At 53.5% G+C, this 61127-nt stretch overlaps 2 protein-coding genes across 2 annotated transcripts; both read left to right on the top strand.

Moving 5' to 3' along the window:
- Nucleotides 1-14583: 14583 nt before the first annotated feature.
- LOC142028378 (uncharacterized) lies at nt 14584-20154 on the top strand (the record flags this gene model as incomplete). The annotated part of the gene is made up of 2 exons (XM_075022267.1): nt 14584-18051; nt 18897-20154. A coding segment is annotated over one exon (1093 nt), but the record flags the coding sequence as incomplete, so codon positions are not given.
- An 8206-nt stretch (nt 20155-28360) lies between these two features.
- LOC142028377 (uncharacterized) lies at nt 28361-43288 on the top strand. The gene is made up of 3 exons (XM_075022266.1): nt 28361-28395; nt 35565-39033; nt 39879-43288. The coding sequence occupies exons 1-2, from the start codon at nt 28361-28363 to the stop codon at nt 36655-36657; spliced, it is 1128 nt and encodes a 375-aa protein (XP_074878367.1). The 3' UTR covers nt 36658-39033; nt 39879-43288.
- Nucleotides 43289-61127: the final 17839 nt, after the last annotated feature.

Below are 61127 nucleotides of genomic sequence, written 5' to 3'. Positions count from 1 at the left end.
CCGACAGGTCAAATAATAGTCCCACCCACAATAATAAGAGAAGTTGCCCGAGCTGAACATCACAAAGTATACTGGGGAACGGAAAGCGAAATATGACAAAGATTGCTTAAACAATTATAAGCGGATGTGAAATTTATATATAAAATTATCCCCGAATCAGTAATAAGATCATCTTTGGGATTATTAAAGAAGGAAATTTTTTTAGGAGAATATTAGCAAATTGATTTTATAGAATTGCCTTGAAAAGAAGGATCTATCCTAGTTTTAGTTGATATCTTTACTGGGTGGCTCGAGGCTTTCCCTTGTCACAAGGGAAGAAGTCAAAGTCTTGCTCAAAGAGATAATACCAAAATGTGGGGTGCCTGTAAGAATGTCATCTGACAATGGCCCTCATTTTATAGCAAAGATTAGGAGACAAGTTGAGCAAAGTATTATCTATAGATTGAGACTATCACACCCCACATAGACCACAAGCAAGGGGCGGGTGGGGGGGCGGGGAGAGAATGAACTATACCCTTAAGCAACAGTCGAGTAAAATTTGTCAGGAAACCTCACTCACATGGGTTAAAGCATTACCCATGGCTCTATTAAGAATCAGAGTATAGCCAGAAGAGAAAGAAAATTGAAGTCACTATGAAATATTGTACGAAAGACCATATCAAGAGTCCTATGTTCTGAGTATCTTGAGTGCCTTTGGAGATAGGTTTTTAAAAGGTGTTATGAATTCTTTAAGCAATTCTTTTCAGGAACTTTGTCAGTATGTCTCCACAGCTGGACCCTTAGAATTGGACGTAGCAGCGCATCCCTTCCGACCAGGAGATTAGATTGACTATATATAAAATCACGGAGAAGTGGAAAGGACCGTATCGAGTCATTTTAACAACCCTTATAGCAGTAAAGGTCTGGGAGAAGAACCTTGGCTTCATTATTCAAGAATAAAGAAAGCACCAACAAGAAATTGGAAGTCTAAAGAAACTGGCCCTTTAAACCTGAAAATCTATAAGTAAGTTTCACGTTATCTATTTGGGAAAACAGCTGTGTAAAGTTTATACTATTGGGGTTGCTATTAGGAATATTGTCGAGGGCAGTAATCTTTTTGTGTGTTTATAGGGTTTATGTGGGGTTTTTTTGAGGGGTTCTAAACATGAGATAAACAAAATGAAACAATTATTGTTTGAGCTATTAATCTTGATGTTAACCGTTTTTGTAATTTGGATTAAAAAAAAAATAAATCTAGTTTTGTAATTGATTCAAAGTTTGGTAAAGACACAAAATTTAACCTCAGTAACAGCCTGCCTTCCGATTCCAAAGTCAGATGAAAATCGAGTTCCGTGGAGAATACTGACATTGAATTTAACCAAAACTTGAGAACAGATGTAGAACAATGAGAATCATTTTAGCAAATTAAATGGGATGGATTTAAAAGGCAATTGTTTTTTTTAAATTTGAAAGAAGGAGTTATAGCGTTGTGAATTATAACATTACCAAACCATCCACCTCATGGACAAAAGAATTAATTTAATCGCCCTTCGGGAGAAACTTGTACAGGCACCCCTTGGGTCTGTCAGTTGCCAAAACCGTAGAGACAAGTGCAAAAAGGAACTTGGCATCATATTTGAAATATAAAACGCTGTTTAGAATTTACTGGAGTTCCAGGATCCTTGTTAGAGCCACCCAGAGTCGGGACCGTCTACGGAAATTTAGACTGCTTTAGACAACCAGAGAAAAATCACACATCCTAAACAGAGCTGTATGAAAGTTTATACTTGCAGCTCCTCTGACCCCAAACTCCAGCGACTTTCTCTAGTAGCTAAAGCTCTAAGATGGGGATGTATTTGTAGAAAGTATAATAATATTTTACATGATCTTTGGTCCCCTCTTAATGACGGAAAAAATTTAGCTTGGAGTTGACTGTATTAAAGGACAGGTGAAAAGTTCAGGGTTAACAGTTTGGGGGACTAGTGATGATATATGATCCACTCATCTTTTCATGAAGGAGAAAAGCAAATCGTGGACTTTAGACTTAATAACTCTATCCTCTCTCTGGAAGAAATCTCCCTTGTGGCCTCGCTGGTGGACCTGGGTCAATGGAAAAGATGATACCTGGCAATCGCCAAGTCTTAGAACTAAAATAAGATGGGTATTAAAATCTGTATTTTGACCCCAGTTAACACCTCTTCCAAATGAGGTGACTCTTGACATCTTTCATTCAATCAAGGAAGTGCCTGCTGCTTAACTTCCCATGGGTGTTGAGGAGTTTTGTTCCGGATTTCGGTCCCCCAGCTGCGGGCCGGGGCTGGAGGAGCCGCAGGTGCGGGCAGTGAGGCTGATGGCGACGGCCCCTCCCTGGAAAGGGGGGCTGCCGGGGGAGGGGCCGGGGCGGGGCCGGTGGGAGCCCAGGCAGGAGCGGAGCGGAGCGGAGCGGTGGCCGGGCTGCGGCTGCCCCTCGGGAGAAGGTGAGCGGGGCCGGGCGCCCCTCGGACCGCGAACGTCGGAGGCGGGGGTGGCCCGGGGGAGGTGGGGGCCGCCTGTGCCGAGGCCGGGGGCGGGGGGGGGGGAGCTGGGGGCTCACAGAGGGGCTGGAAGCACGTGCGCGCGGGGGAGGGGGGGGCGGCTCACAGGGCGGCTGGGAGCACGTGCGCGTGGGGGGGGTGCTCACCGGGCCCCGTGGCGGGGCTGCGCAGTCGCCCGGCGGGTCCCGGGGAAAGCCCCGAGGAGGACGGCGGGGTCCGTATCGCACGCACGGAGCGGCAGCGGGGGTGCACCGTGCCGGCGCGGCGGCGGCGGGCGCTGCCCGAAGCTGGAGCCGGGCGGGCGGGGTGGGGGCCGCGCCGTGCCGGGGCGGCGGCGGCGGGCGCTGCCCGAAGCTGGAGCCGGGCGGGGGGGAGGGGGGCCGCGCCGTGCCGGGGCGGCGGCGGCGGGCGCTGCCCGAAGCTGGAGCCGGGCGCGGGGTGGGGGGGGGGGGCCGCGCCGTGCCGTGCCGTGCCGTGCCGGGGCGGCGGGCGCTGCCCGAAGCTGGAGCCGGGCGGGGGGGGGGGCCGCGCCGTGCCGGGGCGGCGGCGGCGGGCGCTGCCCGAAGCTGGAGCCGGACGCGGGGGGGGGGGGGGCCGCGCCGTGCCGTGCCGGGGCGGCGGCGGCGGGCGCTGCCCGAAGCTGGAGCCGGGCGGGGGGGGGGGGCCGCGCCGTGCCGGGGCGGCGGCGGCGGGCGCTGCCCGAAGCTGGAGCCGGGCGGGGGGGGGGGCCGCGCCGTGCCGGGGCGGCGGCGGGGGCGGGAGCGCGCTGGAGCCGCCCGGACCGGCGCTGGGGGCTCGGCGGGGACTGCGGCTGCGCCGGCGTGGGGGTGGGCGGAAACGGAAGCGGCGTCCCCTCGGGGTCAGGCAGCAGGGCAGGCTGCCTCCCGGGGCATGCCGGGAGCTGTAGTTTTCGCGGACTCGGCGGCCGGGCAGCAGCGCGGCTCTCGGGCGCGGCGTAGTCCTCGCTGCCGCCGCGGCCCCCGGAGTCCGACCAGGTCAGACTCAGGAGCGTTGCCGGTTTCGCGTGGTTTTCCGCGGGCTTCCCGCTGCGCCCGCTCCCCGACCAGCCGTGCGGACGCGCCTCCCGGGCGCATGCGCCGTCCTGCGCGTGGGGCAGCCCGGCGTTCGCGCGCCGGCTCCGGCCCCTCCGGCGCATGCGCGGTGTCCGGGAGCAGCGTGGCGGCGGCGGGCGAGCGCCGAGACCGCGGGTGAGGCGAGCGATCCCCTCCGGCGGGGGCCGGGGCGGTGGCGGTGGCGGGGGGGTGCCTCCTGCCCGCCGGCCGCCCGGGGCTGGCGGGACGGGAAGCTGCGAAGCGGCCGCTGCGGCAGGCTCCCGGTCCGCCGGAGGCGAGCCGGGCCAGGGCAGCGCCGGGCGGTTCCCCGAGAGCCGATAGAAGGGAAGAGGGGACGGAGGCGGGCACCCCCCAGGCGCTGCCAGCGGGCGCCTCCCCGAGTTGCCGGAGCTCCCCCGGCGCCTTCCCCCGGCCCCGCTCGGCCCGTGCGGCTGCCCCCAGCTCCAGCCCCTCCCCTGAAGCCTGTGCTGTAGCCGCAGGCAGCCCCTGAGCCCTGTCGTGAGGGCAGCAAGCTGGCTCTCCGATGTTCTCGAGTCTCCCTGAACGTGGGTGCCGTTAGCAGCGGTGCGGGGAACGAGCGGCGTCTGCGGAAGCCCCTGCGGAAGGAGGGGCTCCGGCCAGGGTCGAGCTACGCTAATAACGGTCACTGCTGCCTCTTTCCCTCTCCCAGAGGCCACGCTGTGAGTGCGGTTGTCCGCTCGTCCCCGGGGATGCCGTTGACTGCGGCAGCCTCAGGCTCGCGTGGGCTGTCTCTGCCTGGCCTCCCTCTCCTCGCGGCGCGGGAGCACAGAGGGACAGGCGGAGCGCTTGCTGGCTGTGGACGGGAGCTGCTGAAGCTGGAGAGGCCACAGAAAGGTAGAGAAGAAGAAACGGAAGGCCGGCCGGCAGCTGCCTCCTGCTGCAGGCAAGAGAGAGCCTGCCTCTCTGGGTGTGGGAGGATCCCTCCTCGTAGTCCACAGCAGGTCAGACCGCCAGGGTCTGTATGCATGACCAGCAGCGCGGTACGGCCACGTAGTGAGCGAGCGAGCGAGGCTACGTGTCTAGGGGGCCTCATCTCGTAAGAGCTGCGAGGCGCTCGCGTGTTCCGTTATGTGGAGGACAGCCAAGCGACTGGAGTTACAGAAGAGGAAGGCAGGAGAGAAGGAGAAGGAAGATTCTGAGCTGGCAAGGCCTCCTGGCAGCTCCAAGAGCGAGAGCTGTGGTGAGTCCTGGGCCCTCGGGGCCCTGTCGCTCCTCTTGTGCGTCCCGGTCCCTCCCTGCCTCCCCCTCGCTTTCTCATGGTGCTGTGACGTTTGGGGTTTTTTTTTGTTTTGTTTTGTTTTTATTTTGCTTCCCTGTACCTCTCCTCTTCTGTCTATTCTCTTGTCCTGCTCCCTCTTCCTCTCCCCACCCCCACCCCCGTCTTTGTCCTGCAGCCAGTTGCTGTTTTTTCCTTTTCCATCTCCTTGTCCTGATCTGCATCCGCCTCTTCCCCGCCTCCCAATTTCTCTGGCCTGTTCCCCTGGCGTTCTTTTCCTCTCTGCGCCTCTATGTGCTGCTCTGTGTCCCTGCCTTCCTATCTCTCTTCTTCCTACTTTCTGTTTCTCTCTCTCTCCCTTTGTCTTGCTCGCTGTTGCTCTTTATTTTTGTCATTCTGGATCTCGCTGTCCCCGTCCTTCTTCCTGTTCATCTCTTACTCTCTGTGACCCTTTGTGCTGCTTCCTGCCCCTTTTTTATTCACCCTCCCTCTCTCTGCAGGGCTCCTGATACCTCTCTTTCTAAATTCCCCACCGCCCCGTGCTTCTCACGGTCTTTGTCTTTCTCGCGCTCTCTCTCTCGTTGTCATCGTTCTTGTCTGTCGCTCTGTCTTGCTTCCTGTCCCGTCGTTTCTCGCTGTATCCCTTTGTCCCGCTCCCTGCTCGTATTCGTATTCCTCTCTGTCCTGAGGACCGTCCCAGTTTTTGATCTCCGTCCTGCCGCTGTCCTGATTTTTCCTTCTCTGTCATGTTCCCTGTCCCTCTTTCTGTCGCTTTTCCTCTGTCCCTGCTGCTTAGTTCTCCATCTCTGTCCAGACCCCTGTCCCTTCCCCCCCCCCGCCCCGCCTTGCTGTCCCTCTGCCTTGCTTTCTTTCGCTACCTTTTCTGTCTGTCTTTCTCTGCCCGGTTCCCTCTCCCGCCCTTTCTGACTGTGTCCCCCCGTCCAGCTAGCTGTCGCTGCTTTCTTTTTTCTGTTCCTCAGTATTTTTTTCTTTTTTCCATATCTCTCTCCCACTGCCCATCGCAGTTGTTTTTTTTTCCCCTCCGATGCTGGCCTGCTCTTTGTCCCTTTTGTCTGTCTCCTCTCTGTCCTTCTGTCATGCTCCCTGTGTCTGTTTAATCCCTTCCTCTCTGTCCTGCAGCCCGTCGCTAATTTTTTTTCCTCTTCCGTCCCTTTGTCCTGCTCCCCGTCCTTGTCTCTCTTTCCCTTGGTTCTGCCTCCCGTCCTTTTTTCCTTTCTTGCTCCATCTCTCTGTCCTGCTCCCTATCCCTCCCGCGCTCTCTCTGTTTCTGTGTCCTTCTCCTTGCCTTTCCCCACGTTGTCTGTCTTGTTGTTCCCTCTTTGGTTTTCTTGTTTTCCGGGTGGCTGGGCCCGGCTACCCGTGGGGGTGCTTCGGCTGGGAGGTCTGGGGTGGGGGGCCTGGCCGTGCCGGTGATGGCGGGGAAATAAAGCCTGAAACGGCAGTCGAGAAGCGACGCCCTGCCTGTGCTGGGGCTGCCCTGCAGAGGCGTGGGGCCGGGCCCTCTGCAGGTCCCGAGCACTCCCCGAAACTGCGCGTGGGGCCCCGGGGGTGCAGGGCTGTGGGGTGGCTACGCTCGGCGTCGCCCGTGGGCAATGCAGGGTCAGAAGTGGAGAACAAGTTTTCTGTTCCTGGGGCTTGACAGCAGGCTCGCGTGGCTGATTCGGGGGCTCGGAAACAGACCGAGCTGGGCGGCTTTGGGCCCAGAAACAGAGGTCCGGCCCTGCGTGTTTGAGCCTTGAGAACAGGCTCAGCAGCCGGGTTTTTTGGCTCCCAAATGGGCCCCGAGTCAGCTGGTGTGGGGGCCAAAAGCGGGAGCCGGCTTGGCTGGTTTTGCAGGTGGGTGGGAGGGTGTTGGGGGCTGCGGGGGGAAGCGGGGGGCGGGCAGGGTGCGTGGTCCCTCCCCGTAGATGGGGGTCTGGTTGTGTCGGACGCCGAAGTTCGGGAGGCCGGCACGCAGCAGGCCGAGCTCAACATCTGCGATGGTCTGTGGGGGGGGAAGGCGCTTTTCACACCCCACGTGCCCTCTTTGAGTCCAGCTCTTCTTTCTGCGCCGCTCAGAATAGTTATTAAGTAATTAATCGCCCAAACTTAACGCATATTTACTTGGCGTGTAACTCTGATGTTTAATCCTAATGCTCCAGTTCTGACAGCAGTTGATATGCAACCTTATGGAAAGCCCAGACCGTTGCACGTAGCTGGAGCTTGTAAGGAGAAGCAGCTGAAATCAGGCGGAGCTTCAGTGCGGAGCTGGGGCTTCAAGGAGCCAGAACTGTAGCAAGCGGGAGCTGGAACGAGGCGGGGTGTCCGCTGTCTGGAGCGTGCATTAGCCAGAGGCAAAAGTACCTGCGGCTGTAACGGGCAGGGGGCGCGATTAGCTGGAGCGTCTTTTCGCTGGAGCGTCCGTCGGCCGGACTGCGCTCCCAGCACGGCGGAAGAGCGGCCGGGCGCAGGCAGGGCTGTCCGCAGCAAGCAGCTCCGAGCAGCAGGGAGGTGAGTTGTCCTTCTGCCAGCGGGGAGCCCGGCCTCTTCCCTCGGGCATGCCATCCACACCACGCTCCTCTCTCTGCGTGGAGTGTCTCTCCCGGTCCGTTCCCGCGGGCAGAAGCGAGGTGGGGGTCCCCCGGCTCACCTGGGGCAGCCCCCCCCCCCCGCGAGGGGGCACGGGCGAGGTGTCGTCGTCCCCTCGGTACCGGGCAAAGGGGAGAGAAACCGGCTGGCGAGAGCTCCTGGGGTGCAGAGCCCTTCCGGCAGAATCCTCCCCTGTCTTTTCACCGTTGGCTGGGTGTGACAAGCAGGTTCATTTCTTTGTCTCCTCTTCTCCCAGCGTCACCTTCCGCGTCACACGAAGAAAATCCCGCGTGGTTAATTCTGCTTGCTGCTCAGGTAATCGCACGTATCGGGCTGGGGGAGCGGAGAGAAACACTTGCGAGTTCGAGGGCACTACAGATGCTCCACGTTAAACCCACAGAGAAGGTGAATTTGCTGCTAGTGCCGAAAAGCTGATGGAAAAATTGCTGTTAGCAGATCGTGCCCTGTTCCTGAACCGGTCTCTTGATGTGTTTTTGTTTCAGGTGAAAGAATGAAATGTCCTGTCTGGTAAATTCAGAGCTGCCTGTTAGCTTCTTTAGGGGGTCGAGTGTTTCTCTTCTCTCTGTTCATACTGATTTTATGGGCAAGTTGGAAATAGCCTTTTACTTTTTCATGTATAACTGAATTGTTAGGAATATGTGGTGTCCCTGTAGTTCATTTTTGAGCACCTAGATGCCAGTAGAAATGTAATGAGTGAAACATGATGGGAACTGGTACTTGATTTTTATTTGGGTTTTTTGTTTTTTTTTTTTTTCCCTTCCCCATTAAGAGTGTTGATGGCATGTTGTCCCGTGGCACAATCCCCATTCCATTCAGCGGAGTCTTCAGTCTAGGACTTTTAAGTGAAAAAGTTTGTCCTTCCAAAAAGGGACTAGTCATTCCTAGGACCGAGGCATAGACTTGCAAGGAGAGTCGCTTAAGTACGTGATCGGAATGAAAGCCAACTTTCAGTTGATGTTGCTGCTGTTGGTCTTTGCTTTCATTGATTTCTCCACCACTCCCTCGTGGTTGGGAGCTCTGAATCGTAATGTTTTTCAGTCTCTAACACATTTCCACCCCCACCCCTCAAAAAAAGGAGAGGCAGTGTCTAAAAGTTAATTAGTTTCCTCACAAATGCGTGAGTAAATAAAATGTGAGTTATGATGATTAAAACCATAGAAATGACACCAGTCTTGCAGATCTGGGCTATTTCTGAACAGGCATTCATCACACGCAAAAGTCGCCAGGGTACGGATCACCTGCGCTTCATGCTCTGACAAGACAAAATGCTGAGGCAGGGATGAGCTCTGAAAGAAGAAGGGGGAACAAAAAAAAAAAAAAAAAAAAAAAAAAGAAGGATACAGGGTCACGGTTTTGTTTTGTTGTTGTTTGTTCTTCGAGAGTGCAATATTGACTGGTGCCAGCCTGCAGAGCTCTTCTGCTGCCTGACCTCTCCTTCTCTTTCATGGCTGTAATTGTCGTTTGGATAATTGCAGAAGAGCAAGTAAGTTATTTGCCTCTGTGAATGTGCTGGTAATACCAGGAAGGCAAATGCTTGAACCGGTAGTGAATAACTGGGCTACGAGTAGAATTTCTGAAGGAAGAACAGCAGCAGCAACAGGAAGCAAATAGCAAGTGACCAAAAACTTGCGTGTGTCAAACGCATCAAAGCTTTCTTGCCGAATGTTGTTTGGCAATATGTTCCAAGTGGCTTTTTTTGGTAAATGTAAATTTTCAGGAAGTTCAGGGCTGTGTGTGGCAAAACGTGTCCCTCTGCGTACGCGTCCTGCTACGGAAATAGCGTGGGTCAGTGGCAAGTCCAGCGGCCGGGCTGCTGTTCCCTGCTCTCGACGTTGCCGTGGTAGTGTTGCGGTATTTAGACCTTCACGGACAGGCTGAGGAATGGAAGGAGAATGCCCGTTTTCTGTAAGGGCTCAGAATGCCTACCCTTTTCTCTGCCTGCCGCTCCCCTGTGCGTGAGATGAAGCTGTTTTATTTTTCTCCCTTGTTCCTGGTCTCAATATTTCTGGAGCTGTTGCTGCTGTGGGTTTGCAATTGGTGTTACTGCGTTTTTGTAGCGTTGTGGCGATGGGTCGTTTCTACTGTGGCGAAGCGTCGAGATACGGTTTTCGGTTTAAAGCGTCAGAAACTACGTTCACCGGAACCGGTAACTCGCGGCGTAGGGGAAACCGATCTGGCGCGTGCAGCTGTGCTCGCAGGGGTGCTCGGTGGCTCCTCATCAAAACGGCAGGGTGCGTGCGTGGACATCCGTAGGGTTGCGCTCTGGGTCCGAGAGCGTTAACGTATTTTTGCTGTTGGAAGATGGAATGGAGCGTGTGCCTGTTAAATCTCAGGGCGGTCAAAAGCTAGGAGGGACCCTGAGCGGGTTTGGTGGCACAACTGCGGTTTTAAAAGATCTTGCCCGGTTGGAGCAACGGCCTGGAAAAAAGGATTCTTTTTTTGCAACGAGGCAGTTCACAAGGACAGATGTGTTGCTGTGCTCCTTAGCAAAAATACTCAACTTGGGACGTATAGGGTGATGAAGCCTCGGCTATACTAAGGCTTGAGAAAATGTAGGTAGGTCTCTATGTCTGTCACCTGCGTGTATCTAGGAAAGTGAGTTCTAGTGAAAGTAAAGTTGCCAGTGAGTCAAAACAGAAAGGGGGAAAAAAAAAGAAAAGGCACAGTTGTCTGAAAAATGCAAAAGCTCTAGTGGCCCGTGTCAACAACCGTACCGAAGATGACGCAAAAATAGTTTTTCCTCCGCTCAGTCGTACTGTCTTCACAAACCTTCACAAAAAAAAAAAAAAAAGGCAGCTTTGGATTCCTACCCAGCTTTGTGCTAATGGTTTTTTTTCTTCTCTCAGCTGGATGTCAGCTGGCACCGTTTTGCCGTGGTTGCCCTTTCTTCTGCCGTGACGGTACGAGACAGATGGAAAGATTCCGTAGTGGCCTGCAAGTACAAGGTACGCCTACGATGTGTGTCTGCGTTTTTCCAAAGGTACTTGCGGTACGGACTTTAACGTTGAGAGTGTGCCAGCTCTCCTTCTACTTTTTTTTACATGAAATATTTTAACAGAAATACTAAAAATAAGTTCTGTTCTGGAGCATGTTACACCTATACAAAGTTTACTTCCCTCAGTTTATTTTCTCTTCCTGAAAGCATAATCTTCTGTTGCTGTGTGCTTGCTAGTAAATGATACTGTGAAACTAATTTTGTACTAAAAGAGGGAAGAAACTGTTCGTAAGAGTTCAGCTGTTCAGAAGAAACAGACTTTGTTTTCATGATAAAACCTTTATGCTTTTACAGTCAATGATTTCTTTTTTTTTTTAAATATCTTATAGTAGTACTCAAAAACGTTACGGAGATAATTAGCATCTGTACTAAAAGCAGTCAAGGTCAAAGAAGAGACGCGGGCAAAACAGGACAAATGGGCGTCGCATCTGTGTGTTTGCCAGGCTTTGCCAGGCTTTCCCAGGAAGCATTAGTAGCCTTGTAACTAGTGACAGTGATTCCTGAGGTGGTTTTGATGAGTTACTGCTTCAGTAATGTATTTTTTCCTTTAACCTACAGTGTGTAATTTTGACTTCAGTTGGAAAGAGATTTTCCAAAATGGAAGTCTTTCTCTCTCAAAGAAATTTTGTTTTAGGAACTTCCCATCAGAGTGGATCTTCAGAGGTGATTGACTTGACAGTAGAAGTCATCAGTAACGAGACTTTTCACTCTCTTTAAAAAAAGAGGGAAAAAAAAAAAAAAGGTCAATTTCCTTCCAAAGACCCAAGCACAGCCCATCTTCCTAAAGTTGATGGCATCGCTGGTCTTTGGTTTCTCAGTTGTAACAGTCGAGATAACATGAAAATGTGTTGCTCTGCATGCTTCAGTACTGCCAAAAGCATTAGGAAACCCACCAGTCCTTTTTGGTAGTCTGAGGTATTGCAGCAGTGGGGATTTTACAAATTGACTTGCATTGTTTAAACTGTAACTGCCAAATAGCTGTAGTATATGATTTGTTAGGTGTATGTAAGCAGTTAGGTATTTGTCTAAACATTTAAAAAGAGAGGCAACTGAATGTTATGGGTTTTTTTCCTGATGTTTTGACGGAGTGCTCTGAAGTACTTTCCTTCTGTCTGGCTTTCAATGGTGCGTTTCCCTGGCAGTTCAGTAGCACCTCTCTTGGGCAGCTCAGCTGGCCAGGTGTCCCTCCGCGTTATGCAACACGCACAAAAACCCCTAGTCCCGTTAAAACCGTGTACTTTGGAGAGAGATAATTTAATGGTATGAATTCAGAGCTGTGCAAGTTAAGGTAATGGAAAAGGAAAATCAAATACTTTTATAGTATAAGTATTTTTATTGGATGTATATAAACATGGGCACACCTTTTTAGTGTAAAGTGAATGATTGAGATTTATTCTTTATTTTTCATTTTGCTCTTTGAAGTTTTCCACTTCGCTTTCAGCTTTATTCACCAAACAAGCAAGATGCAAAGCAGCAGCAGGAGCAGCAGCGCAAGGGCTGCAGCTGTTGCGGTGGATCCGTAAGCGTAGATTCTGATTGTGTACGACCTCGTCCCGCAGCCTCCCAGGGTTATCTCCCTGCAGCAGTGCTGTAAGGAAGGGAGGAGACGTTTTCCAACACCGGCGAGAGTGTTTACTTGTATGCTAAGAAGGTGTTCAAAATGGTATCAATTAGCCTAAGTGCTGATTTTAAGTGCTCAAATCGCTCTTAAGTTGTAAAGGAGGTGGTGTATTTCAAGCTGACCTGTTTACCTGGAATCCTCCTTTAGCTCAGCGACTCTTCTTGTGCACCCCCAGCCTCTGCTGGCAGGGCGGTATGAGAAGCTGGAAGGTCCCTGACTTAGTCTAAACGCTGCTTAGCAACAGCTACAGCATCGGGGTGTTGTCAACATTGTTCTCATTCTAAATCCAAAATGGCCCTGTACCAGCTAGTCAGAAGAAAATGAACTTTATTCCAGCCGAAACCAGGACAACCCCAAACCCCCTGATTCTGGGCCTGCAACGGAAAAAACCAAACAAATTTGGGACTCCTGGGAAAGCCAAATCCGCCTGGATTTGTGCAGCTGGAAAGCAAAAAACCCACCCCATTTTCATGCACAAAACCGCAACCAAAAGATCACCCCTTTTTATGTTGTGGAAAAGCACTGAAACACACCCCAAACTGAGTATTTTGAAAAAGCAGAAAACTCCCCAGTTTGGGGAAGATTGGGGGTGAAGCACAGGCAGTTTGAGGGGCGTTGCTGGGGGTCCTCCCAGTGTGGATTATCTGCTGTGGATGCTCTGTTGCGGGTTATCCCAGGCGAGTTACCTGCTGTGGATCATCCTGGGTGGACTCCCTGGGGTAGGTCATCCCCACCCGTGTCCCCCCATGCACCTTTGTACCCTCACCTACCCTCCCCCCCCCCCCCCCCCCCGCATGTGTTTCTCCCCCATATGCCCCCTGCTGCTCCAGCCCGCCCCCTTCACCCATGCGAGTTTTTAACCCATGCGAGTTGTTTCCCCCTGCATCCCCTGCTCTTCTGTCTCCTGTCCCGTCCCCCCCGTTTCCCCCTTCTTCCTTTCCCTCCTCCATATTCCACACCACCCCCCCCACCCCCCCCATCATCCGTCAGGCTCCAGACCCCTGGCATGCTGCCTGCACCCCATTCTCTGTCATTTTTTCTTCTTCTTTTCCTTGCAAGTTGTTGTTGTTGTTTCTTTTTAATGATTAGACTGTTTTCGTTTCAAGCCATGAGTTTTCTCACTTTCGCCCTTCCGATTGTCTCCCCGTCCCACTGGGGGCGGGGGAGCGAGTGAGCGGTCGCGTGGGGCTTTGTTGCTGGCTGGCGTTAAACCACGACACGAGGTGAGTTGCAAGCCCTGCCTGGCTAATGCTGGAGGCTCTCTATGTTCGTCCTGCCATCTTGACGGGCCGTCCTTGTTCTTCATTGCCGCTTTATAGCGAGCGCCTCTCGCTCTGTAAGCGGCAGTACTGGGGCCGTGCAGGTACTGCCTGTTGCAGGCAGCAAAGGGCAATTGTGTCGCTTGCTGGCGGGAGCGGCAAGGAGTGCGGAGCCACCCTCGTGTAGGGAGCAAAGATGGAACCTCGAGGGCTCTACGGTCATCTGCTGAGGACTACTACTATCCCGACAGGCCTCTTTGCTATCCCTGCTTCACGGCTGATTCCTTTGCACGCCGGAGGGCGGGGCGGTAAGTAACACCGTGCAGCGTCTCTTCGATAAGAGACAAGCCCCGCACAAGAAGCCTTGCGTGCGCGCAGGATTGGGAGAGCAGAGTTCTGACGGCACGGAGGTGAGGAAAGGTGCGCCCACCCCAACTGAGCCCCAGGGTCGCCAGGGTATCGCTCGCTTGCAGGTGGGCCGCTGGCATCTGGTGCGCTGGGACGCGGCGTTTCCTGCTGAACAGAGCTGCCCCTCTGGCACAGAGCAGCTTTGGGTCTCTTGTGGCCTGCCTTCAGGCTGTCAGCTGAACCAGGCGTTATTTTTTGTTTTTAAAATCTGTCGCCAGCATCTGTTGACTGGCTGCTGTCACTCCCGCAACCCTGATGCCACATGCAGAGGGGATACAGCAGTCCCTGGGGCTTGCTCCAGGGGACACCCCCCCCGCTTCCCCCCCCCCCCATTTGCAGGTTCCCTGTGCTGCTTCTCCTCTCTAGATAATGGGGTGGGGAGGGCAGGGGCAGAAGCGACCACCCGACTTGTCTGTTCTTTGCACTTGACTGCTGTAAATGCTCCAGGCACTCGGGTGCTTTTTGGAACGGAGGCGATGAAGATGACTGCCTGGGCTGCGAGTGGGGAAAGGGCAGGGCAACATAAGCCCTGTGCCCCCAGTAAGTAGTTGCCGCCTGTGTCTGGTCTCTGCTGGGCTGAGCTGTCAGTCATCCGTCGTCCAGCCGCTGCTCCGAAGAGGATCGTTGTGGGGATGCTGCTGCCCGGCGACCAAAATGGGGTCCTACAGCTCGGAGGCTGCAAAGGCGCGGTGGTGCCCCTGTAACGGCACCCGTGGTCCAACGGTAACGGCAGTGCGGCACGGGGGGAGAGTGCCGCCGCGCTCGTTGCTTCCTCCCGGTAAGGAAACGCCGGTGCCGCCCCACGTGCGCGGTGTGGGCGGGCGCTCAGCGGGCAAAGCGCGGAACAGCAGCGCTGGCACCGCACAGGTGCGCAGCAGCGCCGCCGCGTCGGGTGCTGCCGCCTTGTGGGCAAAGTGTGGTACTGCAGCCCGGCGTTCGCGCGCCGGCTCTGAGCCCTCCGGCGCGCCGTCCGGGAGCACCGTGGCGGCGCGCAGGGCGCGGGTCTCGGCGGCAGCGGGCGAGCGCCGGGACCGCGGGTGAGGCGAGCGATCCGCTCCGGCGGGGGCGAGGGGTGCCTCCTGGCCGGCCGGGGCTGGCGGGACGGGAAGCTGCGAAGCGGCCGCCGCGGCAGGCTCCCGGTCCGCCGGAGGCGAGCCGGGCCAGGGCAGCGCCGGGCAGTTCCCCGAGAGCCGATAGAAGGGAAGAGGGGACGGAGGCGGGCACCCCGCAGGCGCGGCCAACGGGCGCCTTCCCCCGAGTCGCCGGAGCTCCGACACGGCGTGGCGGCAACCGCGCATGCGCGGCGGCGCTCCTGGCGTTGCCCAGCAGCCGGAGCGCGTTACGGCAGCTCGGCAGCCGCGCATGCGCGGTGGGCCTTTTACGGCGCTCGCCGCTGTTGCCCGGCAACCAAAGCGCGACACGACGCCTCGGCCACCGCGCATGCGCGGCTCTGCGGTTTACGGCGCTCGCGCTGTTGCCCAGCAACCGGAGCGCGTTACGGCAGCTCGGCAACCGCGCATGCGCGGTGCGCCTTTTACGGCGCTCGCCGCTGTTGCCCGGCAACCAAAGCGCGACACGACGCCTCGGCCACCGCGCATGCGCGGCTGCGCGGTTTACGGCGCTCCACCTGTTGCCCGGCAACCAAAACGCGGCACTGGCTTTCGGGTGCCGCGCATGCGCGGTGGCGCCTTTTGCCGCCCTCCTGCTGTTGCCCGGCAACCAAAACGCGGTACAGCGGCTCGGGAGCCGCGCATGCGCGGTAGCGGCGCGTTTCTCCTGCGCTCTCTTCCGCCACCTATTGAGCAGAGCTCGGTACTGCGGCTGGGGTGCCGCGCATGCGCGCTGGCGCGTTGTGCCAAGCGCTCGCCGCTGCCACCCCGCGACCAATGGTCGGTACTGCAGCTCGGAGGCTGCGAGTGCGCGGGGCTGCCCCGGTCCTGCACGTGCCGTCCGACGGTAACGGCAATGCGGCACCGGCGGGAGGTGCCGCCGCGCTCGTTGCTTCCTCCCGGTAAGGGAACGCCGCCGGCAAGGAAAGCTGGCACGGGCTGTCGCTGCCCGGCCTCCCTCTCCTCGCGGCGCGGGAGCACGAAGGGACAGGCGGGGCGCTTACCGGCTGCGGGCAGGAGCTGCTGCGGCTGAAGCTGGAGAGGCCACAGAAAGGTAGAGAAGCAGAAATGGAAGGCCGGCCGGCCGGCCGGCAGCTGCCTCCCGCTGCAGGCAAGAGAGAGCCTGCCTCTCCGCGTGTGGAAGGATCCCTCTTTGTAGTCCGCAGGGTCCGTATGCAGCACCGACGGTGCGGTACGGCCACGTAGTGTGCGAGCGAGCGAGGCTTCGTGCCTGGGAAGCCTCGTCTTGCAAGACCTACGAGACGCGTGTTCTCCTAGGGGGAGGACGGCCGTGCCGCCGGAGTTACAGAAGAGGAGGGGAGCGGGAGAGGGGCAGAAAGAAGCGTCTGAACTGGCAAATTCTCCTGGCAGCGCCAAGAACGAGAGCTGTGGTGAGCCCCGGGCCCTCGGGGCCCTGACTCCCCTCTTCTGCGTTCTGGTCCCGCCCTGCCCCTCCCCTGGTCCCCTCTCTTTCCCACACCGCTGCCTTTTTTTTTTTTCTTTTTTCTTTTTTTTTTTTTCTTTTTCTTTCCTCCCTTGTACCTCTGATACTGAAAAGCCGGTCGAAGAAACTCCCTAAGACTCGTTTTGGAGTTTTAGAAAGCAGGCATTCTTCATTGCAGCGCTGGATGCACGGGGGATAGTTCCACCTAGCGTGCATGCCACAGCTTTAGCACAAACAGGTTATAGAGAATAACTAATGGCATATTAATCAGATTAGAATACGTATACATAAAAATGATTATAACTGATTATCGTAGTACTGCCTACATCCGATCACGCGCAATGAAGGATCCCTTTGAGGCAAAGGGCTGCTTTTACCACCACGGACCCATTTGAAGTTCTTGCTGGCTGTCCTTGAAGTCTTTATTCTCGTCCTTGTTCTTTGATCTTGAAGCTTAACGCAGTTTCAATCACGTGTGGTCAGTTTCAGCATTGTTCTCATCTGGCGTCCAGGAACATCTAGTCATAAGAGCAAAGAACTGCAAAACTTAGGAGTACCTACCTCTGCTAGTCGATTGCTTGGCTGTACTTTTGTCTATTGTTTCAATCGTAGTGTTAGTATAAGATTTCTAATAATTATTTACCAAATCTCACTTTTGCAGTCACCTAGCAGCAAACCAGTTTCCACAGCTGGTACAAAATATTAAAACCATCCCAATATTTAGACGGGCCATACAGAATGTATGGAAATATGCTATCAGAGGTGTCTGAGGGGCAGGGGGAGCGCCGGGGGGGCGCCCCGAGCCCCGGAGCAGACTCGCTGGCGGGACTCGATAGGCACGCGACTGACTGAATAAACGCTGGCCGGCCGTCCTCTTTGCCCTCCGGGCTGCGTTTGCGCTCCCTTTGCACGGGGCGAGGGGCCGTGAGGGAGCCCAGGGGAGGAGGAGGAGGTGAGGCGCTGGGGGGGTCGGGCCGTGCCCCCCCTGTTCCTGCTGGGCTCCGGCTGTTGCAAATATTCTGGTAAAGAAATCAAAATTTAATCACATAGAAGAGTTAGGTTTGATTAAGAAGTAAAATTGTGAAGCATAACGTATGGGATTGTCAAGTTTGAAACGTAGCCATAGAAACTTTAGGAGCTGTGTTACGCGTGACTCTAGGAACCTTAATATTGTTAAAGTTTGAAAGAGCTAACCCTAGAAACCTCACCAGGAAGTTACTGGCTTTTCTACGTTCTGTTTCAGGAAACTAAGGAAACTGTCGTGGACACCAGTTTGCTGCTTGGAAACCCCCTTACCCTTCCCATCTCGATTTGAGGATCGAAGATGCCAGTCAGCAGAGCTAAGTGTAACTGACCAATGATTGTTTTTAAATAAGGCTATTGATAAGGTTATATAATCAAAGGACCGATCATTATAAAGGTTAAATTTAAGAACGAGCATAGTATGCATTTTTACAGAAGGAGCTTAGGTAACAATGACCTGACAGAAAAACTCTGTGAAAACTGGTGGATTTTGATACTACGTGGGGCACGCCTTTGGAGGAGCGATCCCCCGTGTCCCCAGCGCTGCGATAAACGAAGTGCCTGCTTCTTAACTTCACGTTGGTGTTAAGGAGTTTTATTCTGGATTTTGGGAACGGTTTTGGCGACCCAGATGGGACCTTGCGAGTGAGACTGGATGAGATCGAGTGTCGATCGAACTCCGGCCGGCACCGAGGCATTCTCGGGGAGAACCGTCACCCTCGACTCGCAAAGCTCCTCGCAGCGTTCCCTGCAAAAAAGGTGAGGCGCTGCTGCTTTGGAATTTGTTTGGAAAGCCTGCCCGTGAGGCGTGGCGAAAGCTTCGCAGGGTTGGGGCTTGGAGGGTACCCGTCTGCAGTGGAAGCCTAGGCGTCTGCCCGTAAGTCATAAGCGAAAGCTATTGCTGGGTTGGACTTTGTGTATTATTTGGGACAGTTGTCATTTGCATTTGTTTGGTATTTGGTATTTGAATGTATATAAGTATAATGGCATTAGCAAAATTGTTTAAGAATAAGAGTGCAGGAAATGGAACTGCTGATGAAAAGATACCAAAAACATCAGCGTCGGGATGTTTATTGGCACGTTGGGGTGAGTTGCAGGAAAAATGGTAAACAAACAGAACTTTGAGTTACAATACTATATTGCGATTACTGTCGTTTTGTAGGAGAGAGAGTAACTGGAATAAAGTGCCATATGTAGATTTGTTCTTTTTAAGTGAACGTATCTGACGGGGACCGGAAGGGAGTCTCCCAGCAGAACCTCTGGTTACAGCTAAACTGGGAGAACAGAAAATTGAATTTGCATTGACACTAGAGTCACCTTTTCAGTTTTAAATACCTTAGAGGGAGAGTTAAGTTTTGAAGAAATTGGTGGTGTCGGTGCAACAGGTGAACGAGAAACTAGACCCTTCTTTAAGTCTTTCACAATGAAATTAGGAAAGCAACGGGTCACTCGGCAGTTTTTGTATGTGCCAAATTCTCCTAAACTCCTGTTAAGGAGAGATCTATTTGAGAACTTAGAGGCAGAAATTAAATTTCAAAATGGAGAGATTAAAATTTTAATTCCAGAAACTAAATGTATCGAAGCATTGGTTTTGTTGTTAACAGGATGGTTACCGACAGCAGAAGATTATACCAGTCAAAGTCTAATGCTGTAATTCCAATCGTCTGGACTGGGAAGTTCCTGGTAACTCCGAAAAGCAGAACCCGTGAGAGTTGATTTAAAGCCGGGATGGAATCCGGTAAGAATTAAACAATACCCCCTAAAACCGGAAAGTCAGAAAGGGTTAGTAATGGTAATACAAAAATTTTTAAGATACAAATTGTTAACAGAATGTGAATCCAGATATAACACCCCGATCTTGCCTGTTAAAAGGCTAATGAAAAAGATGATAGATTAGTTCAAGACCTCCTCAGAGCAATAAATCAAATAGTACAAGATATTCATCCGGTAGTAGCAAATCCTTATACTTTGTTAGCAACCCTAGCGGAGAAACAAGAATGGTTCACAGTGTTAGACCGAAAAGACGCCTTTTTCCGTATTCCCTTGGATCCCAATAGTCAAGAGGTTTTTGCTTTGGAATGGGAAAATCCTGAGACTGGGAGAAAAACACAATATACGTGGACAGTCTTGCCTCAAGGCTTTAAGAATAGTCTTACCATTTTTGGAAATCAATTGGCACGAGAATTAGAGATATGGAAGAAAGAAAATAATCAAGAAATCTTGCTGAAATATATGGATGATCTGTTAATTGTAGCTGAGACGGAAGAACAATGCACAAAGTTAACTATTAACTTTTTGAACTTTTGGGGAATCGGTGGATATCGAGCGTCAAAAGAAAAAAAACAAATAACCCAGAAAGAAGAAACTTATGTAAATGAGTTTTAAAATCCTAAAAGGGCAGAGACAATTGGGAACTGAGAGAAAAGAGGCAATTTGTCATCTCCCCGAACCTAAGACGAAAAAAATTAATGACGAGCATTTCCGGGAATGGTCGAGTGGTGTCACCTGTAGATGATAAATTGTGGCTTGCTGGCCTGACCTTTATAGGAGCAGCTCAAAACCTCAAACAACGGATTGGACCGATGCCGAGAAAGCTACTTTCCAAGAATTGAAACAGGCTGTAATAGGGGTGCCAGCCCTAGGCCTGCCAGATCTCACAAAGACACTTGAACTTTTTGCTCGTGAAAGAAGAGGTATAGCTCTGGGTATCCTGGCCCAATATTTAGGGCCAAGTGGGCGAGCTGCGGCCTACTTCTCGAAGCGCTTAGATAATGTGAGTCTGGGATGCTCTGGTCGTCCGAGAGCCGTCGCTGCAACTGTGCTACTGATCCAGGAAGCTCGTAAGTTTAACCTGAGGACAAAGGATTACCGTATGTTTCCCATATGATAACTGTTGTGCTAAAACAGAAACGGGGGGCATTGGGTATCCCCTAGCAGGATGCTGAAATACCAAGTGGTGTTGCTGGAACAAGATGATGTTTACCTAAAAACTACTACCACCGTTAACCCTGTTGCGTTTTCAACAACTGCTCAAGTTAAAGGAGAACTGGAACGTGACTGCTTGCAGACAATCGAAAGAGTTTACTCCAGCCGACTGGATCTCTGAGATGTGCCGCTAGAAGAAACGGATTGGGAACTACATGCCGACGGAAGCGGTTCCATCTGTGAAGGAAAACGTTTATCAAGATAGACAATAACTACTGAGGAGGTAATTGCGTTGCCAGCTTTGCCTTCGACGATATCTGCCCAAAAGGCTGAATTGATAGCTCTTATTCGAGCTCTGGAACTAAGTCAAGGAAAGCGAGTCAACACTTGGACAGACTCAAAGTATGCTTTTGGAGCAGTACGCGCACATGGAGCGATGCGGAGAGAAAGAGGACTGTTACCTGCACAAGGAACCACCATTCAGCGCGCAGAACAAATACCGGAATTGTTAGAAACCATTCAAAAACCAACAGCAGTCACGATGATGCACTGTAAAGCACATCAGTTAGGTAAGACCGGTCCGAACGCAGGTAACCGACTGGCTGATAAAGCTGCTAAAGAGGCTGCAGAAAAAGGCATCCTAGCACTCGTTCCAGAGAAAAGTATAAAGTTGCCTAAAGAAACTCCAAAGTATAACGAAAAAGATGAAGAATTAATTATTAGATTGCAGGCTAACAAAATGAAACAGGATAGGCTGTAACACTGACAGGTCAAATAATAGTCCCACCCACAATAATAAGAGAAGTTGCCCGAGCTGAACATCACAAAGTATACTGGGGAACGGAAAGCGAAATATGACAAAGATTGCTTAAACAATTATAAGCGGATGTGAAATTTATATATAAAATTATCCCCGAATCAGTAATAAGATCATCTTTGGGATTATTAAAGAAGGAAATTTTTTTAGGAGAATATTAGCAAATTGATTTTATAGAATTGCCTTGAAAAGAAGGATCTATCCTAGTTTTAGTTGATATCTTTACTGGGTGGCTCGAGGCTTTCCCTTGTCACAAGGGAAGAAGTCAAAGTCTTGCTCAAAGAGATAATACCAAAATGTGGGGTGCCTGTAAGAATGTCATCTGACAATGGCCCTCATTTTATAGCAAAGATTAGGAGACAAGTTGAGCAAAGTATTATCTATAGATTGAGACTATCACACCCCACATAGACCACAAGCAAGGGGCGGGTGGGGGGGCGGGGAGAGAATGAACTATACCCTTAAGCAACAGTCGAGTAAAATTTGTCAGGAAACCTCACTCACATGGGTTAAAGCATTACCCATGGCTCTATTAAGAATCAGAGTATAGCCAGAAGAGAAAGAAAATTGAAGTCACTATGAAATATTGTACGAAAGACCATATCAAGAGTCCTATGTTCTGAGTATCTTGAGTGCCTTTGGAGATAGGTTTTTAAAAGGTGTTATGAATTCTTTAAGCAATTCTTTTCAGGAACTTTGTCAGTATGTCTCCACAGCTGGACCCTTAGAATTGGACGTAGCAGCGCATCCCTTCCGACCAGGAGATTAGATTGACTATATATAAAATCACGGAGAAGTGGAAAGGACCGTATCGAGTCATTTTAACAACCCTTATAGCAGTAAAGGTCTGGGAGAAGAACCTTGGCTTCATTATTCAAGAATAAAGAAAGCACCAACAAGAAATTGGAAGTCTAAAGAAACTGGCCCTTTAAACCTGAAAATCTATAAGTAAGTTTCACGTTATCTATTTGGGAAAACAGCTGTGTAAAGTTTATACTATTGGGGTTGCTATTAGGAATATTGTCGAGGGCAGTAATCTTTTTGTGTGTTTATAGGGTTTATGTGGGGTTTTTTTGAGGGGTTCTAAACATGAGATAAACAAAATGAAACAATTATTGTTTGAGCTATTAATCTTGATGTTAACCGTTTTTGTAATTTGGATTAAAAAAAAAATAAATCTAGTTTTGTAATTGATTCAAAGTTTGGTAAAGACACAAAATTTAACCTCAGTAACAGCCTGCCTTCCGATTCCAAAGTCAGATGAAAATCGAGTTCCGTGGAGAATACTGACATTGAATTTAACCAAAACTTGAGAACAGATGTAGAACAATGAGAATCATTTTAGCAAATTAAATGGGATGGATTTAAAAGGCAATTGTTTTTTTTAAATTTGAAAGAAGGAGTTATAGCGTTGTGAATTATAACATTACCAAACCATCCACCTCATGGACAAAAGAATTAATTTAATCGCCCTTCGGGAGAAACTTGTACAGGCACCCCTTGGGTCTGTCAGTTGCCAAAACCGTAGAGACAAGTGCAAAAAGGAACTTGGCATCATATTTGAAATATAAAACGCTGTTTAGAATTTACTGGAGTTCCAGGATCCTTGTTAGAGCCACCCAGAGTCGGGACCGTCTACGGAAATTTAGACTGCTTTAGACAACCAGAGAAAAATCACACATCCTAAACAGAGCTGTATGAAAGTTTATACTTGCAGCTCCTCTGACCCCAAACTCCAGCGACTTTCTCTAGTAGCTAAAGCTCTAAGATGGGGATGTATTTGTAGAAAGTATAATAATATTTTACATGATCTTTGGTCCCCTCTTAATGACGGAAAAAATTTAGCTTGGAGTTGACTGTATTAAAGGACAGGTGAAAAGTTCAGGGTTAACAGTTTGGGGGACTAGTGATGATATATGATCCACTCATCTTTTCATGAAGGAGAAAAGCAAATCGTGGACTTTAGACTTAATAACTCTATCCTCTCTCTGGAAGAAATCTCCCTTGTGGCCTCGCTGGTGGACCTGGGTCAATGGAAAAGATGATACCTGGCAATCGCCAAGTCTTAGAACTAAAATAAGATGGGTATTAAAATCTGTATTTTGACCCCAGTTAACACCTCTTCCAAATGAGGTGACTCTTGACATCTTTCATTCAATCAAGGAAGTGCCTGCTGCTTAACTTCCCATGGGTGTTGAGGAGTTTTGTTCCGGATTTCGGTCCCCCAGCTGCGGGCCGGGGCTGGAGGAGCCGCAGGTGCGGGCAGTGAGGCTGATGGCGACGGCCCCTCCCTGGAAAGGGGGGCTGCCGGGGGAGGGGCCGGGGCGGGGCCGGTGGGAGCCCAGGCAGGAGCGGAGCGGAGCGGAGCGGTGGCCGGGCTGCGGCTGCCCCTCGGGAGAAGGTGAGCGGGGCCGGGCGCCCCTCGGACCGCGAACGTCGGAGGCGGGGGTGGCCCGGGGGAGGTGGGGGCCGCCTGTGCCGAGGCCGGGGGCGGGGGGGGGGGAGCTGGGGGCTCACAGAGGGGCTGGAAGCACGTGCGCGCGGGGGAGGGGGGGGCGGCTCACAGGGCGGCTGGGAGCACGTGCGCGTGGGGGGGGTGCTCACCGGGCCCCGTGGCGGGGCTGCGCAGTCGCCCGGCGGGTCCCGGGGAAAGCCCCGAGGAGGACGGCGGGGTCCGTATCGCACGCACGGAGCGGCAGCGGGGGTGCACCGTGCCGGCGCGGCGGCGGCGGGCGCTGCCCGAAGCTGGAGCCGGGCGGGCGGGGTGGGGGCCGCGCCGTGCCGGGGCGGCGGCGGCGGGCGCTGCCCGAAGCTGGAGCCGGGCGGGGGGGAGGGGGGCCGCGCCGTGCCGGGGCGGCGGCGGCGGGCGCTGCCCGAAGCTGGAGCCGGGCGCGGGGTGGGGGGGGGGGGCCGCGCCGTGCCGTGCCGTGCCGTGCCGGGGCGGCGGGCGCTGCCCGAAGCTGGAGCCGGGCGGGGGGGGGGGCCGCGCCGTGCCGGGGCGGCGGCGGCGGGCGCTGCCCGAAGCTGGAGCCGGACGCGGGGGGGGGGGGGGCCGCGCCGTGCCGTGCCGGGGCGGCGGCGGCGGGCGCTGCCCGAAGCTGGAGCCGGGCGGGGGGGGGGGGCCGCGCCGTGCCGGGGCGGCGGCGGCGGGCGCTGCCCGAAGCTGGAGCCGGGCGGGGGGGGGGGCCGCGCCGTGCCGGGGCGGCGGCGGGGGCGGGAGCGCGCTGGAGCCGCCCGGACCGGCGCTGGGGGCTCGGCGGGGACTGCGGCTGCGCCGGCGTGGGGGTGGGCGGAAACGGAAGCGGCGTCCCCTCGGGGTCAGGCAGCAGGGCAGGCTGCCTCCCGGGGCATGCCGGGAGCTGTAGTTTTCGCGGACTCGGCGGCCGGGCAGCAGCGCGGCTCTCGGGCGCGGCGTAGTCCTCGCTGCCGCCGCGGCCCCCGGAGTCCGACCAGGTCAGACTCAGGAGCGTTGCCGGTTTCGCGTGGTTTTCCGCGGGCTTCCCGCTGCGCCCGCTCCCCGACCAGCCGTGCGGACGCGCCTCCCGGGCGCATGCGCCGTCCTGCGCGTGGGGCAGCCCGGCGTTCGCGCGCCGGCTCCGGCCCCTCCGGCGCATGCGCGGTGTCCGGGAGCAGCGTGGCGGCGGCGGGCGAGCGCCGAGACCGCGGGTGAGGCGAGCGATCCCCTCCGGCGGGGGCCGGGGCGGTGGCGGTGGCGGGGGGGTGCCTCCTGCCCGCCGGCCGCCCGGGGCTGGCGGGACGGGAAGCTGCGAAGCGGCCGCTGCGGCAGGCTCCCGGTCCGCCGGAGGCGAGCCGGGCCAGGGCAGCGCCGGGCGGTTCCCCGAGAGCCGATAGAAGGGAAGAGGGGACGGAGGCGGGCACCCCCCAGGCGCTGCCAGCGGGCGCCTCCCCGAGTTGCCGGAGCTCCCCCGGCGCCTTCCCCCGGCCCCGCTCGGCCCGTGCGGCTGCCCCCAGCTCCAGCCCCTCCCCTGAAGCCTGTGCTGTAGCCGCAGGCAGCCCCTGAGCCCTGTCGTGAGGGCAGCAAGCTGGCTCTCCGATGTTCTCGAGTCTCCCTGAACGTGGGTGCCGTTAGCAGCGGTGCGGGGAACGAGCGGCGTCTGCGGAAGCCCCTGCGGAAGGAGGGGCTCCGGCCAGGGTCGAGCTACGCTAATAACGGTCACTGCTGCCTCTTTCCCTCTCCCAGAGGCCACGCTGTGAGTGCGGTTGTCCGCTCGTCCCCGGGGATGCCGTTGACTGCGGCAGCCTCAGGCTCGCGTGGGCTGTCTCTGCCTGGCCTCCCTCTCCTCGCGGCGCGGGAGCACAGAGGGACAGGCGGAGCGCTTGCTGGCTGTGGACGGGAGCTGCTGAAGCTGGAGAGGCCACAGAAAGGTAGAGAAGAAGAAACGGAAGGCCGGCCGGCAGCTGCCTCCTGCTGCAGGCAAGAGAGAGCCTGCCTCTCTGGGTGTGGGAGGATCCCTCCTCGTAGTCCACAGCAGGTCAGACCGCCAGGGTCTGTATGCATGACCAGCAGCGCGGTACGGCCACGTAGTGAGCGAGCGAGCGAGGCTACGTGTCTAGGGGGCCTCATCTCGTAAGAGCTGCGAGGCGCTCGCGTGTTCCGTTATGTGGAGGACAGCCAAGCGACTGGAGTTACAGAAGAGGAAGGCAGGAGAGAAGGAGAAGGAAGATTCTGAGCTGGCAAGGCCTCCTGGCAGCTCCAAGAGCGAGAGCTGTGGTGAGTCCTGGGCCCTCGGGGCCCTGTCGCTCCTCTTGTGCGTCCCGGTCCCTCCCTGCCTCCCCCTCGCTTTCTCATGGTGCTGTGACGTTTGGGGTTTTTTTTTGTTTTGTTTTGTTTTTATTTTGCTTCCCTGTACCTCTCCTCTTCTGTCTATTCTCTTGTCCTGCTCCCTCTTCCTCTCCCCACCCCCACCCCCGTCTTTGTCCTGCAGCCAGTTGCTGTTTTTTCCTTTTCCATCTCCTTGTCCTGATCTGCATCCGCCTCTTCCCCGCCTCCCAATTTCTCTGGCCTGTTCCCCTGGCGTTCTTTTCCTCTCTGCGCCTCTATGTGCTGCTCTGTGTCCCTGCCTTCCTATCTCTCTTCTTCCTACTTTCTGTTTCTCTCTCTCTCCCTTTGTCTTGCTCGCTGTTGCTCTTTATTTTTGTCATTCTGGATCTCGCTGTCCCCGTCCTTCTTCCTGTTCATCTCTTACTCTCTGTGACCCTTTGTGCTGCTTCCTGCCCCTTTTTTATTCACCCTCCCTCTCTCTGCAGGGCTCCTGATACCTCTCTTTCTAAATTCCCCACCGCCCCGTGCTTCTCACGGTCTTTGTCTTTCTCGCGCTCTCTCTCTCGTTGTCATCGTTCTTGTCTGTCGCTCTGTCTTGCTTCCTGTCCCGTCGTTTCTCGCTGTATCCCTTTGTCCCGCTCCCTGCTCGTATTCGTATTCCTCTCTGTCCTGAGGACCGTCCCAGTTTTTGATCTCCGTCCTGCCGCTGTCCTGATTTTTCCTTCTCTGTCATGTTCCCTGTCCCTCTTTCTGTCGCTTTTCCTCTGTCCCTGCTGCTTAGTTCTCCATCTCTGTCCAGACCCCTGTCCCTTCCCCCCCCCCGCCCCGCCTTGCTGTCCCTCTGCCTTGCTTTCTTTCGCTACCTTTTCTGTCTGTCTTTCTCTGCCCGGTTCCCTCTCCCGCCCTTTCTGACTGTGTCCCCCCGTCCAGCTAGCTGTCGCTGCTTTCTTTTTTCTGTTCCTCAGTATTTTTTTCTTTTTTCCATATCTCTCTCCCACTGCCCATCGCAGTTGTTTTTTTTTCCCCTCCGATGCTGGCCTGCTCTTTGTCCCTTTTGTCTGTCTCCTCTCTGTCCTTCTGTCATGCTCCCTGTGTCTGTTTAATCCCTTCCTCTCTGTCCTGCAGCCCGTCGCTAATTTTTTTTCCTCTTCCGTCCCTTTGTCCTGCTCCCCGTCCTTGTCTCTCTTTCCCTTGGTTCTGCCTCCCGTCCTTTTTTCCTTTCTTGCTCCATCTCTCTGTCCTGCTCCCTATCCCTCCCGCGCTCTCTCTGTTTCTGTGTCCTTCTCCTTGCCTTTCCCCACGTTGTCTGTCTTGTTGTTCCCTCTTTGGTTTTCTTGTTTTCCGGGTGGCTGGGCCCGGCTACCCGTGGGGGTGCTTCGGCTGGGAGGTCTGGGGTGGGGGGCCTGGCCGTGCCGGTGATGGCGGGGAAATAAAGCCTGAAACGGCAGTCGAGAAGCGACGCCCTGCCTGTGCTGGGGCTGCCCTGCAGAGGCGTGGGGCCGGGCCCTCTGCAGGTCCCGAGCACTCCCCGAAACTGCGCGTGGGGCCCCGGGGGTGCAGGGCTGTGGGGTGGCTACGCTCGGCGTCGCCCGTGGGCAATGCAGGGTCAGAAGTGGAGAACAAGTTTTCTGTTCCTGGGGCTTGACAGCAGGCTCGCGTGGCTGATTCGGGGGCTCGGAAACAGACCGAGCTGGGCGGCTTTGGGCCCAGAAACAGAGGTCCGGCCCTGCGTGTTTGAGCCTTGAGAACAGGCTCAGCAGCCGGGTTTTTTGGCTCCCAAATGGGCCCCGAGTCAGCTGGTGTGGGGGCCAAAAGCGGGAGCCGGCTTGGCTGGTTTTGCAGGTGGGTGGGAGGGTGTTGGGGGCTGCGGGGGGAAGCGGGGGGCGGGCAGGGTGCGTGGTCCCTCCCCGTAGATGGGGGTCTGGTTGTGTCGGACGCCGAAGTTCGGGAGGCCGGCACGCAGCAGGCCGAGCTCAACATCTGCGATGGTCTGTGGGGGGGGAAGGCGCTTTTCACACCCCACGTGCCCTCTTTGAGTCCAGCTCTTCTTTCTGCGCCGCTCAGAATAGTTATTAAGTAATTAATCGCCCAAACTTAACGCATATTTACTTGGCGTGTAACTCTGATGTTTAATCCTAATGCTCCAGTTCTGACAGCAGTTGATATGCAACCTTATGGAAAGCCCAGACCGTTGCACGTAGCTGGAGCTTGTAAGGAGAAGCAGCTGAAATCAGGCGGAGCTTCAGTGCGGAGCTGGGGCTTCAAGGAGCCAGAACTGTAGCAAGCGGGAGCTGGAACGAGGCGGGGTGTCCGCTGTCTGGAGCGTGCATTAGCCAGAGGCAAAAGTACCTGCGGCTGTAACGGGCAGGGGGCGCGATTAGCTGGAGCGTCTTTTCGCTGGAGCGTCCGTCGGCCGGACTGCGCTCCCAGCACGGCGGAAGAGCGGCCGGGCGCAGGCAGGGCTGTCCGCAGCAAGCAGCTCCGAGCAGCAGGGAGGTGAGTTGTCCTTCTGCCAGCGGGGAGCCCGGCCTCTTCCCTCGGGCATGCCATCCACACCACGCTCCTCTCTCTGCGTGGAGTGTCTCTCCCGGTCCGTTCCCGCGGGCAGAAGCGAGGTGGGGGTCCCCCGGCTCACCTGGGGCAGCCCCCCCCCCCCACGAGGGGGCACGGGCGAGGTGTCGTCGTCCCCTCGGTACCGGGCAAAGGGGAGAGAAACCGGCTGGCGAGAGCTCCTGGGGTGCAGAGCCCTTCCGGCAGAATCCTCCCCTGTCTTTTCACCGTTGGCTGGGTGTGACAAGCAGGTTCATTTCTTTGTCTCCTCTTCTCCCAGCGTCACCTTCCGCGTCACACGAAGAAAATCCCGCGTGGTTAATTCTGCTTGCTGCTCAGGTAATCGCACGTATCGGGCTGGGGGAGCGGAGAGAAACACTTGCGAGTTCGAGGGCACTACAGATGCTCCACGTTAAACCCACAGAGAAGGTGAATTTGCTGCTAGTGCCGAAAAGCTGATGGAAAAATTGCTGTTAGCAGATCGTGCCCTGTTCCTGAACCGGTCTCTTGATGTGTTTTTGTTTCAGGTGAAAGAATGAAATGTCCTGTCTGGTAAATTCAGAGCTGCCTGTTAGCTTCTTTAGGGGGTCGAGTGTTTCTCTTCTCTCTGTTCATACTGATTTTATGGGCAAGTTGGAAATAGCCTTTTACTTTTTCATGTATAACTGAATTGTTAGGAATATGTGGTGTCCCTGTAGTTCATTTTTGAGCACCTAGATGCCAGTAGAAATGTAATGAGTGAAACATGATGGGAACTGGTACTTGATTTTTATTTGGGTTTTTTGTTTTTTTTTTTTTTTCCCTTCCCCATTAAGAGTGTTGATGGCATGTTGTCCCGTGGCACAATCCCCATTCCATTCAGCGGAGTCTTCAGTCTAGGACTTTTAAGTGAAAAAGTTTGTCCTTCCAAAAAGGGACTAGTCATTCCTAGGACCGAGGCATAGACTTGCAAGGAGAGTCGCTTAAGTACGTGATCGGAATGAAAGCCAACTTTCAGTTGATGTTGCTGCTGTTGGTCTTTGCTTTCATTGATTTCTCCACCACTCCCTCGTGGTTGGGAGCTCTGAATCGTAATGTTTTTCAGTCTCTAACACATTTCCACCCCCACCCCTCAAAAAAAGGAGAGGCAGTGTCTAAAAGTTAATTAGTTTCCTCACAAATGCGTGAGTAAATAAAATGTGAGTTATGATGATTAAAACCATAGAAATGACACCAGTCTTGCAGATCTGGGCTATTTCTGAACAGGCATTCATCACACGCAAAAGTCGCCAGGGTACGGATCACCTGCGCTTCATGCTCTGACAAGACAAAATGCTGAGGCAGGGATGAGCTCTGAAAGAAGAAGGGGGAACAAAAAAAAAAAAAAAAAAAAAAAAAAAGAAGGATACAGGGTCACGGTTTTGTTTTGTTGTTGTTTGTTCTTCGAGAGTGCAATATTGACTGGTGCCAGCCTGCAGAGCTCTTCTGCTGCCTGACCTCTCCTTCTCTTTCATGGCTGTAATTGTCGTTTGGATAATTGCAGAAGAGCAAGTAAGTTATTTGCCTCTGTGAATGTGCTGGTAATACCAGGAAGGCAAATGCTTGAACCGGTAGTGAATAACTGGGCTACGAGTAGAATTTCTGAAGGAAGAACAGCAGCAGCAACAGGAAGCAAATAGCAAGTGACCAAAAACTTGCGTGTGTCAAACGCATCAAAGCTTTCTTGCCGAATGTTGTTTGGCAATATGTTCCAAGTGGCTTTTTTTGGTAAATGTAAATTTTCAGGAAGTTCAGGGCTGTGTGTGGCAAAACGTGTCCCTCTGCGTACGCGTCCTGCTACGGAAATAGCGTGGGTCAGTGGCAAGTCCAGCGGCCGGGCTGCTGTTCCCTGCTCTCGACGTTGCCGTGGTAGTGTTGCGGTATTTAGACCTTCACGGACAGGCTGAGGAATGGAAGGAGAATGCCCGTTTTCTGTAAGGGCTCAGAATGCCTACCCTTTTCTCTGCCTGCCGCTCCCCTGTGCGTGAGATGAAGCTGTTTTATTTTTCTCCCTTGTTCCTGGTCTCAATATTTCTGGAGCTGTTGCTGCTGTGGGTTTGCAATTGGTGTTACTGCGTTTTTGTAGCGTTGTGGCGATGGGTCGTTTCTACTGTGGCGAAGCGTCGAGATACGGTTTTCGGTTTAAAGCGTCAGAAACTACGTTCACCGGAACCGGTAACTCGCGGCGTAGGGGAAACCGATCTGGCGCGTGCAGCTGTGCTCGCAGGGGTGCTCGGTGGCTCCTCATCAAAACGGCAGGGTGCGTGCGTGGACATCCGTAGGGTTGCGCTCTGGGTCCGAGAGCGTTAACGTATTTTTGCTGTTGGAAGATGGAATGGAGCGTGTGCCTGTTAAATCTCAGGGCGGTCAAAAGCTAGGAGGGACCCTGAGCGGGTTTGGTGGCACAACTGCGGTTTTAAAAGATCTTGCCCGGTTGGAGCAACGGCCTGGAAAAAAGGATTCTTTTTTTGCAACGAGGCAGTTCACAAGGACAGATGTGTTGCTGTGCTCCTTAGCAAAAATACTCAACTTGGGACGTATAGGGTGATGAAGCCTCGGCTATACTAAGGCTTGAGAAAATGTAGGTAGGTCTCTATGTCTGTCACCTGCGTGTATCTAGGAAAGTGAGTTCTAGTGAAAGTAAAGTTGCCAGTGAGTCAAAACAGAAAGGGGGAAAAAAAAAGAAAAGGCACAGTTGTCTGAAAAATGCAAAAGCTCTAGTGGCCCGTGTCAACAACCGTACCGAAGATGACGCAAAAATAGTTTTTCCTCCGCTCAGTCGTACTGTCTTCACAAACCTTCACAAAAAAAAAAAAAAAAGGCAGCTTTGGATTCCTACCCAGCTTTGTGCTAATGGTTTTTTTTCTTCTCTCAGCTGGATGTCAGCTGGCACCGTTTTGCCGTGGTTGCCCTTTCTTCTGCCGTGACGGTACGAGACAGATGGAAAGATTCCGTAGTGGCCTGCAAGTACAAGGTACGCCTACGATGTGTGTCTGCGTTTTTCCAAAGGTACTTGCGGTACGGACTTTAACGTTGAGAGTGTGCCAGCTCTCCTTCTACTTTTTTTTACATGAAATATTTTAACAGAAATACTAAAAATAAGTTCTGTTCTGGAGCATGTTACACCTATACAAAGTTTACTTCCCTCAGTTTATTTTCTCTTCCTGAAAGCATAATCTTCTGTTGCTGTGTGCTTGCTAGTAAATGATACTGTGAAACTAATTTTGTACTAAAAGAGGGAAGAAACTGTTCGTAAGAGTTCAGCTGTTCAGAAGAAACAGACTTTGTTTTCATGATAAAACCTTTATGCTTTTACAGTCAATGATTTCTTTTTTTTTTTAAATATCTTATAGTAGTACTCAAAAACGTTACGGAGATAATTAGCATCTGTACTAAAAGCAGTCAAGGTCAAAGAAGAGACGCGGGCAAAACAGGACAAATGGGCGTCGCATCTGTGTGTTTGCCAGGCTTTGCCAGGCTTTCCCAGGAAGCATTAGTAGCCTTGTAACTAGTGACAGTGATTCCTGAGGTGGTTTTGATGAGTTACTGCTTCAGTAATGTATTTTTTCCTTTAACCTACAGTGTGTAATTTTGACTTCAGTTGGAAAGAGATTTTCCAAAATGGAAGTCTTTCTCTCTCAAAGAAATTTTGTTTTAGGAACTTCCCATCAGAGTGGATCTTCAGAGGTGATTGACTTGACAGTAGAAGTCATCAGTAACGAGACTTTTCACTCTCTTTAAAAAAAGAGGGAAAAAAAAAAAAAAGGTCAATTTCCTTCCAAAGACCCAAGCACAGCCCATCTTCCTAAAGTTGATGGCATCGCTGGTCTTTGGTTTCTCAGTTGTAACAGTCGAGATAACATGAAAATGTGTTGCTCTGCATGCTTCAGTACTGCCAAAAGCATTAGGAAACCCACCAGTCCTTTTTGGTAGTCTGAGGTATTGCAGCAGTGGGGATTTTACAAATTGACTTGCATTGTTTAAACTGTAACTGCCAAATAGCTGTAGTATATGATTTGTTAGGTGTATGTAAGCAGTTAGGTATTTGTCTAAACATTTAAAAAGAGAGGCAACTGAATGTTATGGGTTTTTTTCCTGATGTTTTGACGGAGTGCTCTGAAGTACTTTCCTTCTGTCTGGCTTTCAATGGTGCGTTTCCCTGGCAGTTCAGTAGCACCTCTCTTGGGCAGCTCAGCTGGCCAGGTGTCCCTCCGCGTTATGCAACACGCACAAAAACCCCTAGTCCCGTTAAAACCGTGTACTTTGGAGAGAGATAATTTAATGGTATGAATTCAGAGCTGTGCAAGTTAAGGTAATGGAAAAGGAAAATCAAATACTTTTATAGTATAAGTATTTTTATTGGATGTATATAAACATGGGCACACCTTTTTAGTGTAAAGTGAATGATTGAGATTTATTCTTTATTTTTCATTTTGCTCTTTGAAGTTTTCCACTTCGCTTTCAGCTTTATTCACCAAACAAGCAAGATGCAAAGCAGCAGCAGGAGCAGCAGCGCAAGGGCTGCAGCTGTTGCGGTGGATCCGTAAGCGTAGATTCTGATTGTGTACGACCTCGTCCCGCAGCCTCCCAGGGTTATCTCCCTGCAGCAGTGCTGTAAGGAAGGGAGGAGACGTTTTCCAACACCGGCGAGAGTGTTTACTTGTATGCTAAGAAGGTGTTCAAAATGGTATCAATTAGCCTAAGTGCTGATTTTAAGTGCTCAAATCGCTCTTAAGTTGTAAAGGAGGTGGTGTATTTCAAGCTGACCTGTTTACCTGGAATCCTCCTTTAGCTCAGCGACTCTTCTTGTGCACCCCCAGCCTCTGCTGGCAGGGCGGTATGAGAAGCTGGAAGGTCCCTGACTTAGTCTAAACGCTGCTTAGCAACAGCTACAGCATCGGGGTGTTGTCAACATTGTTCTCATTCTAAATCCAAAATGGCCCTGTACCAGCTAGTCAGAAGAAAATGAACTTTATTCCAGCCGAAACCAGGACAACCCCAAACCCCCTGATTCTGGGCCTGCAACGGAAAAAACCAAACAAATTTGGGACTCCTGGGAAAGCCAAATCCGCCTGGATTTGTGCAGCTGGAAAGCAAAAAACCCACCCCATTTTCATGCACAAAACCGCAACCAAAAGATCACCCCTTTTTATGTTGTGGAAAAGCACTGAAACACACCCCAAACTGAGTATTTTGAAAAAGCAGAAAACTCCCCAGTTTGGGGAAGATTGGGGGTGAAGCACAGGCAGTTTGAGGGGCGTTGCTGGGGGTCCTCCCAGTGTGGATTATCTGCTGTGGATGCTCTGTTGCGGGTTATCCCAGGCGAGTTACCTGCTGTGGATCATCCTGGGTGGACTCCCTGGGGTAGGTCATCCCCACCCGTGTCCCCCCATGCACCTTTGTACCCTCACCTACCCTCCCCCCCCCCCCCCCCCCCGCATGTGTTTCTCCCCCATATGCCCCCTGCTGCTCCAGCCCGCCCCCTTCACCCATGCGAGTTTTTAACCCATGCGAGTTGTTTCCCCCTGCATCCCCTGCTCTTCTGTCTCCTGTCCCGTCCCCCCCGTTTCCCCCTTCTTCCTTTCCCTCCTCCATATTCCACACCACCCCCCCCACCCCCCCCATCATCCGTCAGGCTCCAGACCCCTGGCATGCTGCCTGCACCCCATTCTCTGTCATTTTTTCTTCTTCTTTTCCTTGCAAGTTGTTGTTGTTGTTTCTTTTTAATGATTAGACTGTTTTCGTTTCAAGCCATGAGTTTTCTCACTTTCGCCCTTCCGATTGTCTCCCCGTCCCACTGGGGGCGGGGGAGCGAGTGAGCGGTCGCGTGGGGCTTTGTTGCTGGCTGGCGTTAAACCACGACACGAGGTGAGTTGCAAGCCCTGCCTGGCTAATGCTGGAGGCTCTCTATGTTCGTCCTGCCATCTTGACGGGCCGTCCTTGTTCTTCATTGCCGCTTTATAGCGAGCGCCTCTCGCTCTGTAAGCGGCAGTACTGGGGCCGTGCAGGTACTGCCTGTTGCAGGCAGCAAAGGGCAATTGTGTCGCTTGCTGGCGGGAGCGGCAAGGAGTGCGGAGCCACCCTCGTGTAGGGAGCAAAGATGGAACCTCGAGGGCTCTACGGTCATCTGCTGAGGACTACTACTATCCCGACAGGCCTCTTTGCTATCCCTGCTTCACGGCTGATTCCTTTGCACGCCGGAGGGCGGGGCGGTAAGTAACACCGTGCAGCGTCTCTTCGATAAGAGACAAGCCCCGCACAAGAAGCCTTGCGTGCGCGCAGGATTGGGAGAGCAGAGTTCTGACGGCACGGAGGTGAGGAAAGGTGCGCCCACCCCAACTGAGCCCCAGGGTCGCCAGGGTATCGCTCGCTTGCAGGTGGGCCGCTGGCATCTGGTGCGCTGGGACGCGGCGTTTCCTGCTGAACAGAGCTGCCCCTCTGGCACAGAGCAGCTTTGGGTCTCTTGTGGCCTGCCTTCAGGCTGTCAGCTGAACCAGGCGTTATTTTTTGTTTTTAAAATCTGTCGCCAGCATCTGTTGACTGGCTGCTGTCACTCCCGCAACCCTGATGCCACATGCAGAGGGGATACAGCAGTCCCTGGGGCTTGCTCCAGGGGACACCCCCCCCGCTTCCCCCCCCCCCCATTTGCAGGTTCCCTGTGCTGCTTCTCCTCTCTAGATAATGGGGTGGGGAGGGCAGGGGCAGAAGCGACCACCCGACTTGTCTGTTCTTTGCACTTGACTGCTGTAAATGCTCCAGGCACTCGGGTGCTTTTTGGAACGGAGGCGATGAAGATGACTGCCTGGGCTGCGAGTGGGGAAAGGGCAGGGCAACATAAGCCCTGTGCCCCCAGTAAGTAGTTGCCGCCTGTGTCTGGTCTCTGCTGGGCTGAGCTGTCAGTCATCCGTCGTCCAGCCGCTGCTCCGAAGAGGATCGTTGTGGGGATGCTGCTGCCCGGCGACCAAAATGGGGTCCTACAGCTCGGAGGCTGCAAAGGCGCGGTGGTGCCCCTGTAACGGCACCCGTGGTCCAACGGTAACGGCAGTGCGGCACGGGGGGAGAGTGCCGCCGCGCTCGTTGCTTCCTCCCGGTAAGGAAACGCCGGTGCCGCCCCACGTGCGCGGTGTGGGCGGGCGCTCAGCGGGCAAAGCGCGGAACAGCAGCGCTGGCACCGCACAGGTGCGCAGCAGCGCCGCCGCGTCGGGTGCTGCCGCCTTGTGGGCAAAGTGTGGTACTGCAGCCCGGCGTTCGCGCGCCGGCTCTGAGCCCTCCGGCGCGCCGTCCGGGAGCACCGTGGCGGCGCGCAGGGCGCGGGTCTCGGCGGCAGCGGGCGAGCGCCGGGACCGCGGGTGAGGCGAGCGATCCGCTCCGGCGGGGGCGAGGGGTGCCTCCTGGCCGGCCGGGGCTGGCGGGACGGGAAGCTGCGAAGCGGCCGCCGCGGCAGGCTCCCGGTCCGCCGGAGGCGAGCCGGGCCAGGGCAGCGCCGGGCAGTTCCCCGAGAGCCGATAGAAGGGAAGAGGGGACGGAGGCGGGCACCCCGCAGGCGCGGCCAACGGGCGCCTTCCCCCGAGTCGCCGGAGCTCCGACACGGCGTGGCGGCAACCGCGCATGCGCGGCGGCGCTCCTGGCGTTGCCCAGCAGCCGGAGCGCGTTACGGCAGCTCGGCAGCCGCGCATGCGCGGTGGGCCTTTTACGGCGCTCGCCGCTGTTGCCCGGCAACCAAAGCGCGACACGACGCCTCGGCCACCGCGCATGCGCGGCCCTGCGGTTTACGGCGCTCGCGCTGTTGCCCAGCAACCGGAGCGCGTTACGGCAGCTCGGCAACCGCGCATGCGCGGTGCGCCTTTTACGGCGCTCGCCGCTGTTGCCCGGCAACCAAAGCGCGACACGACGCCTCGGCCACCGCGCATGCGCGGCTGCGCGGTTTACGGCGCTCCACCTGTTGCCCGGCAACCAAAACGCGGCACTGGCTTTCGGGTGCCGCGCATGCGCGGTGGCGCCTTTTGCCGCCCTCCTGCTGTTGCCCGGCAACCAAAACGCGGTACAGCGGCTCGGGAGCCGCGCATGCGCGGTAGCGGCGCGTTTCTCCTGCGCTCTCTTCCGCCACCTATTGAGCAGAGCTCGGTACTGCGGCTGGGGTGCCGCGCATGCGCGCTGGCGCGTTGTGCCAAGCGCTCGCCGCTGCCACCCCGCGACCAATGGTCGGTACTGCAGCTCGGAGGCTGCGAGTGCGCGGGGCTGCCCCGGTCCTGCACGTGCCGTCCGACGGTAACGGCAATGCGGCACCGGCGGGAGGTGCCGCCGCGCTCGTTGCTTCCTCCCGGTAAGGGAACGCCGCCGGCAAGGAAAGCTGGCACGGGCTGTCGCTGCCCGGCCTCCCTCTCCTCGCGGCGCGGGAGCACGAAGGGACAGGCGGGGCGCTTACCGGCTGCGGGCAGGAGCTGCTGCGGCTGAAGCTGGAGAGGCCACAGAAAGGTAGAGAAGCAGAAATGGAAGGCCGGCCGGCCGGCCGGCAGCTGCCTCCCGCTGCAGGCAAGAGAGAGCCTGCCTCTCCGCGTGTGGAAGGATCCCTCTTTGTAGTCCGCAGGGTCCGTATGCAGCACCGACGGTGCGGTACGGCCACGTAGTGTGCGAGCGAGCGAGGCTTCGTGCCTGGGAAGCCTCGTCTTGCAAGACCTACGAGACGCGTGTTCTCCTAGGGGGAGGACGGCCGTGCCGCCGGAGTTACAGAAGAGGAGGGGAGCGGGAGAGGGGCAGAAAGAAGCGTCTGAACTGGCAAATTCTCCTGGCAGCGCCAAGAACGAGAGCTGTGGTGAGCCCCGGGCCCTCGGGGCCCTGACTCCCCTCTTCTGCGTTCTGGTCCCGCCCTGCCCCTCCCCTGGTCCCCTCTCTTTCCCACACCGCTGCCTTTTTTTTTTTTCTTTTTTCTTTTTTTTTTTTTCTTTTTCTTTCCTCCCTTGTACCTCTGATACTGAAAAGCCGGTCGAAGAAACTCCCTAAGACTCGTTTTGGAGTTTTAGAAAGCAGGCATTCTTCATTGCAGCGCTGGATGCACGGGGGATAGTTCCACCTAGCGTGCATGCCACAGCTTTAGCACAAACAGGTTATAGAGAATAACTAATGGCATATTAATCAGATTAGAATACGTATACATAAAAATGATTATAACTGATTATCGTAGTACTGCCTACATCCGATCACGCGCAATGAAGGATCCCTTTGAGGCAAAGGGCTGCTTTTACCACCACGGACCCATTTGAAGTTCTTGCTGGCTGTCCTTGAAGTCTTTATTCTCGTCCTTGTTCTTTGATCTTGAAGCTTAACGCAGTTTCAATCACGTGTGGTCAGTTTCAGCATTGTTCTCATCTGGCGTCCAGGAACATCTAGTCATAAGAGCAAAGAACTGCAAAACTTAGGAGTACCTACCTCTGCTAGTCGATTGCTTGGCTGTACTTTTGTCTATTGTTTCAATCGTAGTGTTAGTATAAGATTTCTAATAATTATTTACCAAATCTCACTTTTGCAGTCACCTAGCAGCAAACCAGTTTCCACAGCTGGTACAAAATATTAAAACCATCCCAATATTTAGACGGGCCATACAGAATGTATGGAAATATGCTATCAGAGGTGTCTGAGGGGCAGGGGGAGCGCCGGGGGGGCGCCCCGAGCCCCGGAGCAGACTCGCTGGCGGGACTCGATAGGCACGCGACTGACTGAATAAACGCTGGCCGGCCGTCCTCTTTGCCCTCCGGGCTGCGTTTGCGCTCCCTTTGCACGGGGCGAGGGGCCGTGAGGGAGCCCAGGGGAGGAGGAGGAGGTGAGGCGCTGGGGGGGGTCGGGCCGTGCCCCCCCTGTTCCTGCTGGGCTCCGGCTGTTGCAAATATTCTGGTAAAGAAATCAAAATTTAATCACATAGAAGAGTTAGGTTTGATTAAGAAGTAAAATTGTGAAGCATAACGTATGGGATTGTCAAGTTTGAAACGTAGCCATAGAAACTTTAGGAGCTGTGTTACGCGTGACTCTAGGAACCTTAATATTGTTAAAGTTTGAAAGAGCTAACCCTAGAAACCTCACCAGGAAGTTACTGGCTTTTCTACGTTCTGTTTCAGGAAACTAAGGAAACTGTCGTGGACACCAGTTTGCTGCTTGGAAACCCCCTTACCCTTCCCATCTCGATTTGAGGATCGAAGATGCCAGTCAGCAGAGCTAAGTGTAACTGACCAATGATTGTTTTTAAATAAGGCTATTGATAAGGTTATATAATCAAAGGACCGATCATTATAAAGGTTAAATTTAAGAACGAGCATAGTATGCATTTTTACAGAAGGAGCTTAGGTAACAATGACCTGACAGAAAAACTCTGTGAAAACTGGTGGATTTTGATACTACGTGGGGCACGCCTTTGGAGGAGCGATCCCCCGTGTCCCCAGCGCTGCGATAAACGAAGTGCCTGCTTCTTAACTTCACGTTGGTGTTAAGGAGTTTTATTCTGGATTTTGGGAACGGTTTTGGCGACCCAGATGGGACCTTGCGAGTGAGACTGGATGAGATCGAGTGTCGATCGAACTCCGGCCGGCACCGAGGCATTCTCGGGGAGAACCGTCACCCTCGACTCGCAAAGCTCCTCGCAGCGTTCCCTGCAAAAAAGGTGAGGCGCTGCTGCTTTGGAATTTGTTTGGAAAGCCTGCCCGTGAGGCGTGGCGAAAGCTTCGCAGGGTTGGGGCTTGGAGGGTACCCGTCTGCAGTGGAAGCCTAGGCGTCTGCCCGTAAGTCATAAGCGAAAGCTATTGCTGGGTTGGACTTTGTGTATTATTTGGGACAGTTGTCATTTGCATTTGTTTGGTATTTGGTATTTGAATGTATATAAGTATAATGGCATTAGCAAAATTGTTTAAGAATAAGAGTGCAGGAAATGGAACTGCTGATGAAAAGATACCAAAAACATCAGCGTCGGGATGTTTATTGGCACGTTGGGGTGAGTTGCAGGAAAAATGGTAAACAAACAGAACTTTGAGTTACAATACTATATTGCGATTACTGTCGTTTTGTAGGAGAGAGAGTAACTGGAATAAAGTGCCATATGTAGATTTGTTCTTTTTAAGTGAACGTATCTGACGGGGACCGGAAAGGAGTCTCCCAGCAGAACCTCTGGTTACAGCTAAACTGGGAGAACAGAAAATTGAATTTGCATTGACACTAGAGTCACCTTTTCAGTTTTAAATACCTTAGAGGGAGAGTTAAGTTTTGAAGAAATTGGTGGTGTCGGTGCAACAGGTGAACGAGAAACTAGACCCTTCTTTAAGTCTTTCACAATGAAATTAGGAAAGCAACGGGTCACTCGGCAGTTTTTGTATGTGCCAAATTCTCCTAAACTCCTGTTAAGGAGAGATCTATTTGAGAACTTAGAGGCAGAAATTAAATTTCAAAATGGAGAGATTAAAATTTTAATTCCAGAAACTAAACGTATCGAAGCATTGGTTTTGTTGTTAACAGGATGGTTACCGACAGCAGAAGATTATACCAGTCAAAGTCTAATGCTGTAATTCCAATCGTCTGGACTGGGAAGTTCCTGGTAACTCCGAAAAGCAGAACCCGTGAGAGTTGATTTAAAGCCGGGATGGAATCCGGTAAGAATTAAACAATACCCCCTAAAACCGGAAAGTCAGAAAGGGTTAGTAATGGTAATACAAAAATTTTTAAGATACAAATTGTTAACAGAATGTGAATCCAGATATAACACCCCGATCTTGCCTGTTAAAAGGCTAATGAAAAAGATGATAGATTAGTTCAAGACCTCCTCAGAGCAATAAATCAAATAGTACAAGATATTCATCCGGTAGTAGCAAATCCTTATACTTTGTTAGCAACCCTAGCGGAGAAACAAGAATGGTTCACAGTGTTAGACCGAAAAGACGCCTTTTTCCGTATTCCCTTGGATCCCAATAGTCAAGAGGTTTTTGCTTTGGAATGGGAAAATCCTGAGACTGGGAGAAAAACACAATATACGTGGACAGTCTTGCCTCAAGGCTTTAAGAATAGTCTTACCATTTTTGGAAATCAATTGGCACGAGAATTAGAGATATGGAAGAAAGAAAATAATCAAGAAATCTTGCTGAAATATATGGATGATCTGTTAATTGTAGCTGAGACGGAAGAACAATGCACAAAGTTAACTATTAACTTTTTGAACTTTTGGGGAATCGGTGGATATCGAGCGTCAAAAGAAAAAAAACAAATAACCCAGAAAGAAGAAACTTATGTAAATGAGTTTTAAAATCCTAAAAGGGCAGAGACAATTGGGAACTGAGAGAAAAGAGGCAATTTGTCATCTCCCCGAACCTAAGACGAAAAAAATTAATGACGAGCATTTCCGGGAATGGTCGAGTGGTGTCACCTGTAGATGATAAATTGTGGCTTGCTGGCCTGACCTTTATAGGAGCAGCTCAAAACCTCAAACAACGGATTGGACCGATGCCGAGAAAGCTACTTTCCAAGAATTGAAACAGGCTGTAATAGGGGTGCCAGCCCTAGGCCTGCCAGATCTCACAAAGACACTTGAACTTTTTGCTCGTGAAAGAAGAGGTATAGCTCTGGGTATCCTGGCCCAATATTTAGGGCCAAGTGGGCGAGCTGCGGCCTACTTCTCGAAGCGCTTAGATAATGTGAGTCTGGGATGCTCTGGTCGTCCGAGAGCCGTCGCTGCAACTGTGCTACTGATCCAGGAAGCTCGTAAGTTTAACCTGAGGACAAAGGATTACCGTACGTTTCCCATATGATAACTGTTGTGCTAAAACAGAAACGGGGGGCATTGGGTATCCCCTAGCAGGATGCTGAAATACCAAGTGGTGTTGCTGGAACAAGATGATGTTTACCTAAAAACTACTACCACCGTTAACCCTGTTGCGTTTTCAACAACTGCTCAAGTTAAAGGAGAACTGGAACGTGACTGCTTGCAGACAATCGAAAGAGTTTACTCCAGCCGACTGGATCTCTGAGATGTGCCGCTAGAAGAAACGGATTGGGAACTACATGCCGACGGAAGCGGTTCCATCTGTGAAGGAAAACGTTTATCAAGATAGACAATAACTACTGAGGAGGTAATTGCGTTGCCAGCTTTGCCTTCGACGATATCTGCCCAAAAGGCTGAATTGATAGCTCTTATTCGAGCTCTGGAACTAAGTCAAGGAAAGCGAGTCAACACTTGGACAGACTCAAAGTATGCTTTTGGAGCAGTACGCGCACATGGAGCGATGCGGAGAGAAAGAGGACTGTTACCTGCACAAGGAACCACCATTCAGCGCGCAGAACAAATACCGGAATTGTTAGAAACCATTCAAAAACCAACAGCAGTCACGATGATGCACTGTAAAGCACATCAGTTAGGTAAGACCGGTCCGAACGCAGGTAACCGACTGGCTGATAAAGCTGCTAAAGAGGCTGCAGAAAAAGGCATCCTAGCACTCGTTCCAGAGAAAAGTATAAAGTTGCCTAAAGAAACTCCAAAGTATAACGAAAAAGATGAAGAATTAATTATTAGATTGCAGGCTAACAAAATGAAACAGGATAGGCTGTAACACCGACAGGTCAAATAATAGTCCCACCCACAATAATAAGAGAAGTTGCCCGAGCTGAACATCACAAAGTATACTGGGGAACGGAAAGCGAAATATGACAAAGATTGCTTAAACAATTATAAGCGGATGTGAAATTTATATATAAAATTATCCCCGAATCAGTAATAAGATCATCTTTGGGATTATTAAAGAAGGAAATTTTTTTAGGAGAATATTAGCAAATTGATTTTATAGAATTGCCTTGAAAAGAAGGATCTATCCTAGTTTTAGTTGATATCTTTACTGGGTGGCTCGAGGCTTTCCCTTGTCACAAGGGAAGAAGTCAAAGTCTTGCTCAAAGAGATAATACCAAAATGTGGGGTGCCTGTAAGAATGTCATCTGACAATGGCCCTCATTTTATAGCAAAGATTAGGAGACAAGTTGAGCAAAGTATTATCTATAGATTGAGACTATCACACCCCACATAGACCACAAGCAAGGGGCGGGTGGGGGGGCGGGGAGAGAATGAACTATACCCTTAAGCAACAGTCGAGTAAAATTTGTCAGGAAACCTCACTCACATGGGTTAAAGCATTACCCATGGCTCTATTAAGAATCAGAGTATAGCCAGAAGAGAAAGAAAATTGAAGTCACTATGAAATATTGTACGAAAGACCATATCAAGAGTCCTATGTTCTGAGTATCTTGAGTGCCTTTGGAGATAGGTTTTTAAAAGGTGTTATGAATTCTTTAAGCAATTCTTTTCAGGAACTTTGTCAGTATGTCTCCACAGCTGGACCCTTAGAATTGGACGTAGCAGCGCATCCCTTCCGACCAGGAGATTAGATTGACTATATATAAAATCACGGAGAAGTGGAAAGGACCGTATCGAGTCATTTTAACAACCCTTATAGCAGTAAAGGTCTGGGAGAAGAACCTTGGCTTCATTATTCAAGAATAAAGAAAGCACCAACAAGAAATTGGAAGTCTAAAGAAACTGGCCCTTTAAACCTGAAAATCTATAAGTAAGTTTCACGTTATCTATTTGGGAAAACAGCTGTGTAAAGTTTATACTATTGGGGTTGCTATTAGGAATATTGTCGAGGGCAGTAATCTTTTTGTGTGTTTATAGGGTTTATGTGGGGTTTTTTTGAGGGGTTCTAAACATGAGATAAACAAAATGAAACAATTATTGTTTGAGCTATTAATCTTGATGTTAACCGTTTTTGTAATTTGGATTAAAAAAAAAATAAATCTAGTTTTGTAATTGATTCAAAGTTTGGTAAAGACACAAAATTTAACCTCAGTAACAGCCTGCCTTCCGATTCCAAAGTCAGATGAAAATCGAGTTCCGTGGAGAATACTGACATTGAATTTAACCAAAACTTGAGAACAGATGTAGAACAATGAGAATCATTTTAGCAAATTAAATGGGATGGATTTAAAAGGCAATTGTTTTTTTTAAATTTGAAAGAAGGAGTTATAGCGTTGTGAATTATAACATTACCAAACCATCCACCTCATGGACAAAAGAATTAATTTAATCGCCCTTCGGGAGAAACTTGTACAGGCACCCCTTGGGTCTGTCAGTTGCCAAAACCGTAGAGACAAGTGCAAAAAGGAACTTGGCATCATATTTGAAATATAAAACGCTGTTTAGAATTTACTGGAGTTCCAGGATCCTTGTTAGAGCCACCCAGAGTCGGGACCGTCTACGGAAATTTAGACTGCTTTAGACAACCAGAGAAAAATCACACATCCTAAACAGAGCTGTATGAAAGTTTATACTTGCAGCTCCTCTGACCCCAAACTCCAGCGACTTTCTCTAGTAGCTAAAGCTCTAAGATGGGGATGTATTTGTAGAAAGTATAATAATATTTTACATGATCTTTGGTCCCCTCTTAATGACGGAAAAAATTTAGCTTGGAGTTGACTGTATTAAAGGACAGGTGAAAAGTTCAGGGTTAACAGTTTGGGGGACTAGTGATGATATATGATCCACTCATCTTTTCATGAAGGAGAAAAGCAAATCGTGGACTTTAGACTTAATAACTCTATCCTCTCTCTGGAAGAAATCTCCCTTGTGGCCTCGCTGGTGGACCTGGGTCAATGGAAAAGATGATACCTGGCAATCGCCAAGTCTTAGAACTAAAATAAGATGGGTATTAAAATCTGTATTTTGACCCCAGTTAACACCTCTTCCAAATGAGGTGACTCTTGACATCTTTCATTCAATCAAGGAAGTGCCTGCTGCTTAACTTCCCATGGGTGTTGAGGAGTTTTGTTCCGGATTTCGGTCCCCCAGCTGCGGGCCGGGGCTGGAGGAGCCGCAGGTGCGGGCAGTGAGGCTGATGGCGACGGCCCCTCCCTGGAAAGGGGGGCTGCCGGGGGAGGGGCCGGGGCGGGGCCGGTGGGAGCCCAGGCAGGAGCGGAGCGGAGCGGAGCGGTGGCCGGGCTGCGGCTGCCCCTCGGGAGAAGGTGAGCGGGGCCGGGCGCCCCTCGGACCGCGAACGTCGGAGGCGGGGGTGGCCCGGGGGAGGTGGGGGCCGCCTGTGCCGAGGCCGGGGGCGGGGGGGGGGGAGCTGGGGGCTCACAGAGGGGCTGGAAGCACGTGCGCGCGGGGGAGGGGGGGGCGGCTCACAGGGCGGCTGGGAGCACGTGCGCGTGGGGGGGGTGCTCACCGGGCCCCGTGGCGGGGCTGCGCAGTCGCCCGGCGGGTCCCGGGGAAAGCCCCGAGGAGGACGGCGGGGTCCGTATCGCACGCACGGAGCGGCAGCGGGGGTGCACCGTGCCGGCGCGGCGGCGGCGGGCGCTGCCCGAAGCTGGAGCCGGGCGGGCGGGGTGGGGGCCGCGCCGTGCCGGGGCGGCGGCGGCGGGCGCTGCCCGAAGCTGGAGCCGGGCGGGGGGGAGGGGGGCCGCGCCGTGCCGGGGCGGCGGCGGCGGGCGCTGCCCGAAGCTGGAGCCGGGCGCGGGGTGGGGGGGGGGGGCCGCGCCGTGCCGTGCCGTGCCGTGCCGGGGCGGCGGGCGCTGCCCGAAGCTGGAGCCGGGCGGGGGGGGGGGCCGCGCCGTGCCGGGGCGGCGGCGGCGGGCGCTGCCCGAAGCTGGAGCCGGACGCGGGGGGGGGGGGGGCCGCGCCGTGCCGTGCCGGGGCGGCGGCGGCGGGCGCTGCCCGAAGCTGGAGCCGGGCGGGGGGGGGGGGCCGCGCCGTGCCGGGGCGGCGGCGGCGGGCGCTGCCCGAAGCTGGAGCCGGGCGGGGGGGGGGGCCGCGCCGTGCCGGGGCGGCGGCGGGGGCGGGAGCGCGCTGGAGCCGCCCGGACCGGCGCTGGGGGCTCGGCGGGGACTGCGGCTGCGCCGGCGTGGGGGTGGGCGGAAACGGAAGCGGCGTCCCCTCGGGGTCAGGCAGCAGGGCAGGCTGCCTCCCGGGGCATGCCGGGAGCTGTAGTTTTCGCGGACTCGGCGGCCGGGCAGCAGCGCGGCTCTCGGGCGCGGCGTAGTCCTCGCTGCCGCCGCGGCCCCCGGAGTCCGACCAGGTCAGACTCAGGAGCGTTGCCGGTTTCGCGTGGTTTTCCGCGGGCTTCCCGCTGCGCCCGCTCCCCGACCAGCCGTGCGGACGCGCCTCCCGGGCGCATGCGCCGTCCTGCGCGTGGGGCAGCCCGGCGTTCGCGCGCCGGCTCCGGCCCCTCCGGCGCATGCGCGGTGTCCGGGAGCAGCGTGGCGGCGGCGGGCGAGCGCCGAGACCGCGGGTGAGGCGAGCGATCCCCTCCGGCGGGGGCCGGGGCGGTGGCGGTGGCGGGGGGGTGCCTCCTGCCCGCCGGCCGCCCGGGGCTGGCGGGACGGGAAGCTGCGAAGCGGCCGCTGCGGCAGGCTCCCGGTCCGCCGGAGGCGAGCCGGGCCAGGGCAGCGCCGGGCGGTTCCCCGAGAGCCGATAGAAGGGAAGAGGGGACGGAGGCGGGCACCCCCCAGGCGCTGCCAGCGGGCGCCTCCCCGAGTTGCCGGAGCTCCCCCGGCGCCTTCCCCCGGCCCCGCTCGGCCCGTGCGGCTGCCCCCAGCTCCAGCCCCTCCCCTGAAGCCTGTGCTGTAGCCGCAGGCAGCCCCTGAGCCCTGTCGTGAGGGCAGCAAGCTGGCTCTCCGATGTTCTCGAGTCTCCCTGAACGTGGGTGCCGTTAGCAGCGGTGCGGGGAACGAGCGGCGTCTGCGGAAGCCCCTGCGGAAGGAGGGGCTCCGGCCAGGGTCGAGCTACGCTAATAACGGTCACTGCTGCCTCTTTCCCTCTCCCAGAGGCCACGCTGTGAGTGCGGTTGTCCGCTCGTCCCCGGGGATGCCGTTGACTGCGGCAGCCTCAGGCTCGCGTGGGCTGTCTCTGCCTGGCCTCCCTCTCCTCGCGGCGCGGGAGCACAGAGGGACAGGCGGAGCGCTTGCTGGCTGTGGACGGGAGCTGCTGAAGCTGGAGAGGCCACAGAAAGGTAGAGAAGAAGAAACGGAAGGCCGGCCGGCAGCTGCCTCCTGCTGCAGGCAAGAGAGAGCCTGCCTCTCTGGGTGTGGGAGGATCCCTCCTCGTAGTCCACAGCAGGTCAGACCGCCAGGGTCTGTATGCATGACCAGCAGCGCGGTACGGCCACGTAGTGAGCGAGCGAGCGAGGCTACGTGTCTAGGGGGCCTCATCTCGTAAGAGCTGCGAGGCGCTCGCGTGTTCCGTTATGTGGAGGACAGCCAAGCGACTGGAGTTACAGAAGAGGAAGGCAGGAGAGAAGGAGAAGGAAGATTCTGAGCTGGCAAGGCCTCCTGGCAGCTCCAAGAGCGAGAGCTGTGGTGAGTCCTGGGCCCTCGGGGCCCTGTCGCTCCTCTTGTGCGTCCCGGTCCCTCCCTGCCTCCCCCTCGCTTTCTCATGGTGCTGTGACGTTTGGGGTTTTTTTTTGTTTTGTTTTGTTTTTATTTTGCTTCCCTGTACCTCTCCTCTTCTGTCTATTCTCTTGTCCTGCTCCCTCTTCCTCTCCCCACCCCCACCCCCGTCTTTGTCCTGCAGCCAGTTGCTGTTTTTTCCTTTTCCATCTCCTTGTCCTGATCTGCATCCGCCTCTTCCCCGCCTCCCAATTTCTCTGGCCTGTTCCCCTGGCGTTCTTTTCCTCTCTGCGCCTCTATGTGCTGCTCTGTGTCCCTGCCTTCCTATCTCTCTTCTTCCTACTTTCTGTTTCTCTCTCTCTCCCTTTGTCTTGCTCGCTGTTGCTCTTTATTTTTGTCATTCTGGATCTCGCTGTCCCCGTCCTTCTTCCTGTTCATCTCTTACTCTCTGTGACCCTTTGTGCTGCTTCCTGCCCCTTTTTTATTCACCCTCCCTCTCTCTGCAGGGCTCCTGATACCTCTCTTTCTAAATTCCCCACCGCCCCGTGCTTCTCACGGTCTTTGTCTTTCTCGCGCTCTCTCTCTCGTTGTCATCGTTCTTGTCTGTCGCTCTGTCTTGCTTCCTGTCCCGTCGTTTCTCGCTGTATCCCTTTGTCCCGCTCCCTGCTCGTATTCGTATTCCTCTCTGTCCTGAGGACCGTCCCAGTTTTTGATCTCCGTCCTGCCGCTGTCCTGATTTTTCCTTCTCTGTCATGTTCCCTGTCCCTCTTTCTGTCGCTTTTCCTCTGTCCCTGCTGCTTAGTTCTCCATCTCTGTCCAGACCCCTGTCCCTTCCCCCCCCCCGCCCCGCCTTGCTGTCCCTCTGCCTTGCTTTCTTTCGCTACCTTTTCTGTCTGTCTTTCTCTGCCCGGTTCCCTCTCCCGCCCTTTCTGACTGTGTCCCCCCGTCCAGCTAGCTGTCGCTGCTTTCTTTTTTCTGTTCCTCAGTATTTTTTTCTTTTTTCCATATCTCTCTCCCACTGCCCATCGCAGTTGTTTTTTTTTCCCCTCCGATGCTGGCCTGCTCTTTGTCCCTTTTGTCTGTCTCCTCTCTGTCCTTCTGTCATGCTCCCTGTGTCTGTTTAATCCCTTCCTCTCTGTCCTGCAGCCCGTCGCTAATTTTTTTTCCTCTTCCGTCCCTTTGTCCTGCTCCCCGTCCTTGTCTCTCTTTCCCTTGGTTCTGCCTCCCGTCCTTTTTTCCTTTCTTGCTCCATCTCTCTGTCCTGCTCCCTATCCCTCCCGCGCTCTCTCTGTTTCTGTGTCCTTCTCCTTGCCTTTCCCCACGTTGTCTGTCTTGTTGTTCCCTCTTTGGTTTTCTTGTTTTCCGGGTGGCTGGGCCCGGCTACCCGTGGGGGTGCTTCGGCTGGGAGGTCTGGGGTGGGGGGCCTGGCCGTGCCGGTGATGGCGGGGAAATAAAGCCTGAAACGGCAGTCGAGAAGCGACGCCCTGCCTGTGCTGGGGCTGCCCTGCAGAGGCGTGGGGCCGGGCCCTCTGCAGGTCCCGAGCACTCCCCGAAACTGCGCGTGGGGCCCCGGGGGTGCAGGGCTGTGGGGTGGCTACGCTCGGCGTCGCCCGTGGGCAATGCAGGGTCAGAAGTGGAGAACAAGTTTTCTGTTCCTGGGGCTTGACAGCAGGCTCGCGTGGCTGATTCGGGGGCTCGGAAACAGACCGAGCTGGGCGGCTTTGGGCCCAGAAACAGAGGTCCGGCCCTGCGTGTTTGAGCCTTGAGAACAGGCTCAGCAGCCGGGTTTTTTGGCTCCCAAATGGGCCCCGAGTCAGCTGGTGTGGGGGCCAAAAGCGGGAGCCGGCTTGGCTGGTTTTGCAGGTGGGTGGGAGGGTGTTGGGGGCTGCGGGGGGAAGCGGGGGGCGGGCAGGGTGCGTGGTCCCTCCCCGTAGATGGGGGTCTGGTTGTGTCGGACGCCGAAGTTCGGGAGGCCGGCACGCAGCAGGCCGAGCTCAACATCTGCGATGGTCTGTGGGGGGGGAAGGCGCTTTTCACACCCCACGTGCCCTCTTTGAGTCCAGCTCTTCTTTCTGCGCCGCTCAGAATAGTTATTAAGTAATTAATCGCCCAAACTTAACGCATATTTACTTGGCGTGTAACTCTGATGTTTAATCCTAATGCTCCAGTTCTGACAGCAGTTGATATGCAACCTTATGGAAAGCCCAGACCGTTGCACGTAGCTGGAGCTTGTAAGGAGAAGCAGCTGAAATCAGGCGGAGCTTCAGTGCGGAGCTGGGGCTTCAAGGAGCCAGAACTGTAGCAAGCGGGAGCTGGAACGAGGCGGGGTGTCCGCTGTCTGGAGCGTGCATTAGCCAGAGGCAAAAGTACCTGCGGCTGTAACGGGCAGGGGGCGCGATTAGCTGGAGCGTCTTTTCGCTGGAGCGTCCGTCGGCCGGACTGCGCTCCCAGCACGGCGGAAGAGCGGCCGGGCGCAGGCAGGGCTGTCCGCAGCAAGCAGCTCCGAGCAGCAGGGAGGTGAGTTGTCCTTCTGCCAGCGGGGAGCCCGGCCTCTTCCCTCGGGCATGCCATCCACACCACGCTCCTCTCTCTGCGTGGAGTGTCTCTCCCGGTCCGTTCCCGCGGGCAGAAGCGAGGTGGGGGTCCCCCGGCTCACCTGGGGCAGCCCCCCCCCCCCGCGAGGGGGCACGGGCGAGGTGTCGTCGTCCCCTCGGTACCGGGCAAAGGGGAGAGAAACCGGCTGGCGAGAGCTCCTGGGGTGCAGAGCCCTTCCGGCAGAATCCTCCCCTGTCTTTTCACCGTTGGCTGGGTGTGACAAGCAGGTTCATTTCTTTGTCTCCTCTTCTCCCAGCGTCACCTTCCGCGTCACACGAAGAAAATCCCGCGTGGTTAATTCTGCTTGCTGCTCAGGTAATCGCACGTATCGGGCTGGGGGAGCGGAGAGAAACACTTGCGAGTTCGAGGGCACTACAGATGCTCCACGTTAAACCCACAGAGAAGGTGAATTTGCTGCTAGTGCCGAAAAGCTGATGGAAAAATTGCTGTTAGCAGATCGTGCCCTGTTCCTGAACCGGTCTCTTGATGTGTTTTTGTTTCAGGTGAAAGAATGAAATGTCCTGTCTGGTAAATTCAGAGCTGCCTGTTAGCTTCTTTAGGGGGTCGAGTGTTTCTCTTCTCTCTGTTCATACTGATTTTATGGGCAAGTTGGAAATAGCCTTTTACTTTTTCATGTATAACTGAATTGTTAGGAATATGTGGTGTCCCTGTAGTTCATTTTTGAGCACCTAGATGCCAGTAGAAATGTAATGAGTGAAACATGATGGGAACTGGTACTTGATTTTTATTTGGGTTTTTTGTTTTTTTTTTTTTTTCCCTTCCCCATTAAGAGTGTTGATGGCATGTTGTCCCGTGGCACAATCCCCATTCCATTCAGCGGAGTCTTCAGTCTAGGACTTTTAAGTGAAAAAGTTTGTCCTTCCAAAAAGGGACTAGTCATTCCTAGGACCGAGGCATAGACTTGCAAGGAGAGTCGCTTAAGTACGTGATCGGAATGAAAGCCAACTTTCAGTTGATGTTGCTGCTGTTGGTCTTTGCTTTCATTGATTTCTCCACCACTCCCTCGTGGTTGGGAGCTCTGAATCGTAATGTTTTTCAGTCTCTAACACATTTCCACCCCCACCCCTCAAAAAAAGGAGAGGCAGTGTCTAAAAGTTAATTAGTTTCCTCACAAATGCGTGAGTAAATAAAATGTGAGTTATGATGATTAAAACCATAGAAATGACACCAGTCTTGCAGATCTGGGCTATTTCTGAACAGGCATTCATCACACGCAAAAGTCGCCAGGGTACAGATCACCTGCGCTTCATGCTCTGACAAGACAAAATGCTGAGGCAGGGATGAGCTCTGAAAGAAGAAGGGGGAACAAAAAAAAAAAAAAAAAAAAAAAAAGAAGGATACAGGGTCACGGTTTTGTTTTGTTGTTGTTTGTTCTTCGAGAGTGCAATATTGACTGGTGCCAGCCTGCAGAGCTCTTCTGCTGCCTGACCTCTCCTTCTCTTTCATGGCTGTAATTGTCGTTTGGATAATTGCAGAAGAGCAAGTAAGTTATTTGCCTCTGTGAATGTGCTGGTAATACCAGGAAGGCAAATGCTTGAACCGGTAGTGAATAACTGGGCTACGAGTAGAATTTCTGAAGGAAGAACAGCAGCAGCAACAGGAAGCAAATAGCAAGTGACCAAAAACTTGCGTGTGTCAAACGCATCAAAGCTTTCTTGCCGAATGTTGTTTGGCAATATGTTCCAAGTGGCTTTTTTTGGTAAATGTAAATTTTCAGGAAGTTCAGGGCTGTGTGTGGCAAAACGTGTCCCTCTGCGTACGCGTCCTGCTACGGAAATAGCGTGGGTCAGTGGCAAGTCCAGCGGCCGGGCTGCTGTTCCCTGCTCTCGACGTTGCCGTGGTAGTGTTGCGGTATTTAGACCTTCACGGACAGGCTGAGGAATGGAAGGAGAATGCCCGTTTTCTGTAAGGGCTCAGAATGCCTACCCTTTTCTCTGCCTGCCGCTCCCCTGTGCGTGAGATGAAGCTGTTTTATTTTTCTCCCTTGTTCCTGGTCTCAATATTTCTGGAGCTGTTGCTGCTGTGGGTTTGCAATTGGTGTTACTGCGTTTTTGTAGCGTTGTGGCGATGGGTCGTTTCTACTGTGGCGAAGCGTCGAGATACGGTTTTCGGTTTAAAGCGTCAGAAACTACGTTCACCGGAACCGGTAACTCGCGGCGTAGGGGAAACCGATCTGGCGCGTGCAGCTGTGCTCGCAGGGGTGCTCGGTGGCTCCTCATCAAAACGGCAGGGTGCGTGCGTGGACATCCGTAGGGTTGCGCTCTGGGTCCGAGAGCGTTAACGTATTTTTGCTGTTGGAAGATGGAATGGAGCGTGTGCCTGTTAAATCTCAGGGCGGTCAAAAGCTAGGAGGGACCCTGAGCGGGTTTGGTGGCACAACTGCGGTTTTAAAAGATCTTGCCCGGTTGGAGCAACGGCCTGGAAAAAAGGATTCTTTTTTTGCAACGAGGCAGTTCACAAGGACAGATGTGTTGCTGTGCTCCTTAGCAAAAATACTCAACTTGGGACGTATAGGGTGATGAAGCCTCGGCTATACTAAGGCTTGAGAAAATGTAGGTAGGTCTCTATGTCTGTCACCTGCGTGTATCTAGGAAAGTGAGTTCTAGTGAAAGTAAAGTTGCCAGTGAGTCAAAACAGAAAGGGGGAAAAAAAAAGAAAAGGCACAGTTGTCTGAAAAATGCAAAAGCTCTAGTGGCCCGTGTCAACAACCGTACCGAAGATGACGCAAAAATAGTTTTTCCTCCGCTCAGTCGTACTGTCTTCACAAACCTTCACAAAAAAAAAAAAAAAAAGGCAGCTTTGGATTCCTACCCAGCTTTGTGCTAATGGTTTTTTTTCTTCTCTCAGCTGGATGTCAGCTGGCACCGTTTTGCCGTGGTTGCCCTTTCTTCTGCCGTGACGGTACGAGACAGATGGAAAGATTCCGTAGTGGCCTGCAAGTACAAGGTACGCCTACGATGTGTGTCTGCGTTTTTCCAAAGGTACTTGCGGTACGGACTTTAACGTTGAGAGTGTGCCAGCTCTCCTTCTACTTTTTTTTACATGAAATATTTTAACAGAAATACTAAAAATAAGTTCTGTTCTGGAGCATGTTACACCTATACAAAGTTTACTTCCCTCAGTTTATTTTCTCTTCCTGAAAGCATAATCTTCTGTTGCTGTGTGCTTGCTAGTAAATGATACTGTGAAACTAATTTTGTACTAAAAGAGGGAAGAAACTGTTCGTAAGAGTTCAGCTGTTCAGAAGAAACAGACTTTGTTTTCATGATAAAACCTTTATGCTTTTACAGTCAATGATTTCTTTTTTTTTTTAAATATCTTATAGTAGTACTCAAAAACGTTACGGAGATAATTAGCATCTGTACTAAAAGCAGTCAAGGTCAAAGAAGAGACGCGGGCAAAACAGGACAAATGGGCGTCGCATCTGTGTGTTTGCCAGGCTTTGCCAGGCTTTCCCAGGAAGCATTAGTAGCCTTGTAACTAGTGACAGTGATTCCTGAGGTGGTTTTGATGAGTTACTGCTTCAGTAATGTATTTTTTCCTTTAACCTACAGTGTGTAATTTTGACTTCAGTTGGAAAGAGATTTTCCAAAATGGAAGTCTTTCTCTCTCAAAGAAATTTTGTTTTAGGAACTTCCCATCAGAGTGGATCTTCAGAGGTGATTGACTTGACAGTAGAAGTCATCAGTAACGAGACTTTTCACTCTCTTTAAAAAAAGAGGGAAAAAAAAAAAAAAGGTCAATTTCCTTCCAAAGACCCAAGCACAGCCCATCTTCCTAAAGTTGATGGCATCGCTGGTCTTTGGTTTCTCAGTTGTAACAGTCGAGATAACATGAAAATGTGTTGCTCTGCATGCTTCAGTACTGCCAAAAGCATTAGGAAACCCACCAGTCCTTTTTGGTAGTCTGAGGTATTGCAGCAGTGGGGATTTTACAAATTGACTTGCATTGTTTAAACTGTAACTGCCAAATAGCTGTAGTATATGATTTGTTAGGTGTATGTAAGCAGTTAGGTATTTGTCTAAACATTTAAAAAGAGAGGCAACTGAATGTTATGGGTTTTTTTCCTGATGTTTTGACGGAGTGCTCTGAAGTACTTTCCTTCTGTCTGGCTTTCAATGGTGCGTTTCCCTGGCAGTTCAGTAGCACCTCTCTTGGGCAGCTCAGCTGGCCAGGTGTCCCTCCGCGTTATGCAACACGCACAAAAACCCCTAGTCCCATTAAAACCGTGTACTTTGGAGAGAGATAATTTAATGGTATGAATTCAGAGCTGTGCAAGTTAAGGTAATGGAAAAGGAAAATCAAATACTTTTATAGTATAAGTATTTTTATTGGATGTATATAAACATGGGCACACCTTTTTAGTGTAAAGTGAATGATTGAGATTTATTCTTTATTTTTCATTTTGCTCTTTGAAGTTTTCCACTTCGCTTTCAGCTTTATTCACCAAACAAGCAAGATGCAAAGCAGCAGCAGGAGCAGCAGCGCAAGGGCTGCAGCTGTTGCGGTGGATCCGTAAGCGTAGATTCTGATTGTGTACGACCTCGTCCCGCAGCCTCCCAGGGTTATCTCCCTGCAGCAGTGCTGTAAGGAAGGGAGGAGACGTTTTCCAACACCGGCGAGAGTGTTTACTTGTATGCTAAGAAGGTGTTCAAAATGGTATCAATTAGCCTAAGTGCTGATTTTAAGTGCTCAAATCGCTCTTAAGTTGTAAAGGAGGTGGTGTATTTCAAGCTGACCTGTTTACCTGGAATCCTCCTTTAGCTCAGCGACTCTTCTTGTGCACCCCCAGCCTCTGCTGGCAGGGCGGTATGAGAAGCTGGAAGGTCCCTGACTTAGTCTAAACGCTGCTTAGCAACAGCTACAGCATCGGGGTGTTGTCAACATTGTTCTCATTCTAAATCCAAAATGGCCCTGTACCAGCTAGTCAGAAGAAAATGAACTTTATTCCAGCCGAAACCAGGACAACCCCAAACCCCCTGATTCTGGGCCTGCAACGGAAAAAACCAAACAAATTTGGGACTCCTGGGAAAGCCAAATCCGCCTGGATTTGTGCAGCTGGAAAGCAAAAAACCCACCCCATTTTCATGCACAAAACCGCAACCAAAAGATCACCCCTTTTTATGTTGTGGAAAAGCACTGAAACACACCCCAAACTGAGTATTTTGAAAAAGCAGAAAACTCCCCAGTTTGGGGAAGATTGGGGGTGAAGCACAGGCAGTTTGAGGGGCGTTGCTGGGGGTCCTCCCAGTGTGGATTATCTGCTGTGGATGCTCTGTTGCGGGTTATCCCAGGCGAGTTACCTGCTGTGGATCATCCTGGGTGGACTCCCTGGGGTAGGTCATCCCCACCCGTGTCCCCCCATGCACCTTTGTACCCTCACCTACCCTCCCCCCCCCCCCCCCCCCCCGCATGTGTTTCTCCCCCATATGCCCCCTGCTGCTCCAGCCCGCCCCCTTCACCCATGCGAGTTTTTAACCCATGCGAGTTGTTTCCCCCTGCATCCCCTGCTCTTCTGTCTCCTGTCCCGTCCCCCCCGTTTCCCCCTTCTTCCTTTCCCTCCTCCATATTCCACACCACCCCCCCCACCCCCCCCATCATCCGTCAGGCTCCAGACCCCTGGCATGCTGCCTGCACCCCATTCTCTGTCATTTTTTCTTCTTCTTTTCCTTGCAAGTTGTTGTTGTTGTTTCTTTTTAATGATTAGACTGTTTTCGTTTCAAGCCATGAGTTTTCTCACTTTCGCCCTTCCGATTGTCTCCCCGTCCCACTGGGGGCGGGGGAGCGAGTGAGCGGTCGCGTGGGGCTTTGTTGCTGGCTGGCGTTAAACCACGACACGAGGTGAGTTGCAAGCCCTGCCTGGCTAATGCTGGAGGCTCTCTATGTTCGTCCTGCCATCTTGACGGGCCGTCCTTGTTCTTCATTGCCGCTTTATAGCGAGCGCCTCTCGCTCTGTAAGCGGCAGTACTGGGGCCGTGCAGGTACTGCCTGTTGCAGGCAGCAAAGGGCAATTGTGTCGCTTGCTGGCGGGAGCGGCAAGGAGTGCGGAGCCACCCTCGTGTAGGGAGCAAAGATGGAACCTCGAGGGCTCTACGGTCATCTGCTGAGGACTACTACTATCCCGACAGGCCTCTTTGCTATCCCTGCTTCACGGCTGATTCCTTTGCACGCCGGAGGGCGGGGCGGTAAGTAACACCGTGCAGCGTCTCTTCGATAAGAGACAAGCCCCGCACAAGAAGCCTTGCGTGCGCGCAGGATTGGGAGAGCAGAGTTCTGACGGCACGGAGGTGAGGAAAGGTGCGCCCACCCCAACTGAGCCCCAGGGTCGCCAGGGTATCGCTCGCTTGCAGGTGGGCCGCTGGCATCTGGTGCGCTGGGACGCGGCGTTTCCTGCTGAACAGAGCTGCCCCTCTGGCACAGAGCAGCTTTGGGTCTCTTGTGGCCTGCCTTCAGGCTGTCAGCTGAACCAGGCGTTATTTTTTGTTTTTAAAATCTGTCGCCAGCATCTGTTGACTGGCTGCTGTCACTCCCGCAACCCTGATGCCACATGCAGAGGGGATACAGCAGTCCCTGGGGCTTGCTCCAGGGGACACCCCCCCCGCTTCCCCCCCCCCCATTTGCAGGTTCCCTGTGCTGCTTCTCCTCTCTAGATAATGGGGTGGGGAGGGCAGGGGCAGAAGCGACCACCCGACTTGTCTGTTCTTTGCACTTGACTGCTGTAAACGCTCCAGGCACTCGGGTGCTTTTTGGAACGGAGGCGATGAAGATGACTGCCTGGGCTGCGAGTGGGGAAAGGGCAGGGCAACGTAAGCCCTGTGCCCCCAGTAAGTAGTTGCCGCCTGTGTCTGGTCTCTGCTGGGCTGAGCTGTCAGTCATCCGTCGTCCAGCCGCTGCTCCGAAGAGGATCGTTGTGGGGATGCTGCTGCCCGGCGACCAAAATGGGGTCCTACAGCTCGGAGGCTGCAAAGGCGCGGTGGTGCCCCTGTAACGGCACCCGTGGTCCAACGGTAACGGCAGTGCGGCACGGGGGGAGAGTGCCGCCGCGCTCGTTGCTTCCTCCCGGTAAGGAAACGCCGGTGCCGCCCCACGTGCGCGGTGTGGGCGGGCGCTCAGCGGGCAAAGCGCGGAACAGCAGCGCCGGCACCGCACAGGTGCGCAGCAGCGCCGCCGCGTCGGGTGCTGCCGCCTTGTGGGCAAAGTGTGGTACTGCAGCCCGGCGTTCGCGCGCCGGCTCTGAGCCCTCCGGCGCGCCGTCCGGGAGCACCGTGGCGGCGCGCAGGGCGCGGGTCTCGGCGGCAGCGGGCGAGCGCCGGGACCGCGGGTGAGGCGAGCGATCCGCTCCGGCGGGGGCGGGGGCGAGGGGTGCCTCCTGGCCGGCCGGGGCTGGCGGGACGGGAAGCTGCGAAGCGGCCGCCGCGGCAGGCTCCCGGTCCGCCGGAGGCGAGCCGGGCCAGGGCAGCGCCGGGCAGTTCCCCGAGAGCCGATAGAAGGGAAGAGGGGACGGAGGCGGGCACCCCGCAGGCGCGGCCAACGGGCGCCTTCCCCCGAGTCGCCGGAGCTCCGACACGGCGTGGCGGCAACCGCGCATGCGCGGCGGCGCTCCTGGCGTTGCCCAGCAGCCGGAGCGCGTTACGGCAGCTCGGCAGCCGCGCATGCGCGGTGGGCCTTTTACGGCGCTCGCCGCTGTTGCCCGGCAACCAAAGCGCGACACGACGCCTCGGCCACCGCGCATGCGCGGCTCTGCGGTTTACGGCGCTCGTGCTGTTGCCCAGCAACCGGAGCGCGTTACGGCAGCTCGGCAACCGCGCATGCGCGGTGCGCCTTTTACGGCGCTCGCCGCTGTTGCCCGGCAACCAAAGCGCGACACGACGCCTCGGCCACCGCGCATGCGCGGCTGCGCGGTTTACGGCGCTCCACCTGTTGCCCGGCAACCAAAACGCGGCACTGGCTTTCGGGTGCCGCGCATGCGCGGTGGCGCCTTTTGCCGCCCTCCTGCTGTTGCCCGGCAACCAAAACGCGGTACAGCGGCTCGGGAGCCGCGCATGCGCGGTAGCGGCGCGTTTCTCCTGCGCTCTCTTCCGCCACCTATTGAGCAGAGCTCGGTACTGCGGCTGGGGTGCCGCGCATGCGCGCTGGCGCGTTGTGCCAAGCGCTCGCCGCTGCCACCCCGCGACCAATGGTCGGTACTGCAGCTCGGAGGCTGCGAGTGCGCGGGGCTGCCCCGGTCCTGCACGTGCCGTCCGACGGTAACGGCAATGCGGCACCGGCGGGAGGTGCCGCCGCGCTCGTTGCTTCCTCCCGGTAAGGGAACGCCGCCGGCAAGGAAAGCTGGCACGGGCTGTCGCTGCCCGGCCTCCCTCTCCTCGCGGCGCGGGAGCACGAAGGGACAGGCGGGGCGCTTACCGGCTGCGGGCAGGAGCTGCTGCGGCTGAAGCTGGAGAGGCCACAGAAAGGTAGAGAAGCAGAAATGGAAGGCCGGCCGGCCGGCCGGCAGCTGCCTCCCGCTGCAGGCAAGAGAGAGCCTGCCTCTCCGCGTGTGGAAGGATCCCTCTTTGTAGTCCGCAGGGTCCGTATGCAGCACCGACGGTGCGGTACGGCCACGTAGTGTGCGAGCGAGCGAGGCTTCGTGCCTGGGAAGCCTCGTCTTGCAAGACCTACGAGACGCGTGTTCTCCTAGGGGGAGGACGGCCGTGCCGCCGGAGTTACAGAAGAGGAGGGGAGCGGGAGAGGGGCAGAAAGAAGCGTCTGAACTGGCAAATTCTCCTGGCAGCGCCAAGAACGAGAGCTGTGGTGAGCCCCGGGCCCTCGGGGCCCTGACTCCCCTCTTCTGCGTTCTGGTCCCGCCCTGCCCCTCCCCTGGTCCCCTCTCTTTCCCACACCGCTGCCTTTTTTTTTTTTCTTTTTTCTTTTTTTTTTTTTCTTTTTCTTTCCTCCCTTGTACCTCTGATACTGAAAAGCCGGTCGAAGAAACTCCCTAAGACTCGTTTTGGAGTTTTAGAAAGCAGGCATTCTTCATTGCAGCGCTGGATGCACGGGGGATAGTTCCACCTAGCGTGCATGCCACAGCTTTAGCACAAACAGGTTATAGAGAATAACTAATGGCATATTAATCAGATTAGAATACGTATACATAAAAATGATTATAACTGATTATCGTAGTACTGCCTACATCCGATCACGCGCAATGAAGGATCCCTTTGAGGCAAAGGGCTGCTTTTACCACCACGGACCCATTTGAAGTTCTTGCTGGCTGTCCTTGAAGTCTTTATTCTCGTCCTTGTTCTTTGATCTTGAAGCTTAACGCAGTTTCAATCACGTGTGGTCAGTTTCAGCATTGTTCTCATCTGGCGTCCAGGAACATCTAGTCATAAGAGCAAAGAACTGCAAAACTTAGGAGTACCTACCTCTGCTAGTCGATTGCTTGGCTGTACTTTTGTCTATTGTTTCAATCGTAGTGTTAGTATAAGATTTCTAATAATTATTTACCAAATCTCACTTTTGCAGTCACCTAGCAGCAAACCAGTTTCCACAGCTGGTACAAAATATTAAAACCATCCCAATATTTAGACGGGCCATACAGAATGTATGGAAATATGCTATCAGAGGTGTCTGAGGGGCAGGGGGAGCGCCGGGGGGGCGCCCCGAGCCCCGGAGCAGACTCGCTGGCGGGACTCGATAGGCACGCGACTGACTGAATAAACGCTGGCCGGCCGTCCTCTTTGCCCTCCGGGCTGCGTTTGCGCTCCCTTTGCACGGGGCGAGGGGCCGTGAGGGAGCCCAGGGGAGGAGGAGGAGGTGAGGCGCTGGGGGGGGTCGGGCCGTGCCCCCCCTGTTCCTGCTGGGCTCCGGCTGTTGCAAATATTCTGGTAAAGAAATCAAAATTTAATCACATAGAAGAGTTAGGTTTGATTAAGAAGTAAAATTGTGAAGCATAACGTATGGGATTGTCAAGTTTGAAACGTAGCCATAGAAACTTTAGGAGCTGTGTTACGCGTGACTCTAGGAACCTTAATATTGTTAAAGTTTGAAAGAGCTAACCCTAGAAACCTCACCAGGAAGTTACTGGCTTTTCTACGTTCTGTTTCAGGAAACTAAGGAAACTGTCGTGGACACCAGTTTGCTGCTTGGAAACCCCCTTACCCTTCCCATCTCGATTTGAGGATCGAAGATGCCAGTCAGCAGAGCTAAGTGTAACTGACCAATGATTGTTTTTAAATAAGGCTATTGATAAGGTTATATAATCAAAGGACCGATCATTATAAAGGTTAAATTTAAGAACGAGCATAGTATGCATTTTTACAGAAGGAGCTTAGGTAACAATGACCTGACAGAAAAACTCTGTGAAAACTGGTGGATTTTGATACTACGTGGGGCACGCCTTTGGAGGAGCGATCCCCCGTGTCCCCAGCGCTGCGATAAACGAAGTGCCTGCTTCTTAACTTCACGTTGGTGTTAAGGAGTTTTATTCTGGATTTTGGGAACGGTTTTGGCGACCCAGATGGGACCTTGCGAGTGAGACTGGATGAGATCGAGTGTCGATCGAACTCCGGCCGGCACCGAGGCATTCTCGGGGAGAACCGTCACCCTCGACTCGCAAAGCTCCTCGCAGCGTTCCCTGCAAAAAAGGTGAGGCGCTGCTGCTTTGGAATTTGTTTGGAAAGCCTGCCCGTGAGGCGTGGCGAAAGCTTCGCAGGGTTGGGGCTTGGAGGGTACCCGTCTGCAGTGGAAGCCTAGGCGTCTGCCCGTAAGTCATAAGCGAAAGCTATTGCTGGGTTGGACTTTGTGTATTATTTGGGACAGTTGTCATTTGCATTTGTTTGGTATTTGGTATTTGAATGTATATAAGTATAATGGCATTAGCAAAATTGTTTAAGAATAAGAGTGCAGGAAATGGAACTGCTGATGAAAAGATACCAAAAACATCAGCGTCGGGATGTTTATTGGCACGTTGGGGTGAGTTGCAGGAAAAATGGTAAACAAACAGAACTTTGAGTTACAATACTATATTGCGATTACTGTCGTTTTGTAGGAGAGAGAGTAACTGGAATAAAGTGCCATATGTAGATTTGTTCTTTTTAAGTGAACGTATCTGACGGGGACCGGAAAGGAGTCTCCCAGCAGAACCTCTGGTTACAGCTAAACTGGGAGAACAGAAAATTGAATTTGCATTGACACTAGAGTCACCTTTTCAGTTTTAAATACCTTAGAGGGAGAGTTAAGTTTTGAAGAAATTGGTGGTGTCGGTGCAACAGGTGAACGAGAAACTAGACCCTTCTTTAAGTCTTTCACAATGAAATTAGGAAAGCAACGGGTCACTCGGCAGTTTTTGTATGTGCCAAATTCTCCTAAACTCCTGTTAAGGAGAGATCTATTTGAGAACTTAGAGGCAGAAATTAAATTTCAAAATGGAGAGATTAAAATTTTAATTCCAGAAACTAAACGTATCGAAGCATTGGTTTTGTTGTTAACAGGATGGTTACCGACAGCAGAAGATTATACCAGTCAAAGTCTAATGCTGTAATTCCAATCGTCTGGACTGGGAAGTTCCTGGTAACTCCGAAAAGCAGAACCCGTGAGAGTTGATTTAAAGCCGGGATGGAATCCGGTAAGAATTAAACAATACCCCCTAAAACCGGAAAGTCAGAAAGGGTTAGTAATGGTAATACAAAAATTTTTAAGATACAAATTGTTAACAGAATGTGAATCCAGATATAACACCCCGATCTTGCCTGT

This window comes from Buteo buteo, unplaced genomic scaffold, assembly GCF_964188355.1.
Source record: "Buteo buteo unplaced genomic scaffold, bButBut1.hap1.1 HAP1_SCAFFOLD_319, whole genome shotgun sequence".
Taxonomy (NCBI): domain Eukaryota; kingdom Metazoa; phylum Chordata; class Aves; order Accipitriformes; family Accipitridae; genus Buteo; species Buteo buteo.
The sequence above is the reverse complement of the archived record's forward strand: the minus strand, read 5'-3'. Positions and strand labels throughout refer to the sequence as shown.

Excerpts from the sequence above, each read along its gene's own strand:
- LOC142028377 (XM_075022266.1), top strand. The coding sequence starts at position 28,361 with ATGCCATCCACACCACGCTCCTCTCTCTGCGTGGA. Across the intron at positions 28,396-35,564 it reads CGCTCCTCTCTCTGCGTGGA|GTGCGCAGCAGCGCCGCCGC; the intron begins GTGTCTCTCCCG and ends GGCACCGCACAG.